The 72,089-nt window shown below is 33.9% G+C and overlaps 5 protein-coding genes and 1 long non-coding RNA gene across 16 annotated transcripts; 1 reads left to right on the forward strand and 5 right to left on the reverse strand.

Annotated features, from left to right (window-relative positions):
• Positions 1-2,441: 2,441 nt before the first annotated feature.
• On the reverse strand, positions 2,442-7,384 carry LOC114166244 (protein MAINTENANCE OF MERISTEMS-like). 3 transcript variants are annotated; one of them, XR_003599882.1, is made up of 7 exons: positions 7,077-7,384; positions 6,388-7,002; positions 5,349-5,498; positions 4,798-4,926; positions 3,766-4,281; positions 3,249-3,656; positions 2,442-3,102 (listed from the first exon to the last, which is right to left on the reverse strand). XR_003599882.1 is itself a non-coding variant. In XM_028050952.1 (6 exons), exons 1-6 carry the CDS (start codon positions 7,128-7,130, stop codon positions 3,390-3,392), a joined length of 1,731 nt encoding a protein of 576 aa, XP_027906753.1. In that variant the 5' UTR covers positions 7,131-7,384; the 3' UTR covers positions 3,034-3,389. The 3 variants fall into 3 exon arrangements, 2 of the variants coding, with proteins under 2 accessions (XP_027906753.1, XP_027906754.1); XM_028050952.1 differs by having other exon boundaries at positions 3,034-3,656; XM_028050953.1 differs by having other exon boundaries at positions 3,034-3,653; positions 7,077-7,383.
• Positions 7,385-21,354: 13,970 nt separating this feature from the next.
• LOC114165494 lies at positions 21,355-22,284 on the reverse strand. Its single transcript, XM_028050104.1, has one exon. It carries the CDS (start codon positions 22,282-22,284, stop codon positions 21,355-21,357), a length of 930 nt encoding a protein of 309 aa, XP_027905905.1.
• Positions 22,285-27,653: 5,369 nt separating this feature from the next.
• Positions 27,654-31,209, reverse strand: LOC114165094 (pentatricopeptide repeat-containing protein At3g42630). Of its 3 annotated transcripts, none has more exons than XR_003599687.1 (3): positions 30,896-31,209; positions 28,906-30,391; positions 27,654-27,894 (listed from the first exon to the last, which is right to left on the reverse strand). XR_003599687.1 is itself a non-coding variant. In XM_028049750.1 (2 exons), exons 1-2 carry the CDS (start codon positions 30,983-30,985, stop codon positions 29,231-29,233), a joined length of 1,251 nt encoding a protein of 416 aa, XP_027905551.1. In that variant the 5' UTR covers positions 30,986-31,209; the 3' UTR covers positions 28,363-29,230. The 3 variants fall into 3 exon arrangements, 1 of the variants encoding a protein (XP_027905551.1); XR_003599688.1 differs by lacking the exon at positions 27,654-27,894 and having other exon boundaries at positions 28,363-29,078; positions 29,162-30,391; XM_028049750.1 differs by lacking the exon at positions 27,654-27,894 and having other exon boundaries at positions 28,363-30,391.
• A 2,543-nt stretch (positions 31,210-33,752) lies between these two features.
• On the reverse strand, positions 33,753-36,318 carry LOC114165095. Its single transcript, XR_003599689.1, has 2 exons — positions 35,990-36,318; positions 33,753-33,975 (listed from the first exon to the last, which is right to left on the reverse strand). It is a non-coding gene; the product is annotated as an uncharacterized LOC114165095 (long non-coding RNA).
• A 6,190-nt stretch (positions 36,319-42,508) lies between these two features.
• On the forward strand, positions 42,509-46,689 carry LOC114165876 (serine/threonine-protein kinase PCRK1-like). 3 transcript variants are annotated; one of them, XM_028050492.1, is made up of 5 exons: positions 42,509-42,806; positions 43,606-44,492; positions 44,919-45,176; positions 45,411-45,530; positions 45,867-46,689. In XM_028050492.1, exons 2-5 carry the CDS (start codon positions 43,662-43,664, stop codon positions 46,461-46,463), a joined length of 1,806 nt encoding a protein of 601 aa, XP_027906293.1. In that variant the 5' UTR covers positions 42,509-42,806; positions 43,606-43,661; the 3' UTR covers positions 46,464-46,689. The 3 variants fall into 3 exon arrangements, with proteins under 3 accessions (XP_027906293.1, XP_027906292.1, XP_027906294.1); XM_028050491.1 differs by having other exon boundaries at positions 42,510-42,806; positions 43,622-44,492; XM_028050493.1 differs by lacking the exon at positions 42,509-42,806 and adding an exon at positions 43,027-43,500 and having other exon boundaries at positions 43,622-44,492.
• A 583-nt stretch (positions 46,690-47,272) lies between these two features.
• LOC114166687 (B3 domain-containing transcription repressor VAL2-like) lies at positions 47,273-54,642 on the reverse strand. Of its 5 annotated transcripts, none has more exons than XM_028051451.1 (13): positions 54,346-54,642; positions 54,077-54,212; positions 53,010-53,091; positions 52,772-52,873; positions 51,766-52,403; positions 51,532-51,628; positions 51,236-51,410; positions 50,504-50,580; positions 50,007-50,432; positions 49,114-49,163; positions 48,811-48,954; positions 48,653-48,720; positions 47,273-48,407 (listed from the first exon to the last, which is right to left on the reverse strand). In XM_028051451.1, exons 2-13 carry the CDS (start codon positions 54,187-54,189, stop codon positions 47,629-47,631), a joined length of 2,751 nt encoding a protein of 916 aa, XP_027907252.1. In that variant the 5' UTR covers positions 54,190-54,212; positions 54,346-54,642; the 3' UTR covers positions 47,273-47,628. The 5 variants fall into 5 exon arrangements, with proteins under 5 accessions (XP_027907252.1, XP_027907251.1, XP_027907254.1 ...); XM_028051450.1 differs by having other exon boundaries at positions 54,323-54,642; XM_028051453.1 differs by having other exon boundaries at positions 50,007-50,324; positions 54,323-54,641.
• Between the last annotated feature and the right edge of the window lie 17,447 nt (positions 54,643-72,089).

Genomic DNA, 72,089 nt, shown 5'->3' on the forward strand with positions numbered 1-72,089 from the left:
ATCAAGTTGGGCTGACTCGTCAAACTGAAAAGGGTCAATAATGATAACTCATTCTGTATAGGATAGGCTAACAGGCCGGATTGGGCCGAGCCGTCACTTTTTTTTAAAAAAAAAGTAATTTGTTTTCAAACTTTTTTAATTTTTAATTTTAAAATTTGTTTATTTATACATATAAATTAATATTAAAAGAATATTTAATTGTATAAAGTATTTTTTAAACTTTTAATTAATTACTTAATATTTTTAATTAAATAAATTAAATTAATTATTACATTTACATGTTATATTACTCTATTATAATTAATAATTAAAACTTAATTTGTAAATATTAATGATTTAAATTACAATATTATTATATATTTATACCTTTTTAAAAAATATAATATAAAAATTTATCTTTTTAATAACTTTTTATTTTAATTTTTAATTTTAAAAAAAAAACGAGTCAACGGGTTGGGACAAGCTGGAATGAACTGACGATTGAAATCTTCAACCGGTTTGTCCCTTTTAACACGGACTGACAGACTGACCCATCAGGCTAACCCATCTTATCACCCGTAATATCACATAAACCAAAATAACTATAACGAAAAAGATAAACTCAAGTGATTAACTATGATTTCTCTTCATAATAAAGATGTTGATCACATAATTGTTAAAAAAAATTGAAAAAGGTTTTCAACTCAATTTAAACTCCCTTTAAAAATATAAATTGATTTAAGAGAGAATGGTTTTGACTTTGCATCGTTTGGTTTGAAACCAGAGTGGTGTAGAATCCAATCTTACAGTTCTAATAGATTGAAAGACCTTTAATTTAATTAAATAAAAGAGAATCTTCAAATAAAACTACCAAAACTATTAGTTTTAATAGATTAAAGTTAGATTTTAATCTATTAATTTTACTTAGTAGTAAAATTAATTGAAACATCTTGTTTTAACTTGTTAAAATACATAATTCAATACGAGTGATTTTAATTCATTAAAAGCTCGTTTTAACTTATTACATTAAAATAATTAGATTAGAATGCCTCATAATTTTAAGTCATTCTAATCTATTAAATGTTAGAATTTTTTAGTTATATATATATATATATATATATATATATATATATATATATATATATATATATATTATTTAATATGTTATGACCATTATCTGATTGGTTAAAATACTAAAGTGGTCTATTAATATTAAGTTTATGACTAAGGGCATAATTGTCATGAAAGGTTATTGTGTAAATACTATCAGAAAATTTTTAAATAATGACCAATTTTAATGATTAAAAATATAAGGAATACTACGTTTGCTAAGGGAGACAAATTTGGTTTCAATCGATGCCCAAAAGAAAACTTGAAAATTCAATTAACATGGAAAATTCCTCATGGATTAGTTGTAAGAAGTCTAATGTATGCTAAAAAATTCTTCATGGATTAGTTGTAAAAAGTCTAATGTATGCCGAAATAAAGTGTCTCATATCCCAACACTAATAAAAGTTTGATCAAGTCAAAACATATCAACATCAAGTTTTCAATTGTCAAGGAAAGTGTATAAAGTGGACAAGTTTTCATAAAACATATAGGGATAGAATCCATGATAGCAAATCCTCTTACGAAGGGTTTTTCAACCAATGTCTTTCACGAAAACACTATTTAGTTGGGAATTTTATAGTTTGAGAAATTTTTAGTCAAATGGGAATTAGTCATTTATGTTATTTATGCTCTATGATCGATATTACTCATACATACTCTTATATTTGAATAATTTCTTTTGATAAGATATAAAGTTTGATATTTAATTATTACACTTTGTATAATAATGTTGTTAATTGATCTAATTAAGGTAAAACACATACATATGTGACCAGTGGGAGATTGTTAGAATTTTAAGATCACATCTATATTATTTAAATGTGTTATGATCATTATTTGATTGTTAAAATAATAGAGTGGTAAAAAAATAATAGAGTGATCTATTAATATTAAGTTGATGACTAACTGCATAATTGTCATGAAAATGTTATTAGTAGATACCTAAAGTAATATTTGATTTGATAAGAGAAAAAATTGGAATTATTAAAATATGGAATGTAACTGAAAACAACAGTTATCAGATGGATTATGATGGTGATTATGGTGGTTCCATTTGTAGAGATAACATTACGTATTGTATTGTGTTAGGTTCTTATTTTCTTTTTCCTTTTCATCCCCATACCATAAGGAGAGATAACAAAATCAGTGTCAACCATCTACATTTGAAGATCACATTCCCGCACTTAGTCTCATCATATTTTTTTTATAACATGTGCTATTTATTTTGGATCTCTGTAAGTAAAAGTATATGATTAGGCAAAAGTATTATTTCTTAACAATTTAATTCATTAAAATGATAATATAATCATTTAAACTATTTCTTATAACCAGGCAAAAATATTTTAACGCATTAAAAAAATCTTTGAATAAATTAAAGAACTACAACCTATGACCAGAAAAAGTTATAATACATTCAGATAAGCTTTCTAAATATTGCAATGTAAGATGAACCTAAGAGAAAACTTACAATGGTGTCCTAATCAAATCACATTAACCAAAAACATATCCAAGTCTTCAAGGATTATTGCAAATCTTCAAGGAAAATGATTAGATTCTTCAAATACTTTAATCATAGATCCAACAATGCCATTCAAGTATCACTATTAAAAATTCAGCACACGAACCCTCAATCTCATCAATTCAGCATACTTCATCGCCATAACAAAACTGAATGCGCTGCCCAGTCATGAAAAACATCGGATATATCCACACCAAACACAGACCTATATACTGCAGGCCATTGAATTACATAGTATCAAACAACGACACCTTCAACCGCTGGGTGCCATTGCTGATTTCTTCCTGTTCAAGCCATGCCTAAAGCCTCTGTGAGTAGCAGCAATGTTGCTCTAAGCAACAAGAAAAGGCTAGTAGCAGTAGGAGATGGACTTGCTGATAAAACATAATGAACGTACCAAGCGAAACTTGCAGTGACTCGCCTCATAATGCTCAAAAAAAGCATAATTATACCATCTGAACTCCGACATCTGTTTGGAGTACATGTACAATCAACTATATACAACAAAGAAGAAAAATAAATAGTCCTGTTTACCTGACATAAATGCCATGGCTTAACAATATATATAACGTTTGTTTACCTGACATGAAACCTCCTAACACTGTTCAAACCTAACTTAGAATGGATAGTGTTTGCTTACCTTACAATATGTGTACACACTATAGTTCGAGGAAGAACTAATGTTGCGGCTGCAGCAACGTCTGAAAGTTCAGAGGTTCTTTGGTTGTCACAGCTCTGGCTCTATAAGCAGCTTGTAAAGTTATGAGGTGAAATTCAATGTTCACTCAGTTGCATTAGATTCGAAATCCAAAATATGTCGATCCATTCGGTCCAGAAAACTACTTAGTGACAATCTTAAAATTCTGTTTTCTTCTCTCAATAAGTCCAGCTCTTTCTTTAACTCAGCATTCTGCTCTTCAAATTGAATATTTGATAAAATCTGCGTACGGATAAGTTCATTTTCCTCCATTAATTGGTCTAGTTTCACCTTCAATTCAGTGTTTTCCTCTTGTAATGTAACATTCTTCTGTCTTATAACATCATCCTGCTAATCAAATAAGTTAATGATAAGTGGAAAAGAAAAAACTAAGGATTAATAATTAATAATTAATAATCTATGACAAGACCCAAATGACTAAAGTAGAACGAAATCTCACATCATAAAAGCTCAACTTTGCAGGAGAATCCTCCACAAAGAGTTTCTCACACTTGAATTCTTGATCACCACTGAGTTCGTCAGAAAAACTGCTAGTTGGGGGGGTGTCCTCAACAACCATTTTTAGTTTTTCAAGATTGATTTCTTGCTCTCTACGTACTTTGTCACAAATTGTTAAATCCGGGGGAGTATCCATCACTATGAGTTCTTCACCGTTGAACTCTGTATGTCCGCCTACTTCATCAGGAATACTGATAATTGTGGGGGGATCCTCAACTACCACTAGATTTTCAGGATCCATTTCTTGCTCTCCACGTACTTTGTCGCAGATGATTAAACTTGGGGGAGTGTCCAACACTACCAAGTTCCCGAGATTGATCTGCTTTTTACATTTTTCATGACTAGTGCTCGACCTTGTGGGAGTGTCCTCCACTACCTGATTCTCCATATTATCCTCGTCTTCTCTGCATACCTCACCGTTGATACTATGCCGACACCCTGAATCTACATCAGAAACCTGCCAATGCCCAATTATCAATCAGTAGAGAGTACGAAATATGAACATTGAAATAGAAAATAAAATATAACACCCTAGAAGATAGATTAATATATAAAATTCAATCTAAACATGTGAACGTTTTAATTAATATTTAAAATTCAAACTAAAACCATGTCAATTAAAGTTTGGCTCGAAAGATAAGATTTTCCTACGTCAACCCAAACCCAAACGTGAATGGTCCTGACTCTCAAGCTTGCTGTGGCTGGTGGCTTGCACTAACCTTACAATGGAGCAACTGCTTACCCTAAACTTTTAGGAGCAGGAGGATCACCAGCAGTTCAAACAAAAACTGCAGGCTCCTGCAGTTAAAACAAAATCAAATGGTCCAAAGATGTTGAAGATACATTAATTCATTATTTAATGCAAATAAATAATTTTTTTATGGTGAGCATTTTTGGCATTCGAAAGTTCAATTGCAATAACCCTGAGCCAAACTTACATGTACCAGAAATAAAAATAAATATCATAACTCACGCTAGATGGAGTGCATGTCGAACGGCTTTCTGCACTTCGAAGCTCTTTGTTGTCACCTATCAACTCCAGTGCTTCTTTAATTATCTCTATTTGCAACTCTCCAGCAGTAGGTTGGAGCTTCCAAATCACCTGCACATAAATAGATATAGACAAAAGGAACAATAAGTTAATAACCCGTTTTCTTTCCTTCACTTTTTTAATCGAGGCATCAATGATACAAATAGAACCAACGTCACTGTCATCAATTCAAACACCAAAATCATGCATATTCATACTAAATCATAAATGACAGATGAAGAGAGATGCTCCACTACTTCAACCATTAAGTGTGTTTTTGAATTGTTGTTTCGGAGGATTGAAAACAAAAATGTAGGTTACTTTCAACGGAACTGTAACCCAAACACTCAATAAATAATCAAACAAGGACTTCATATAACACAAAAATGACAGTGCGTCAAGACAGACATAAGTTTTCTCAACCGATATTATATAAGGAGTCGGTAACGATAAACTCAACACTTAGCAAATTTGTAAGCAAGTTTCTAAGTTACCTGATCATCATCCAGCTCTTTAAACCATGAAGTACCCTGTTGTCTTTGGTTAGATTTAATATTATCCCATCGACACATGCGAGGAAAGGTGAAATCATGATCTTGCAGTTGTGGCCTTGCTGCTACGTCAAAATGTTCATAGGACCATGTCTGCTCGCCATAGACCAAAACTATTAAACTTGAATTCCATCAAATAAGCATACATAAATGACATTTTACAAGTACTGATCCGGACATCTTTTCCATCCAAAAATTAATGCATACTCATGGTCTTAAAAGCTAGAAAAAAGATTGCGTCAATGGCCCATGATACATAAATTTTACAATGCATATAGTTTCTATGTACTATCTAAATATGAAAAGAAGAGAAGAAAACACTGAAATATCAAATCAACATCAATTTAGTCTTTGAGACTTTATCTCCATTATACTAACCTTCAACTATAATTCAGTTCATTTTTTGGACTAAATTGATAATAACTAAATACTTGGAGGACTACAATTCCTTCTCTCGAGTGAAATTTTGCAAATATGGACGACCAAAATAACAATTTACTCCATAAATTAAAAAATGAAAATCAGCCACACCTCATAGATATGATCAAAAGAACAACATTTATAAATCATTATTTAAAGCACTTTATTGTTAACAAGATTTTAAATCGTGGTTGTAGTAGCAATTCTTTGTATTGCATAAAACTACATAAAATTGCAAACTCCCAAAAACATTGACTTGCGACTGCAATTACAGTAGCGGACCATTTTATTTTAAAACATGTTTATTACTTGCGTGCTTCGTTTCACATTTCACATGTAATTTTTAATTTTTTTCACGTCTACTAAAATGCTAGTGGTTATAGCTTCTCAAGAAAAATATCTTACTTCTAAACGAATTTTCAAACACGGAGTACTTCAAATCTCGGAACCAATTAGCTTCTCCACAAATATATCACATTTTAATGTCAAGTACCAACACGAACTAAATACCTTGTAGCTAATATTCTTCACATCAAATTATGACATGGTGAAACGAACTTACTTGAAGAAAGATGAGACAACCTCCCACATACTGGACATTCTGCTCCTTTCTCTTATCCAGCCACTGACACAAATCATCAATAACAGCAGCGCCCCAAGCAAACCCTGAAACCTCCCCCACATCCCCGAGAAACCGCAAGTACCGCGAATCTACCTTCCCGTCGTTCGAAGCAAGAAACGTTCCAATCGTGTAGAGCAAAAAGCTCCGCACAAAATCATCACTCACAGCATCCCCAATTGAATCGAGCCTATTCTCGAGAAAACTCATGGCCACCTTCCTCTTCACTTTCGTTGCTCCGTACGACTCTTCCAAATCGGAGAAGGGTTCCTGTTCTGTCAAGTTCACGGGGTTACCGGTCACCGGAAGGCCCAGGATCAGCGCCGCGTCCAGCGGTGTCATTCGGATTTCGCCGCCGGAATGTAGCACGAAGGCGCGGCTCCCGCTGCTCCACGCCTCCATAAGCTCTGTGAGAAACACCTTGTTCAGGCAGTGGTTTGGAACGGATAGAAGGTTCCCGAAGCCGGTTCTCGAAATAGCGGATCTCTGCTCCGGTGTGAGCAGCTGCACGCGCTTCGCGAACGACCTCAGCGAAAATCGAGTGCTGAAAGGCTTCTTCTGAAAGTGCGCGCGAAATTGAACATAAATTCAAATTCAAATTTAAATAGAAAGTGGAATTTGTCCGCTCTTACCGGCTCTGGAGCCTGTACGAGGCCGATGGCGGAGAGTCTAGTGGATTTTCTCATCGGAGAACCAAAATTCCAGCGAGGGCAACGGCGACGGAGATGGCCACAGCGACAGCCACGGAGACGGCGACGGAGATGGCCACAGCGACAGCCACGGAGGCGGCGACGAAAATAACAACAGCGACGGCGACGGAGAAGAGAAGTGCTGAAACGAAATGAATGAAAATGAATGCATAGAGATAAGGGAGGGAGCGAGCAGGCGAATTAACCCAGCACCACTTGGCAGTGACAAAGCTTCCCGAAGAAGCTTCAGAAAAAAGATGAGGCGCCAAAATAAATATGAAAAATATATTAAAATTTCTCTTTCCCCCCTTGCGCCTCCACCAAAATATTACTTTATTTTCATTTATAAAATTATCAATAAAAAAGTTAGCAATGAATAATTTCAAAATTTACTTTAAAAGCTTGATTTTTTTTTCTCTTACTTGTTGTCAAAAGAAAGTGTTAAATGTTGTGCTTTTTTTTTCAAGTTTCTTAATTATTTTATCCTATATTAGTGTATAAGTGTTAATTGTTATGTTTTTTAAGTTTCTTAAAAGATCTTAGTTATTTGGAATTTACTTTTAGCTAAGATGATGATTTAAATGATTTCTAAGAAATTTTGATAGTTGGATTATGTTCTTGCGAGGCCCATGAGATTTAAGCACACTTTCACGCTTTTTATCACAACTTTTCCCACTTCTTCAAGTCTTCTTGGAATCAAACATTTCTTTTGCTTTCAGCCTTCTCAATCAGTGAGATATACATGAGTCTGACGTCTAAGTGAGTTTTCAGTCAACTATAATGTAAGTGATAAATACAAAATTTATGAACCACATACCTCTTACCCAATTACCTATATTTGATAATGGTAGGCCTTGAATTATTTTTGAATCTGGTGCAAGCCCAATCTTTTTTTTTAATCATGTTTGGTTTTGATAATCATTTGATTAGCGTTATAATTGTCATCTTATTGTCAATATTTGGTTTTGTTGGTAGTCTGTCGAGTGCCCCAGCCCAGAGGTCCTTCACCTTGGTTTTGTTCTCTGGTTCGTGCTTTCAACTTTGAGTTTTTGACCTATTGTTCTCAGCCTCGATAGTACACATTATGATAGACTCCTCCTCAAGCTAAATTGGGCCAAAGCTTGAAATGGTGACTACGGTGGATGGTGGATGGTGGAATGTGCAAAAGCTTGGTGTTGAGAAAAAAGGCTCTCAGTTTTGTGGTTTGAAAGGGTGGATGAAGGTTGTTTGTGGTACTCTAAGAAAGGTTAGGCCAACTCTAGAGAAAATGGTGCAAGAGGGACCTCATGGGATACTCTAGCAAGTGACTAAGAGAAAAGATATGGCTTAAAAATGAATTTGGCAACATAACATTAACATTCTTAAAGTGAGAAATGCACAGGGGAGACACCTCTATTTATAGAGTAAGGTATATCCAAAATGGTCCAAAACCCTAGAATGCTAACATACACCAAAACCCTAAAACTGCTAGCTTGGTGAAGGAGAGCTTAACATGTAGCAATCTTCACTCTCACGAAAATGAACCACTCATATGTTGCCATGTGGAAAACTACTTTATGAAAAGTCTCTCCAATAAGAAAATAACACATGGCAACTAACTTTGTAAGAGAACTCTCCATTAAAGGCTTGCCATGTGGTATGTGTGGACGCCCTTCCTAAGCTAGCTAGGTAAAACATAATTAAGCATCAAAGAGTTGCTTAAGTAGGCGCACATGATGCTCCCTACTTAAGCAAGATTGTTTTTAAAAGCTTATACTATTTGGCCCTTAATACAAAGTCTTCAAAAGAAATCCTACACTACCTAGTCCTTAATACAAGGCCTAAATATTCCTAATCTATCAAGAATACTCCATTGTGGTCCAAAAGAATAGAGTTTTGTTTCACCTTGCAAGATGACTTTATCTCTTCATGAAAGTGCTTGGCCATGCTAGGGGTTATGTCATCACATTACGCGCCTCTCGTTCTCAGTCATGATCGTGGTGATGGCTAACAATTGGGTCTTAAGTCTATGGCCTATTGTTCTCAACCCTGATTGCACACATTATGTGCCCCTTATTCTCAATCCTGATTGTGGTGTTGGCTAATGATTTGGATTTTAAAGAAACATCTTCTTTGGTGGCTACATTGTGCCCCTCAGGCCAGAATAAGTATGTATCTATTCGTGCCTGATGAAGGGTCATGTCATTTTAGGGAAGTGTGCACCGGCTCGTGTATCATTGTTTTTAGTGGTGACATGAAGCGTCACTAAGGTTGGACCCTTGGATGCTAGGAGATCTAATGATCTAAGAGACATGATTATTCACGAGTCATTTGTCACTAGCTGCCTATAAATAAACTTTGATTTCAAAGAAGGGCACAAATTCCTATTTTTAATCTTTTTGGTCTTTTTAAATCCTTATTATTTTTCTCCCAAGTTGGTCCGACAAGCGGTATACTGACGATTCGACTATAACGTCATTAGAGTTAAGCTTTTCAAGTAAGAGATCGATTTGGATTATTTCTTCCATCGAGAAAGTGCATGGAAGTGCTTCTCGAAGTATACATGGAGAAGGAAAGGGTGACATCGATGGTGATTTCATCAAGGAAGAGACAATCGTGGTTTATTCGGTCGTTAACCCGATAGATGTTAGAATCGTCGAGCGAAATGTTCGCGTATGGACAAAACCCAATAAGGGGTGTGAATTGGGTTCTTAATAAAAATTGTACTTTTAAACTTTTTTTCTTTGAATATCAAAGTTCAATTAAAATTCTATCTGTTATTTTAATAATCACAACACAACAAAGTAAAGAGAGTAAGAAAGAGAAAATTGCACAAAATATTTTATACTGGTTTGGATCAAAAGATCCTACATCCAATTGTTAATCTCTATCAAGAGGATTAACTCAAACACTAAAGATAAACCACAAATACAATCACAGATAAGAAAGTTTAGGGTTTAGAAAACACCTCTCTTGAAGTCACAAGAGATGAAAGATGCCTCCCTTGAAATTCACAAGGGATGAACACCTTCTTTGAGTCCCACAAATGATGAAAACATCTCTCTTGAATCACACAAGAGATGAAGAAACACCTTCCTTGAATCCATAAGGAATGGACACCTCATTTGAAACACATAAAGGATGAAAAACTTCTCTTAGCAACAACAACAACAACAACACTCAATCACACCAGAATCCACTTGGTGAAAGTTATCGCTCTAACCACACTAGGTTTTTCAAAGCCTTCCCATAGAGAGTTTTCAAGTACTTACACTTCTCTAACTTCTCTATTTTGAATTTAGCCTAAGAATATTAAAAGTCAAGTCACAACTATCATTGATAATTGATTATCACTATGATAATTGATTATCACATAGCCTTTTCTCAAAAATCTTTTTTTACTGAGATAATCGATTATCACCTGAGATAATCGATTATTCTAGTTAGATTTGAAAAAATTAAAACTCTCACTACTCTACTGATTGGGTTCTGGCTTTTGACTCTTGACATACTAATTTAAGTATTTTTAAATAAGATACATAAATTACAAGACTTAAACAACTAAACTACTAAAATTTAAAGTCTTCAATGTATCTCTTGAATCCAAGTATTCTTTAAGTCTTTAACATTTTTCCATAAATCATCATTAATTCTTCCACACTTCTTCATAAGTCATCATCAAAACTCTTTATTAATTCAAGATGTTCATCTTCTTCTTTTGTTAACAACAGAGTCAGTCGTCCAAGACGACGAATTTGTCGGGATGAGCGAAAGATTCGATATCAAGCTAAGTTTTGAGTGTAGTTGGATGAACTCTCATGTTCAGGAATACTTTTCAAAGTCTCAACACAAATATGCATTACAAAGTTTAGCCGATAACCATTATATGCATGATGAGGGCACTAGAGACAACATAGTATATTTTCGTTGCTATAAGATGGTAGCCAATTTTTGCCATGGAAAGGAGGGTTCCGACAATGACTTATTCTACTTGTACTCATGTCTAGTGACAGTTTTCATGTATGACTTCCTTCTGATGACTTTACCATGGAAGTTCTGTTAATCTTGAATGTTTCACCGAGCCAACTTCACCCTAACGCTTGAGTTTGATGTTATATCCAAACGTCTTCCTTCATCATTTCAGTTCTCGACATCCGAAAAAGGCTCGATGGTTATCGTTAATCAGTCAAAGTAAATCAAATTTGTTGGCTCTTTTTTACCTTTTCATATAAGGGTTTTAAAGGAAGTTTTTTTAAGGTAGTCATCGAGGAAGGAGGTTAAAAGTATTATTACAACAAAGGTGTTCCTAAGTTCCCATTTTATTGGACCTGTAAACATAAGTTCTCCTTGTTGGCCATATGTTTGATGTCGAGTGAAGAGTTGTTAGTTTTGGATATACTGAACTAGTTACCCCAAAAGCATCTAACCCGAAGACTTCTTAACCTTTACTTGTCATCCAGCCTTCAGGATGAGTTTATAATATGTTTTTGCTTGCTAAATTTGTTCTTATCTTTCAATTATCATGTGCTCAAGTTGTCCAAGTCCAAAAGGTGTGGCCTATTTAAAAGATTTGTTAAAAAAGCTAGTTGTTAGAGGATCTGGCAATGTTGAGACCTTAGCCCCTCCTATTGAAATAATTGACACCCCCATTTACCAAATCCTTGCTCTTGATGTTACAGTTGTCAGTGATACCGAGAAGAAGTGTTGAAAGGACAAATCCAAGCATCAGGCACCACTGCCAACTTGTTCATCACTAATATCAAGTTAGTCAAGAACAACATAGAGCAAAGAATTTTTGGCTCGTTGACTCAGTAAGATAAATTGTCCACTTTCACTAAGAAGAGTACACAAGCGACATTCCTCGATCTACATTTGATGTTGTTGGGCAAAGGTGAAGATCTAGTCGAGGTGAAAAAGATAAAGCGAAAGCTTATAGATACTTGTCATTCATTGGATGAGGCCCTTCATGTCAATGGGGATTTGGCCTCACAACTCAAAATAGCCCAATATTCCCATGCAGAGAAGAAAAAGCTACAAGACTTCTTAACAATATCAGTCGATAAGGAGAAAAGGCTTCAAAGGGAACTTTGCTAACTCTAATGCAAGTTCGATGATATCATGTTAAGCTACCAAGTCGAGACCACCAAGCAGGCTTCCCTAGAGGAAGATTTATCGATGCACAACACTTTGTGTTGTAGCAATGTGAACTTGGGTTCTCCAAAGCGCGACAACAGTGGCCTTCTTCTAAATCATTACTCTCAACGAGGGGAATTTTGATGTCGACAAGGAATTTTACAATGGAGAACTTATGAATGTTGATTACATTCCCGAGAATTCAATACAAATATTTGGTGTCGTCGACCAAGAAAGAGGTGGAGGCGATGCTTGAGGATTCTGGTCTTGCCCTTTTTTCTGTGGGGAATAGTCTCTCTTGTTTTGGGACATTTTTTGTAACCTCTATGAAGAATACAAAATTTTCTCTTTGTTTATAGATATTGTATACAAAATATCATTACTAATGACAATTTGAGTGGCCTTGTGCCTTTTACTACATATTTTTTGCGTATTAATTCAGATTGACGACTAACTTAACCGATCGTTTTGCAATTTACGTCATTTACTTCTCTCTTGTTGATGTTACAACTTACCTAACACATTATATTGTGTTAGTGCTTTGTTTTATTTGGATTTTATACAGGGAAAATTTGTTATTTTAGCTTTTAACGCATCTTATTGTTAGGTAATTGGGAGGCATTCACCAAAATGAAAACTTCCTTAACCGGTCACTTTAAATTGTATTTGGGAGGGATTCACCTGAATGAAAGCTTCCTAGACCAATAAATCTTGATATAATAAAATATGTTCTCATTAACTCATGTCTCGTTAAAACCTTTCCAGCTAAAATCCTCCTTAGATAAAAATGTCAATAAAGGAAATAGTACATTTAATCGAAATGAATTTTCAAATGGGAAACGTTCCATGTTTTCAAGATCTCTTCCCATATCATTATTTCTAGTAGGTAGGCTTCGTTTTCTAGATTTTTCCGAACCCAAAAAGGCCTTTCCTAGATGGGTGCAAAGTTGTTGTCTTTGGTGTCCTTTTGAGCCTCAACTATACTCCTCCATACCAAATCTCCTTATATGAATTCTCTCAGCTTTATCTTTGTCTTGTATCTTTTGGTAGTCCTCTCCTTATACATGTCTCTTCTCTGATTTTTACTTCATTCTACATCTCTTGATGAGATCTAACTCAATTTTTCAGCACTCTAAATTCAAGGGCAAGTTGTCTATTTGTTGTCGCATGTAACATCCCTAAGGAATATTACTAATATATAATAAATAAATTCTGAAATGAAATAAATTTCACATTTATAAATAAATCATTTCCCAAAAACGCGGGAAATTCAAATCTTTTATACAATGCAATAAATATCGGAGTCCATAATTATAAAACCGTTATAAAATTAAAATGGCTGCCGAAGGTTACATAATTATCTCAAAAGTAAAATAGTAAACATATATACAAATATCTCATGCTATCCCTCACTCCGAATCTAAGCATCTCCTGGCCCACTTGTCAAATCATCTGCTCCCGAATAACAAGTTATCCGATCATCGCCACACACACACAGAAAGGGTGAGCTATGCACAATATATAAACCAATACATGAAATAAATATACCACCCATCCCCAAAATAACATAAATAATATTTCATACTTTTCAAATAACCCAACCATGACCTCATAGTCCTTCATGAGTCATATCCATGAACTAGGTCTTTGGACTTCACTGTGCTCCCACGAAACTAACTCATTCGTGGTCCAACCCTATGAGCCTATCCCGCTCATAGTCCTGCCCTAGAGACACCTCGTCTGTAGTAAAACATCCAAGTCTCATACTTGGACCCTAGCACGCACGCAATCACCATACTATGGACTCCTTGCCCAATACTAGCCAACGGGAACATATCAGTTCCTTGCCCATCGTGCGCCCGACACATGTAATCACCATACTAAGAACTCCTCGCCCAAGCTAGACCCTCAGTCTCGCTTAGGCTAGTCCACCTCGCCTGAGCGAGCTTAAAACAGTGGCATAAACACGTTACCTTGCTTAGGCAAGATCATCTCGCCTGGGCGAGCCATACCATCGCTCAAAATAACCCCCACCTCGCCTAACGAGGATTCAAGCAAGCAAAACTCAATTCTCATCGCGACCTCGCTTAGGCGAGTCGTTCTCGCCTAAGCGAGCATCTTGTCGCTCAGAACCCCAATGCATCTCGCCTGGGCGAGATATCGCGCTCAGGACACTCAGGTCACTTCGCATCCTCGCTTAGGCGATTGTCTCTCGCCCGAGCGAGAGACAAGTCTCTCAACCCTGATACGGGGTCACCTAGGTGAGAAACGCAATACAGAAAGCAAAAACGAGGTTCTGCAACTCTCGTTTAGACGAGATACACTCGCTTGGGCGAGACTTGCAGAGTTCTCCCTCTGTTTACGCATACATACCATCCAAAACCATACCAAACCAATCCACAATTATACTAAAACGTAATACAACAGTACCAAACAATTCATACCCAAAAGTACAACGTATACACATGGTATAAGCACATTTGAATCACCAAAAAATACAGGTTTGGCCACAATCAACCCTTACCGTACCCTAACACCCTCCTTCCCAAAACATACAATGCACAAAGCTTTCTGCATAATATCAATTACACCAATTTTTCAATCCCAATACCTATAATATACAATTCATATCTTATCCAATCAATTTGAGACTAAAACAACACAAAATCATAATCAAAATTTATATGCACATAAAACAGCTCCCCTAACCTGAATGTTTGATTGAGATTGGGAAGAAAAGTGGGATTTCTTGGTTTGCCAATGATTTGCCACAGACTCTCTCTCAATTCAGCCCCTTACACACCCAAAACCTCACCTTGCAGCCTCAATTTCGTGCTCCTCTCTATACTAGTTCACCACACTGCCAAAACCTTTCCCTTTACCTAAATTTTGGCTTTTATAGGTGTCTTTAAAATTGGTTTTAAAGGTTTTCCAACCCTCTTGGTTGCCCCATTCTGCTAGGTTCTATCTACCTTTCCACATTCATTCCAAACTAAGTTTAGTAAAAATAAAAGTTAAGTTCTGTCTACCAAGGTTTGAACTCATGACCCTCCACTCATAATGCCAAAGCACAACCACCATGCCAATACATATTTAGTGATACACTCCAATCAATATAAGTTTACATTGTCAATTCCATACTCATACATATTATTAAAAATAAAAAATAAAACAACAACACATAATTGACATACATAGGACTCGAACCCAAGTCCTCTCACACAATCAAAGTACTCTCAACCACGAGTTAGTACTTTTCCACGTCACACCAAACAATAATTAATGTCATAAAGGCACTTTCTACCCATATTAATTAATTAATTAATTAATTAATTAATTTTCACGGGTCTTACAATTCTCCCACCTTTAAAAGTTTTCGTCCTCGAAAATAGGAATTATCAGAAAAGAGGTGAGGATAAGACTTCCTCATGAGATCCTCCATCTCCCAAGTCATCTCCTGGATTGACTCGTCCCAGAGAACCTTCACAGTCTGAATCTCCTTCCCTCTGAGTTGCTTGACTTGAGAATCTAGAATTCTCATCGGTCCCACTCCCAAAGTCAAATTCTCACGCACCTGGACATCATCCTGCTTCAGCACATGAGTAGGATCCGCCACATACTTCCTCAACTGTGATACGTGGAAGACATTGTGCCAGTTTGCAAAGTGAGGTGGCAATGCAATCTCGTACGCCACTGGTCCAATTGGCCTCATAATCTGATATGGACCGATGAATCAAGGAGTCAACTTTCTCGACTTCAATGCTCTCCCAATACCTGTTGTAAGGGTAACCTTGAGGAACACGTGGTCCCTAGCCTCAAACTCAAGTGGCCTCCTCCTTTTATCTGTGTAGGATTTCTGCCGACTCTGAGTTGCACGCATCCGATCCTGTATTACCCTTACTTTCTCAGTAGTCTGTTGTAAAAATTCTGGGCTAAGAACCACAAACTCTCCATCTTTTTGCCAACACAAAGGTGTCTGACATCTCTAACCATACAAGGCCTCGTAAGGTGTCATCCCAATGCTGGAATGGTAGCTGTTATTATAAGTGAACTCCACCAGCGGTAGCACATCACTCCACGTCCCGAGGTGATCCAAAACACATGTTCTCAATAAGTCCTCCAGAGACTGTATGGTCCTCTCAGACTGGCCATCAGTCTGAGGATAATATGCCGAGCTCATTCTCAACTGAGTGCCCAAAGTGTTCTGCAACGACTGCCAAAACCTCGAGGTGAATCTCGGATCTCTATTTGATATGATACTCGCAGGCACACCATGTAATATGACTATTTCCCTAACATACAGCTCTGCCAGTTTATCTAGAGATATCTTCTAATTAATGGGTAGAAAGTGTGCGCACTTCGTCAATCTATCCACTATTACCCATAGGGAATCATGCCCCCTCACTGACATTGGTAGATGCGTAACAAAGTCCATGGAAATGTTGTCCCATTTCCACTGAGGAATCTCTAGAGGCTCCAATATACCCCCTGGCCTCTGATGCTCGATCTTCGCTTTTTGACACACTAAGCACGATGCTACATAATCTGCCACATCAGTTTTCATGCCAGTCCACCAGAAGGTCGATTTCAAGTCTTTATACATCTTAGTCATACTTGGATATATGCTAAGACGGCTCTTATGCCATTCGTCCAAGAGCATCTTCCTCAATACCCGACTCCTGGGTACGCACACCCTTTCTCTAAAATGCAGGATGTCGTCTTTACCCATCCTGAAATCTTTTCTCTTATCTGTACCCAGCTCACCTATTATCTGTTGCAGCTCTTGATCCTTTCCCTATTCCACCCGAACCTCATCTAAAAACTCATTGGTAATTCTCAACATGTTGCACCATATATGACTTTCCCCCATATCCAGCCCCAGATTCATGTCTCGTAACCTCTCTAACAACTCCAACTCCTTAATCATCATGGTTGACACATGGATCCTCTTCCTACTCAGGGCATCTGCTATGACATTAGCTTTACCAGGATGGTATAACAACTCAAAGTCGTAATCCTTTAAGTACTCTATCCATCGTCTCTGCCTCATATTCAACTTTTTCTGGTCGAATAAGAACTTCAGACTCTTGTGATCGCTGAATACTTGGAACTGTGCTCCATACAAATAATGCCTTCAAGTCTTGAGGGCAAAGACTATTGCTGCTAGTTCCAAATCATGTGTAGGATAGTTCTTCTCATGCACCTTTAATTGACGAGATGCATATGCGACTGGCCGTTTCTCTTGCATTAACACGCAACCCAGCCCCTGATATGAGGCATCACAATAAACCTCAAACATCTTAGTTGGATCTGGAATGACTAACATCGGTGCAGTCGTTAACCTTCTCTTCATGTCCTCAAAACAAGTTTCACATTCATCGGTCCAAGCGAAAGGATGATCCTTTCTAGTGAGCTGAGTTAACGGATTCACCCTCTTGGAGAAACCCTCCACAAATCTCCTATAGTAGCCCGCCAGACCCAAGAAGCTCACACCTCGGTAACGGTCTGTGGTCTCTCCCATTTTACCACCGTTTCAATCTTGGCCAGATCCACTGCTATCCCCTGGGCTAATATTACATGACCCAAGAACTGTACCTCCTCGAGCCAAAATTCACACTTCGATAGTTTCCTATACAGCTGATGCTCTATGAGGATTTCTAGCACCACTCTCAAATGCTTTGCGTGTTCCTCCCGACTCTCAGAATATATGAGTATGTCGTCAATAAACACAATGACAAACTGATCCAAGTACGGCCGAAAAATTCTGTTCATGTAATCCATGAAGATCGCTGGAGCATTCGTCACCCCAAACAGCATCACCACATATTCATAATGCCCGTAGCGTGACCTAAAAGCCGTCTTCTGCACATTCTCTGGCTTGACCAAGATCTGATGATACCCATACCTTAAATCAATCTTTGAAAACACCGCAGCTCCTTTTAGTTGATCCAGTAAGTCATTAATCCTCGGCAATGGATACTTATTCTTTATGGTCAGCTTATTCAATTGTTGATAGTCAACACATAATCTGGAATTGTCGTCCTTTTTCTTCACTAACAATATCGGTGCTCCCCACGGTGACGCACTAGATCTGATGAACTTCTTTTCAAGCAGGTCTTCAATATGCTTCTTCAGTTCAGCTAACTCAGCTGGTGCCATTATGTATGGTGCCATAGAAACTGGTCCCGCTCTAGGGATGAGATCAATAGAGAAATTCACATCCTTACTCGGTGGTAATTCTGGAATCTCGTCTGGGAAGACATCAACATACTCATCCACTACTGGTATGCTTCTAATCTGCTCAACTGTGCTCTTCTTCTCTCCTTGAGCCACTATCATGAAACAAGTAACTTCAGCTTCAACCTCTCTAATCCCCTTTTGAGCTGATATCAACTCTAGCCCCAAAGTCTCAGGAAAAATCACATTGCGTCGTCCGCAATCAATAACAACGCGATTGCCTGACAACCAATCCATTCCCAGAATTACATCCAAGCCCTCCATTGGCAAGCAGATGAGATTCACTTTGAACCTGCGGGCCGCTGTAAGACCCGTGAAATTTATTAATTAAATAATTAATTAATAAATAAATGCGAGTAAAAAGAGCCTTTATGGCATTAATTGTTAGTTGGTGTGACGTGGAAAAGTGCTAGCTCATATGGTTGGGAGTACTTTGATTGTGTGAGAGGACTTGGGTTCAAGTCCTATGTATGCTAATTATGTGTGGTGTTTTATTATTAATTTTTAATAATATGTATGAGTATGGAATTGATGGTGTAAATTGTTTTTGATGGGAGGGTATCACTAAATGTGAATTGGCATAGTGGTTAGGCTTTGGCCTTATGAGTGGAAGGTCACAGGTTCAAACCTTGGAGGGTAAAGAATAAGCTTTATTTTTGCTAACTATTAGTTGTGGTATGAATGTGAAGGGGTAAAGAAAACCTAGCAGAAGGGTAACCATTAGGTGCTGAAAAATCACTCACTAAGGGACTTGAATAGCCATTAAGCCCACACTAAAGTCAATCCCATTTTATTTTTAAAACCCAACTTAAAGGCACCTATGAAAGCCAAAATTTAGGTAAAGGGAAGGGTTTTTGGCATTTGTGGTGAACTGCTATAGTGAGAAGCACGAATTTGAGAGTGTGAGTGGAGTTGTGGGTGTGCAAGGGCTGGACCAAGGGGGAGATTGCGAATCAAGGCTTCTATCTTTTCAAATGTTGATCACTAATTCCAGGTTATGGGAGCTTTTCTTTTGTGCGTGTGAATTACATGATATGTGTATGGTTTTGTGTCATGCTTTCTCGATTGATTTCTGTTTGGCATGAAATTCGTGTATTATGTGCAGTGATTGAGAGTTTGATTGGTTTGAGATGGGGTGTATAACCATGTGATGCATTATATGATTAGGGTGAGGGTTTGGTATGGATTGTGTCATTGTCGATTTTATACTCAAATTTTGGTAGTCCATATGAATAGGAAGCATGATTCTGATGTTGCTTGCCATTACTTTGTATTGGAAGCGCTTGAACGATGTTTGACATTGGTGTTGAGTGAAGTGCATGCGGGAACAAACTCGAAACCCTGCAAGACTCGCCCAAGCGGGTCCATCTCACCTAAGCGAGAGTTGCAGAGTCTCAGATTGAGTTCTGGTTCGTGATTCTCGCCTAGGCGACCAAGGAGTGGTTTGAGCGACATGGTCTCTAGCTCAGGCGAGAGACACTCGCCCAACCGAGGTCGTGAAGTGACTTGGGAATTTTGGGCGCGATATCTCGCCCAGGCGAGAGGTTTTGGGTTTTGAGCGATGGACACTCTCGCCCAGGCGAGAGTGACTCGCCTAAGCGAGTTTTCGAAGTGCAGTGGTGTTGTTTTGTCGAAACTTCATCTAGGCGAGGTCTGTGTGTTGTTTTGGGCAAAGGTGTGACTCGCCCAGGCGAGAGGATCTCGCCTAAGTGAGATAACTTGGTGTTGTTGTTGTTTTAAGCTCGCTCAGGTGAGGTGAGTTAGCCTAAGTGAGGCTGAGGGCTTAGCTTGGGCGAGAAGTCCCTAGCTTAAGCGAGTTAATGCGAATTACTATGTTTCTATGTGTTTGTGAGTGTGTTTTGGTTGTTTATACTAAGGTTAGGTTGTATATGCATGTGGTGTGGTGTTTGGGCTTGGAGGACTAAGTCCAATAAGGGTCTGGGATGTGCTTGGTGGTTGGACACATGATGGACATGGAACTGGTTGAGTTCCCGTCGGCTACTAATGGGTGAGGAGTCCTTAGTATGGTGATTGCATGTGTCGGGCGTACGATGGGCAAGGAACTGTTATGTTCCCGTCGGCTACTATTGGGCGAAGAGTCCATAGTATGGTGATTGCGTGCGTGCCAGGGTCCAAGTATGAGACTTGGATGTTTTACTACAGACGAGGAGTCGGTAGGGCAGGATTATGAGTGGGATAGGCTCATAGGGTTGGACCACGAATGAGTTAGTTTCGTGGAAGCACAAGGAAGTCCCAAGACCTAGTACATGTATATGACTCATGAAGGACTATGAGGTCATGGTTGGGTTATTTGAAAAGTATGAGAATTTTAGTTATGTTATTTTGGGTTGGGGAACATATTTATATTCATGTTTTGTTTATATATATTGTGCATAACTCACCATTTCTGTGTGTGTGTGGCGATGATCGGATATCTTGTTATCCGGGAGCAGATGATGTGATAGGTGGGCCAGGAGATGCTTAGACTCGGAGCGAGGGCTAGCAGAGGATATTTTTGTATATACATATAGTATATGTTTATAATTTTGTTTTGAGAATTTTATGTAAACCTGGCGGGAGCCATTGATTTTGTATTTTAGTTTTATGAATTATGGACTCCTGGTTTTATGGCTTTATATATTGTATTTTGAATTTTATTTATTTAATATCAGTAATATTCCTTAGGGATGTTACACCCACCACTTCCATTAAACAACCTACACAGATCGAACTGGTAGCCACCTAACCCGAAGATGGAGTTGAAACCAACAACTCACAATCCAAGTCACGTTTCTCCAAGCTCAGTTTTGACACACGTGCATTAGAAATAAAGGAATGTGTTGCTCCGGAATCAAACAACACCAATACTACTTTACCAAACAATACCCGACTGTGTAGCCTCGATGGTGGTCAGGGCAAAGACTCTGCCAGCTGCTCTAGCTCGCTCTACTGGCAATGTTGCTGGTTTCTTCGCACTAGGACTCTTCTTTTCTGGGCAATTATTGGCGAAGTGTCCCGGTTTGTCGCATATAAAGCACTTGTGACAGTCGCCTGACCCTCCTACTCCGCCTGCCAGATGTGGACAATTCCTCTTCAGGTGGGGTCTGCCACACTGGTAGCAAGTGGGACCCTGAGAAGTCTGTGGTCGGCTGTACGACTTTTTCATCTGTCTAGCCTCCACGACACTTTTTTGATGTCGGCTCACAATAGGACCAGGGCCCTTCTGCAGGTGTTCAACACTCTTGGCCTGTTCCACCAAGACTGGGAATCTTCTCTCTCTCAAGGGCGTCACCACCTTCTTTAACTCATGTTTGAGTCCTCGCTCAAACTTAAAGCACCTCCATTCCTCAGTAATATTTTGCGAGGAGTATCTCGTCAGATGCTCAAACTTGTTGACATACTCCTGCACTGACATATCCCTTTGCTGCAGTGCAAGGAACTCTGCCTCCATGTCCTGTCTAGCGGTATCTGGAAAATATTTCTCCAGGAAACGAGTCCTGAAGTTGGCCCATGTCACCGGATCCTCCCGAGTCTCCATTTGTTGTTGCATACCTGTCGACCAATATTTTGCATCCTCATTCAGCAGATAGGTAGCAAAGAGAAGTTTCTGCTCATCCTCACAATTCATCACCCTGAAAATCTTCTCACATTTGTGGAGCCATGCATCCGCTTCATCAGGAGAGGCTTTGCCAGTGAACTCTGCTGGCTTGTGGCACAAGAAGTCCTCCACGGTCGGCACCCTGATTGGTGCAATCACCGTTCTAGGCTGCGCTGCTACGGGTGGCTGCATCGCATCCACCATCCGGTGAATAGCCTCAGCGATGTCATCCGCACCACTACTCCTCCTCTTCCTGTTAGCAGCTATAACTTAGATACGCCACATCACAACTGTTATAAATCAATCACTTAGTCAACAAAAACCACACACATCTTTTCAACATTCAACACACAAACATGCAACAAACAACCACATCGATAAACTCACTTCCCACTAGCCCCAAAATATTTTAAAAATATTTTCAAAACTTTTGCTCTGATACCAATTGTAACATTCCTAAGGAATATTACTAATATATAATAAATAAATTCTGAAATGAAATAAATTCCACATTTATAAATAAACCACTTCCCAAAAACGCGGGAAATTCAAATCTTTTATACAATGCAATAAATACCGGAGTCCATAATTATAAAACCGTTATAAAATTAAAATGGCTCCCGAAGGTTACATAATTATCTCAAAACTAAAATAGTAAACATATATACAAAAATCCCATGTTATCCCTCGCTCCGAATCTAAGCATCTCTTGGCCCACCTGTCAAATCATCTGCTCCCGAATAACAAGTTATCCGATCATCGCCACACACACACAGAAAGGGTGAGCTATGCACAATATATAAACCAATACATGAAATAAATATGCCACCCATCCCCAAAATAACATAAATAATATTTCATGCTTTTCAAATAACCCAACCATGACCTCATAGTCCTTCATGAGTCATATCCATGAACTAGGTCTTGGGACTTCACTGTGCTCCCACAAAACTAACTCATTCGTGGTCCAACCCTATAAGCCTATCCCGCTCATAGTCCTGCCCTACAGACTCCTCGTCTGTAGTAAAACATCCAAGTCTCATACTTGAACCTTGGCACACACGCAATCATCATACTATGGACTCCTCGCCCAATAGTAATCGACGGGAACATATCAATTCCTTGCCCATCGTGCGCCCGACACATGTAATCACCATACTAAGGACTTCTCGCCCATTAGTAGCCGACAGGAACTCAACCAGTTCCATGCCCATCATGTGTCCAACCACCAAGCACATCCCAGACCCCTATTGGACTTAGTCATTCAAGCCCAAACACCACACCACATGCATATACATCCTATACTTAGAATAAAGCAGCCAAATCACACACATAAGCACATACAAACATGGAACTTCGCATAAACTCGCTTAAGCTAGGGACTCTCGCCGAAGCTAGACCCTCAGTCTCGCTTAGGCTAGTCCACCTCGCCTGAGCGAGCTTAAAACAGTGGCATAAACACGTTACCTTGCTTAGGCAAGATCATCTCGCCTGGGCGAGCCATACCATCGCTCAAAATAACCCCCACCTCGCCTAACGAGGATTCAAGCAAGCAAAACTCAATTCTCATCGCGACCTCGCTTAGGCGAGTCGTTCTCGCCTAAGCGAGCATCTTGTCGCTCAGAACCCCAATGCATCTCGCCTGGGCGAGATATCGCGCTCAGGACACTCAGGTCACTTCGCATCCTCGCTTAGGCGATTGTCTCTCGCCCGAGCGAGAGACAAGTCTCTCAACCCTGATACGGGGTCACCTAGGTGAGAAACGCAATACAGAAAGCAAAAACGAGGTTCTGCAACTCTCGTTTAGACGAGATACACTCGCTTGGGCGAGACTTGCAGAGTTCTCCCTCTGTTTACGCATACATACCATCCAAAACCATACCAAACCAATCCACAATTATACTAAAACGTAATACAACAGTACCAAACAATTCATACCCAAAAGTACAACGTATACACATGGTATAAGCACATTTGAATCACCAAAAAAATACAGGTTTGGCCACAATCAACCCTTACCGTACCCTAACACCCTCCTTCCCAAAACATACAATGCACAAAGCTTTCTGCATAATATCAATTACACCAATTTTTCAATCCTAGTACCTATAATATACAATTCATATCTTACCCAATCAATTTGAGACTAAAACAACACAGAATCACAATCAGAATTTATATACACATAAAACAGCTCCCCTAACCTGAATGTTTGATTGAGATTGGGAAGAAAAGTGAGATTCATGGGTTTGCCAATGATTTGCCACAAACTCTCTCTCAAGTCAGCCCCTTACACACCCAAAACCTCAATTTCGTGCTCCTCTCTATACCAATTCACCACACTGCCAAAACCCTTCCCTTTACCTGCTAGGTTCTCTCTACCTTTCCACATTCATTCCAAACTAAGTTTAGTAAAAATAAAAGTTAAGTTCTATTTACCAAGGTTTGAACTCATGACCCTCCACTCATAATGCCAAAGCACAACCACCATGCCAATTTATATTTAGTAATACACTCCAATCAATATAAGTTTACATTGCCAATTCTATACTCATACATATTATTAAAAATAAAAAATAAAACAACAACACAATAATTGGCGTACATAGGACTCAAACCCAAGTCCTCTCACACAATCAAAGTACTTTCAACCACATGAGCTAGTACTTTTCCACATCACACCAAACAATAATTAATGTCATAAAGACACTTTCTACCCACATTAATTAATTAATTAATTATTTAATTAATTAATTTTCACGGGTCTTACAAATCAAGGTTGGCTCTCCCACTCCTTGATTTTTGTTTGAGGTGTATATTGGTAATCCCATAATACTTTAGGTAATTCTTTTACCCATCGTCCTTTCACGATTCTGAGATGTTTCTTGAGTTTGGTCAAAATAATTTGAACTAATTATGCCTTTGGTCCCCATTTTTGTACGAAAATCACAAAATGGTTCCCCAATTTTATTTTTCTCAATTAGGTTCTTAATTTGAAAATTTGATAATATTTAGTCCTTTTTGTTAATATATTACTAACAACGTTAAATATGTGTCATGTGTCATTTTGTGGCTTTTTTTTAATTTAATTTAATTTAATTTTTTATTTTATTTATTTTTAGTTTTAAAAAAATCATGTGTCAAGTCAACGTTGCGCCACGTGACAGTGGCAATATGATATAACACTAGGGCAACTTCATGAACCAGCCCAAGGCTGCTCCTTTTAGCAAGGTGGGGAAGACCTTACACTAGATGGTGTAGTCATTAGTGTATAAGCTAACTTGGTTGACGTATATGTCTATGTGCTCGTCAAGGTCCATTGACACATTGTATTTTTTGAATGTCAAGATTTTCTAGTTAGCAAAGAGTTGAGTCTCCATTATTCCCTCTACGAAGGGATGTCATTTTACTGATGCACCGAAGGTGGCATATGAGGTCAGTTTCCTGTTGTGGTGAAATTGTAACTTTGCTTGTTTGTTGGTGTTACCTTGTCCGTCCTATGAGAATTCACTTAACTCGGGTTGCGAATGGGGAGTGGTTTTTCTTGCTCAAGCTTTTGCTTTATACACACATTTTTTGTTTTTAACGCTCTTATTTCTTTAGCACTTTTTCGTTTTAAGGACTCATTTATCTTCCCAACTCAACAAGGATTGCAGCATGATCCTTATGCTTATCTTCAACTTGTTCCTGACTTGTCATTCTCCTTGTAGTGCCCATAAGGTGTGTAAAGATCTTTCGACCCTACAGTAGGCACCAAACTGTTCTTACAAGGAACAAGGGATCTAAGCACACCTTCATGTCTTCAATTAGAAATCTTCCCTCTTCTTTAAGTCTTCTCGACACCAAGCACTTCCTTAGCTTTTAGCCTTCTCGGCTTATCGAATGTACTTAGAGAAGACATTTTGATGCTCAAGTAAGTTTTTGGTCAATTCGGGTGTAAGCAAGAAATACAAAATTTATGAACCACCTACCTTTCACCCGTGTAGTAAAGCATTTTGGCCACGGTTATTTTGGCTCTGTGGCTTCGATTCTACACCCGAAGTATAACAGATAGTTGATACCCGCAAGTCGTGGGTGTTTTAATACCCATTAATGAATGAGTCGAATGCGAATATCATACTATTCGTACCCGTGAGTATTTGTTACTCATAAAAAATTAAAATTTAATTTATTTTTTATTAAGTTAAATTTAATTAAAATTAAAATTTAATTTATATTTTATTGGATTAAATTTAATTTAAATCAAACTTTAATTTATATTTAATTTTATAATTTTTTGTAATTTCATTCTAAAAATTATAAAATATCTATTTTTAAATATTCACAAGTATCCACGGGTACCCACAAGTTTTAAAATATCCGCTGATATTTTTTAAATAGGTACCCGACGAATAAATAGGCGAGTAGCAGATGTATTCTTTCGTTATAGGTCGGATTGTAGATAGACATTATCTGTACCCTACCCGACCCATTACCATCTAAGGAGAAACCAAACGAAGTTCTTATCATTTCATTTAAATTGGATGTTGTGGTTATGTTTAGTTTTCTAATTATAAACTTGTTTTTCATCAAAGAAGGACGTCTTTGAACATCATGTGTGCAACGAGAATCATAATAAGGGTGGGAAAGCCTCGAACTTCTAATCCCATAACTGGATTAACCGTTTTTGACATTTTTTTCTTCGAGAACATAGTAAAGGACAATGTTGTTGGTAGGGATGTCAACAGGGCGAGTAAGGTATGGGTAGTAGCTCCTCCTACCCTACCCGCTGGATAAATATTTGCCCCGTACCCGTATCCATATCTGTCGGGTATCCGTTATGCGGGTACCCACATAACTTTTTAATATCCACAAATATCTACCGGTACCTGCCGGTATTTACAAAAAAAATAAATATAAATATTTAACAACATATTTTAATCATAAATTTAAATAAAATACAATACATAACATTCATAAATTTTAAACAAAGTCCAAATAACTCATTTAAATAGTGTTGAATAACAATTTATAAAGAAATATTTTTTTTAAAACTAATTGATAAAAAAAATAACCCATTCAAAATTAATATGTTAATATTTTAATCATGTTATTTTATTTTTTTAATTTAAATTAGAGTATAGCGGGTACGAGTATCCACAGATATGGATATATGATACACGTACCCATCACGTTGACATGCGGGTATTAAAAATACATGTACCTGTTATCCGCGTGTATTCATTTACAATATTTATTTCCTATCCATTGTAGATTTTATCCGCTAATACCCGCAGGTACGGATTTTTTTGACATCCCTAGTTGTTGGTAATAAAAAATAATATAAGTAGTAATTTAAAAAAGTATAATTTTTCCATGCGTAAAAGATAGATAATAAAACTTATACAAAATTTAAATATTAAAATTATACTTAATTTAAGTGTAATGTTTTTAGCCCAAAATTAATTTCCGTGAGTGCGGTGTAAGCGATACTAAACTTGTTCACGTGTTCTTGGATTTGAAGTTTGTATATGTAAAAATTATACTTTGAAAGTCAAACCTCACTAAAAAGGTGGTCTACAAGGTTTATGTAGCAGATTAATCATCAAAGAAGTCGATGAATGATGTCTTCAAATAGTAAGGTTACTTGAAAAAATAAATAACCTTCTTTTGAATCAAATTACAATAAAAGAAATCTTCTACATAAAAATTGGGAAATTAGTCACATATGTAGTAAATGTTGAATTTGTTACGGTCCTTCTTCTAAAATGCTCTGCTTCTACATCTTATGAAGGACACATATCCAACACAGGCTTCAAAGGCTAAAAACTCCAACTATTGATTAGAAAATAAGATAATGTTAGATATTTTAAAAGAGATACAACACTAATGAGACATAAACCCAACCCTCACATACGGGATTGACACTATCTCTAATCCAAAATTTTAAGACAATGGATTTATAGATCTTCATCTTTATATAGTGTTCAACTTTCTCATTTTTTTTTAATATAGAACTTAGATTCACATTTGGATTCCCAACAAATAAGTTCCCTTCAAAACAAAGGAATACCACAACAAAACACAATATGGCGACATGGATAAACAAGTGCATATAACAAGGGCTTTCCTTATGAGCCAAAAGAGGAAGCGCAACTACATGGTAGATTGGACACTAGAAATGTAACTCGACAAAGATAAGTAAATTGCAAATATCCCAACCCTGCTTCTCTCCACCCTCCATGGTTGATCTTCATGAAAATACATGTAAAACTTACAAAAGCATGATTAAAAATTCAACAGTGTTCTAACTTCAAGTCCATTAAGATAATGTCGTTAGAGTCAATCATCGCATCTGAAGTATTGTCTATTTTGGAACCCAAAACTCCAATCACGATTTTATTCATAAAAGGCGCTTCAAAGAAATATGTGAAACTATTGGATGTATCGGAACAAGTCTCCCAGACGAGGTTTAAGGGGAACTAGGATTTGTCTTTGAAACTATTTTTCCATTCCTTCTAGCTTAGGGCTAAGGAAACGAGTTCGTCTTTGAAATTTCATTTTCATTCCCATGGACAAGACTATTGTACCGATATTAAGTCTATTGAGATAACATTGCTAAGGTTAATTACCATTAAAAAACAGATCGACAAAATCTATATGTTTCCATAACAACTTTACGACACATGGCAATCCCAAAAAACTAACGGATTTCAATTAACAATAAGATTTGAAATAAATAATCTATTAAGAAAGAAAATATGTATGCCGGGATAAGTAATCTTGTATTATAAGAGTTGCTCACATTGAGAATGCACAAATTTGTTAAGCAATGATCATTCTTACCAAGTTTCAGTTCCTCGAAGCTTTCTTCAAAATAGGATGCATCTAATGTTTCATTCAACCTCAAGTATGCATCACAATATGCTTTACAACACACTGTTTCCACCTTGACTCTGAACCCTCAAGTGCATCCACCATATGGAAAAGTTTGTTTCAAATTAACTGCATAGTGAATGCTGTATAGAACCAAGCTCTATATGTAAGACTCAAATTCTATGAAAAAAAAATGCAGAGACAGATAGTTAGTTCTTTGTTTTACCAGAGAACAACTCAGTAAGAGTATCCCAGTTGGCTAGAACTTGAATGGACCTAAACATCCAGCATTTAGTTAGTAGTTCCAAAATATCTGGTCCCTTCTGTAATGTTTCTTGAGATACTTTTGTATCAAAGCACGGTAAGTCCATTTCCTTTGTTGTGTCTTAAACTCCAAAAATGCTTCAGAACTCATTTGAAAGTCCCCTTTACCTAAGGCCTCATACACAAACGGATCTGTCAACAACATTGGAGAATGATCCAAGTTCATTTTGTTCAGAACAAAGTCCAAGTTCCTTCCAAGCCCTCTATCCAAGTATGCATCAACTACACACCCAAAAGTAACTAGATCAGGAATGACCCTCTCATGTTCCATATGTTCAATGCTAAGGTGAAGATCCCAGAACAAAGCCATCCTTGAGAAGGCTAAAGCACGAATATTAAAGGTTGTAATATCAGGACGGAACCCAGATTCCACCATTTGTAGAAATTCTTTCTGCAAGCTTTTCATCTTGAAATTTGCAGCATAAGAAAGTAACAAAAGGTTCCATATCAGATTTCCGACATCTTTCCTACCTAGACCAACATCTCTTAGGAACTCACCCAATTCATAGAATTGTCTGTCCCTTGTATATGCAGAGGCCATGGCCCGAATCACTTCCCTCTCTATCATAAATCTCGATCTCTTTAACCGCCCATAAGCATGCTCCATGTCTTTCAAAGAACCAAAAATGCTATAATACAAAACAAAAGCATTAGCAGTTTTAGAAGAGACATGAACACCTCTTGAAGCCATTTCCTTTGCCATATCTTCCATTAACTCAAGCTGTCCTTCTCTTCCAAAACAAGAGATAGCCAACGAGTAAACATTAGGTAATATACTGAATTTCCTCATATCCACATAGCGTAGGATATTGACCACTTCATCGAATTTTCCATGTTTTGCATAAGCATCAAATAGTCTTGAAATAAATTCAACAGAAGGTACAAAAGAACTATATAGGAGCTGCTCCCATGTAGTCTGTGCTTGAGGAAAGAGACCATTTTCTGTGTAATGTAGCATCAAAACACACAAAGAAGTCTGTTTTGGCATAGAAACATCAACTTTGGTATCATGAAAAACCCCATCAGATTGAGGAAACATTCTTTTCCTACTATTGTTTTGAACCAATGAAGAACTATCTACACTGCTGTGTGTACCATCAAAAGCTCTTTTTTCATTCCTCCTCCAGATTATCTGTTCAACGCACATCCCAAAATATATAAAATACTGGAAAACACTAAAAAGTCTCTCATCCAATTATAGATTTCTACATAACTGACTTTTATAATAATTAATTTAAAATCCATACATAAAGTGATTCTTAATTGGTTGACTTGAGCATATAACAAAAAAAAAACTGAAAAGATTTCATAAATTCAAGAGTAAATAGCTCATATAAAGATTGTTTTTTTAATATCATAAGCAGATATGTACAATACATTTGTTAATTTTCACAGTAATTTCCTAAACAAATACCCATTGCGTTTTCAAGAGTGGGGATTCTTAAAAATTAAACTCAAATTCAAAGAGCAGTTGACACAGATGAATTTGGTCCCTATTGAAACAGCCCGCAGGAAAAATCAAAGATCAAATTCAAGACAAAAAGCATATGGGCTTATACTAAATATGGGCACTCTAAGAGCATGCTTGGATCAAATAAACAAAGAATTCTTAAAGAAGTGATAAAAAGTGGAAAACCTTGTTGTGTTGTTGAGGAGCGCCACTGGGAGAGTCCTTCAGCAGAATGGACATACGAGAAGAGGGGAGTGTTAAAGAATTTATTTCCATTGAAAACGAGGATGTTGCAAGAGTTCAAGGAAGAAGAAATCATGTGAACAGTGAGTGAGTGAATCGAAGATGTTTTTACGCAAAAACCTTGTCTTTGTTTTGTGTGAGGTTGTTAGAGTCCAGGCCAACCAATAACTAGGACCCTTATCTGTTTAATGATGCTTTCAGAAACCCATTTTCGTTATCTATCTTTGATTACAAGTAGAAATTAGAGTCAAATACCCTCTGGGTATAATAATTATGTAAAGAAACAAAAAATACTTGGAAGAAATAATGAAAAAGAAGTTTGTATAAAAACTGAGAGACAAACTAATGATTAACTTTTTTGCATTGGATTTGAATTCAAATTCTGTCAAATAGTTCATGTCATCTTTTATTATTTTATTACCTTCTTACACTCTACTGTATATTTATATTTTCTTATTACTTTTTGGGAGATTTTTTATTAAGTGATTTTCTATACTTTTATGACGCGTTTTTAAAGATATTTTATTCATTACATTTACCATTTTTTTTCAATGTTTGTTTGTAATGAAATTCATTTTTTTTAAAGTATTACTAAACAAAAAATATAAAATAAGTTAAATGTTTTATGACTTTCAATTGATAATCAATTTCTTTAAATAGTATTGTATATAACGTATTTAACATTTATAGAAGTAAAAATTATTAAATATACAATTGTAATTTTTTATTATTTTTATTAAAATAAAAATAATTGTACATAAATTTTAATTTTGCTATTATTTTTCTATAAATATAATTCTGGCTATAATATTTTCCTGAAAGTATACATATTTTTCTAAATAGTTCATTAATGTAAATAAAAAAATAAATTCTTGAATGCATTTTTATTTTTTAATATTTTGAAATAAGTTTTTATATATTATTATTAAAATCTATCTGTTACCAAAAATGAAAAATAAGAAAAAGAATTATAAAAGAGAAAATAGGAAAGTTTAATGTAAAGTCTAGGGTAGAAAATTACATGCAAAAGCAGAAAACTAAACGCAAAAAAAAAGTAATAATATTGAAATAAAACAAATCAACCACAAATTTAAGAACAAAATGAATAGAAAATCTTCAAATTTTTATTTGATTATGCTACTATGAGTTAATTCTCAAATAAGTGGTTTTCCATCATTGGAGAAGACAAAATGTGACAGAGAAGAGAAAAGAGTACAACAAAGGAATATGAAAAGACAAAAACTAAAGTAAGAAAAAAACGAAAGAGAGAAAAGGAAAAACTAATATTCTGGGTAACTTTTCAGATGATTTTTGTTTAGAGTTTATAGCACATTAAATGTTTTATATAGTCTCTAAAGTGTGAAGCTAATTTGGACCTAGTCCTTGAAGGCAATTACAATAGATGAGCCAATACAAGGAAATGTCAAATCCATATATTCTATTTATCATTTTCCAACAAATTTGTTTCAACTTCTAAAATCATTGATGAATCTATAAAGAAAATTATGACTAAAACAATAATTGAAGGTCAGATGATCTAAAAAATGAAAAAAATATTAAAAAAAATACGTCACAAAAACCTAATTTATTACTAAAAATATATAAATGAGCTAAAAACTAAAAATAAAGAATTTGGAAAGTCTGACCAATACACAATAAAGTTTTAAAAGTGTGTACAATGTGTTATCATATATTTCATCATTTTGGCATAAGAAGTTTTATATGGAAAGTTATGATATAATCTTTAAAAGTGTTTTCTTTTTTGCCTTTTTTTCTCATAAGAAAACAAATAAAGCAATACTGTAGATAGGATTACAAACTACAACTTATCTTATCATAATTGTTTGTTTTCATAGTTAAATTGCACACACTTCCTTGATAAAATTATTCAATTCAAATAAAAAAATCAAATAAACTATTGGCGCATCTAAAGATCCTTTAAACGATCTGCGACTTCCTTTTTTTTTCTTTAACTGTACAAGAAACATGTTATTAGAATGTTCAAAGAGTATATATGAATTCAAACATATAAATCACTTGTCATTAAAATTGAACCCACAGATCATACATCAAATTATCTAGTAAAAATTAACATATTAGACGTTCTGATGACACTCGTTTGATTTGACAGTCAGATGAAGGTCAATAAGTTAGATTATCTAGCATTTACCATGTTAAACATTTTGGTCATTAATGTTAGCACAAGTGACCTTAGTGCATGGATTTGATGAAGTTAATGCATGAGATCATGTGTGATTGATGAAGACTTAATAAAGATTTGAAGTGATTTGTTGTTGATCAAGCTTGGGGTGTATTGGATTTGAAATTGACGTGAAGATCACAAAGCTGGAAGATTGGACTCAATCGTACACTGTATGACATAGTGTAGATGTCCTTTGTATTTTGTCTATCTTTTCAATCTGTTAAAATGGATTTTAACAAGTTAAAAAACTTGTTGCATGTAGTTTTTGTATGAATGTATTCAATAAGTTGAATTGCTATGAAATCGGTTAATTTCACTTAAGTTAAGTAAAATTAACAGATTGGTTGTTACTTTGCTTCTAGGTGTTTCCTAGTTTGATTCCAGGCCTACGAGTGAGATCTTATTGTGCTGGGTTTGAGACTCTTGTGAAATTCAAGAATCTTGGTATTTTTGTTTAATTTAGAAGTGTAATCTTTGTGAGATTGTGTAATTCTTTTGATATAGTGCATTATTAATAAACTATATGTAACTCATATTTGAGTGAATCTGTAACATCCCTAAGAAATATTAATAATTTATATAAATAAATAAAGAAAATAAAATAAAACGTCACAATATTATTTTTCCAAAAAAGCGGGAAAATTTAAAATATTTAAACATCGCGCCACAGTTATTAAAAATCGTAGTATTTAAAACTTTACAATTTCCAAAAAAATCCAAAAACATAAATGATAACTTAAATAAAATCCTAGCTTAATCCCAACTAGCCCTCACTCCGTCGCCTGAGCGTCCCCAGCATCACCTGTATCAACATCTGCTCCTGTGTAACGAATCACACGATCATCGCCATACACAAACAGAAATGGTGAGTTGAGAAAATAAAAAATAACATATATATAATATGCAAGATAAGTCATACACCCATCTTATTCAATCTACTTAGTTCTTGGCTAAGACCTTAACCCCAAGGCTTTATAGCCTTCAAATCACACAAATGGTTAGCCTTGGACTCGGGAATATGATGCTCACACGAACCTGCTCGCTCGTGGTCCTGTCTCTACGAACCTCCCCACTCGTACTCCTGCTCTACGGACCTGTCGGCCTGTACTCCTGCTCTACGGACATGCCCGCCCGTAGTCCAACACATGTGATCCACTAGTCTCGTACCTCCTCGCACGTGGCATCTCTCAAGTGTGAGCACGGAACATACGAACCTACCTCGCTCGTATTCCCACGCGAGAGTAACTGGATATGAACCTCTCCGCTCATATCATCACATGTTATCCACCATCCATGAACCTACCCGCTCATGGCACAACATCTCCCGATCCAAGTATAGTATCATTGCTTAAACGCAACACAACACAAGTCAACGTTTGCAGGATTTCCGCCCGACGCAGCACCAAGCGCTGCTAGGTGAAACAGGTCCAAATCGCCTGGTGGAATGTCCTCACCGCCAGGCGCCAGACGCCTCCTAGACTCATTGTTTTACAGACTCCGTCTGACGGAACACACCTTGCCGCCAGGCGCTACTCAGTACTGGACCTCTCATGCTGTCGCTATCGCCTCGCGGTTAAAAGCAGCCCGCCAGGCGCCATACCAGAGACATTTGCTGCTGGTTTTTGGCACTCAAATTTAGTGGTTCTACCATTCAGATTGCTTACAATCAATATTGCACGTTCTCGGGTCAATATCTACGTCTACTTACCATTCGCCCTTACCTAATTCGATTCTTTATAACTCTTGCATACCATTCAACCCTTTTCAAACTATATGATTCCTCCACCCCTTTCTATTTACATTCTGATTTGGTCCCTTGTCACAGAACACAACTCTTTCTCAACTTTAATACTCAATTCCACACTTTTTCAATCATCACCACACCCCTTTTTCGACACTCAGATGTGATGCCCAATTTCACCTACTTCCCCACGCCATATCCCGTATGTCTCATTCCAATGTTCTTCCCCTTTTTTACTTTAGTCACTTTTGGCAAACATAATCCCTGTGTCAGATTATTAGTCCCCATGATTGATCATTACCTATTACTATCAAACCTTTTGAGTGCATACTCTAATTCCATCCCTTATCTATAATCATAACAACCTTCCCTTTTCTCTTTACTTCCTCCAACCATGATCACTTTTCCACCAGTTCGTTATACCTATTATCCCTCTCTCGTCCACTGTACCAAATTCCTCGTAACAGTGGTGACCATCGGCTACCGCCTGGCGGCCAATACGATGCCGCCCGAAGTCACGACAATTCCTGCGAACCCAACATGTAATCCCTTTTAACTTCAGTCAGCTCTTACCCGTTCCTAGGTCAGAATCAATACAATTTCCCACTACTAATCCATTCCAGAACCTCAATACAAATTAACTAAGGCAACCTTACATCAAATTCTCTTGGGAACTTAGAACCCACCACACATGTAAAGGAACGTTAAAATCTCATAATCACCCCAAATCCTAAACACGCAAGATGACAATATACATGTATAATTCATCATTCAATTAGGCAAAAATACCCTAATGGAACATCAACACATGATAAGATTCAAGAAAACAGGCAAAACAGTGATGGACGCAATGCAACGCTTGGCACAATTTGCCCCACCGCTAAGCAGCTCAAGCCAGAACCCAGAACCCAGAAACTGGGTCGAACTGATGTGCCGCCTAGCGGCACTTGCATGCCCGCCAGGCGGTTTTTGGGCAAAGAGCCCAAAATTTTGCGAAAGCAGCACAATTCAACATGTAGGTTCATGCAATCCGATTCATACCAATACAGTACATTAAGCACGAATCAAAAGAATAAAAAATATCTCCCCTTACCTGGAATTCGCTTCAAATTCGAATTTGTGTGTGTGTCTCTAATCCAAAAGCTTTCTTGCCTTTGCTCCCTCTCCAACGATGGTTTTCCCTTTTCACTCCCTCTCTGTAATCAGCCCCAACTCACCAGAATTCTTCTGCCCAAGGGTTTACACGCAATGCAACACCTCTCCCTTCACTAATTCTCTCTCTCTAACTTATTACCACTCTAATTACTCTTTACTCCACCCAAAATGAAAATTACCATAAAAGATGCTTAATGGTTATTCAGTGAGTAGTAATCTAGGTTTTTCCCAGCCCATTAGGCAACTAGGTTACGCTGCCCTTTCAAATTCTATGCAAAAATAAAATTAGGCCAAAGGGAGAGTTTAATTTTGGTTCTTAGCAAGGTTTAAACCCACAACCCATCAATTAGCAACTCAAGCGCACAACCAATTCAACCAATTCATAATTTTGATAATTCCTATAATTTTAGGATTTCATTATCACATCTCACATTCAAATATCTCAATAAAATAATGCACATATTAGAATAACACACAATTGACATACATAGGACTCAAACTCAAATCCTCTCACGCAATCAAAGTATTCTCAACCACTTAAACTAGTACTTTTCCACGTCATAGCTCCCTGCATTAAATGCCTTAAAGGCTTCTATTACCCGCATTTATTAAATAATTATTTAATTAACTATTTAATTTTCTCAGGTCTTACAAAACCAGTATAAAAACCATTGTGTGATTCTCTCTCCCTTACTTTGTTCTTCATTTTATCTTAAAGAAATCTTATTTAATTAATGTTTGCAAGGTTTTCGTGTGTTTTAATGTAATCTGGTTGTGTAACTAAATTTAATATATCAATTGAAATAAATCTTATATGATAATGCATGCTCTTTAAGTGAGTTTGATGATTTGCATTTTTCTGCAGAATATCAGTATGTTGATTTCATATTTAATATGTTGAATAATACTTTATGAACAAATTAATCTATTGTTTTTGTTTTTCAATCAATTCAAATGTGTGGTCATGCAGCAATAAATATCTGATTTGTTGGTTAATTGAATTCAAACAGAAAGGTTTTAATAAGTTTTAATTGAGCATATTTTTAAGTACTCAACCAATTCAACCCCTTCTTAGCTAAGAAAGTCATTTTAAACCTACAATTAAACTATGAGCCATGTGAGTTGTACTACATGTTATATATTTATCATATATAGATTATTTCATTTAACTTATGATTTATTATGATAGTTACATAGACAAATTGAGTTTGGAGCAAGGAAAATCCGAAATCTATGGATTAAAATCCTTGCAGAAAATTGGAATTACCAAGGTCCAAATCCAATAATGTTTGCAAACATGGATGAGTGACTCCCAAATAAATATTTACTTGGCTCTATACATTAAATGGCTATTTTTAATGATTTTGTATTTTTAAAATTATGGTAATTATTTAACTAATTGTTTGTCATCGTAGGTCTCATTCATTGTAATTATATATAAGGATTATACTATAGTATGATTTTGTTAGTTTCACATAAAACCCAACCAGAAAATGAAAAACTTACTAAAAGGATAAATTTTACATTTTTTATTAGATTTATGACTAACATGTGTCTTCACTTTAGTTAGAGTTGTAACTGAAATGTTTCAAGTAGAGGCATAACAATGTCACTATAATTCATATACCCTAAGGTTATACATTTTTTAATACATTGAATAATTATTTTATGTCCAAGTTACATCAAATTAATTTGCTTCACTTCTTTAATGTTCTAGTGTAATAAATAAGTTGATTTTTTCGAATATGGCTATTACATAATTTATTAGATGATAATCATCATTTATAAGTATTATTGATGCCTAGGTAGAGATAACACATTTTAACATTGACTAACTGTATTTTAATTTTATGATTATTGCATACTAATGTAAGTTAAATGTTAAAGGTCTTCAATGATCAATTTTCATTGTCGCAATAGAACATCATTCAAATAAGAGAATAATGAACAACCTTCCTCCTGTATCATATGTAGAATAATTGAGATTTATGTTTAACTTATTTATAGGTTATATCAGACAATTTTTATTAAAATAGTTTAAAGTTATATTGTGTTGAGATTTTTCTTTATTTTAAGTTTTGATTTGAAACCCAAAGCAAATGTTTTCTTTTTCTTTTAATAATGTTCACAATTTATGTTGGATATGCACCGACTGATGTAAATTTACACTAGATTTGGTCAGTTTCAACATAAAGTTACATCAGATAAAACATGTTTTGATATAAATTTTGGACATTTCTTCATTTATTTTTATCTACTTTTTACGTTAGTGTGTCTAGATTCAACAAAAAAAAAAATTAAGTTTTTACGTGAAAGTTTTTATTCAATCAAAATTTACATCATTTACATGTGTTGGAGTATTACCTCGTAAAAAACCAAAAGTATGCCACGTAAAAAACATTATATAATCTTCAAATCCAAAATTTTAGAAACTTTAAACCATTTTGGAAGTACTTAATTTCAAACAAATTCCATGAACTCCTAACTTATAAAAGATGAAAAGGTGAACCCATGTACTTATGAAAGATGATAAAGGTGAGTCAAATGATTCAATTCGTTAATACACTTGATTCCATCTTCATCTCGTTAGATTAGACGAATTAATATAAAATAATAAAATAATAAGAGATTAAAGTATATTTTACCTCAACAACTAATAATTAAAGATGACAAAAATAGGTCAATCTATCATAACTTTACTTGTTTATTGGTCATGTTTCGCTTTAGACACTTCGATGACGAATTAATCATGCTTTAAAAAAAAAATGAAATGTGCTAAACAAAACAATTGACTAGTTAGTTTATGAAGTTGATGATTTTTAACACAAATTGCATAAAAATGAAAAAATATGAAGCAAATTGGTTGATGGCTTATATGGCAAACACAATCATAGGTACACTGAATCAATCCAATTAGTCTGACCTTTCAGATTGAAAAATAATGTTGACTTTGATTTAGAACTTCATCAGATTAAATTTATATAAACTAATTATATTATATAATGATTTTGTAACTTTCCTCAATCTGTTTATGTAAAAATATTCAATAAAACGCTCAATATAAAAGTAACACTTAAATTTTAGTAAATATATTTTATTAAATAATTAGAATTTTTTATTAAGTTTCAATACTCCATCGTTTAATAGTTGAGGTTAAAAATAATCTAATTATATCTTTCATTTTTAATCTTCAGAGATAATTTTTAAAGATAAAATCTTAAAAAAAAAAATTTGAATTCCAAAATATTTTTCTCCAAATAAATAATACTGTAGATTTGACGATTGATCTATTCATTCTAAAGATGAACAAATAATTTCTCTTTGAATAATTTGAGGTTAAAATGGCATTAAAACTTATTCCAAACTCAGTTTTTTTCTTTGTTAAATTATAATTTTAGTCCTCTTAAATTATTGATCCACTATATATCTCTTTCATTTTTTTATGATTTTTGTGTCTGCATTTTTTTTATAAAATAACATTTTAATTCAATTCTAATTTCATCTACATTTATTTATTTTTGTTTACTAGGTCTTGGATCTAACATATTCATTTAAAAAACAAAAAACAAATACTTCAATTAATTAAAACATAAAATTTAGAAATACACACTTGCAAAATTTAAATTTAAACAAAAATCATAAGATTTTCCAAAATATGGGATTAAAATAATAGAAGAAGGGCCAAAATTAAGAACAAAATCTAGAAGAGACAAAAGTTATAATTAATATTTTCTTATTCAACAATTGGAATTCACAATTTCCTCTACCAAAAAAATGGAATAAAAGTTCACAACTGTCACGTGGTTTGAGTCAAAGATCAAGCTTCCTTCACGGGTCTAGTTGGAATCATGTTTTATTATTTTCATTTAATTAATTAATTAATTAAATCAAATAAAATCAAATTTCAAAGTTTGACTATGCTGGTGCACGCACTTCGTTGGAAATGCCGCATTGTGTAAATAACGAAACAGTTTATTTATTTATTTTATACAAAAAATACTTTTTCACATTTTACCCTTTTTATAAGTAAAATTTCTTTTTGCCATAAAGTTCTTTCCGTTAAAAAAAAAACTCTAAAATAATATAAATCAATTATCTTAAAATATGGGTCGAGTTTGAATTATGTATTTATATTTTATATAGAAACAATAATTAATTATTTCTTATGGAGATTAATTTTAAATGAAATTGACAATATTTTTTCTATTGATAACACATTTAAAAAGATAAAAGATAAAACTAGTTACTCATTCCATCACCCAAATCTTTAATATTATTATTTGTTTTAGTTTTTTTAGGGTTTAGGGAATATAATTGAAAGAAAATAGGTATGCCTAAAAATTAGTTACAATGGCATGGTCCAAGTTAGAGTATCAATGTTAGATCACAGTATAGAGATGCTAGAAGGAGAATTAAAATTTTAAATCTATTTCATTATGTGTAATTTTAATTTCAAAATTATTAGTTTACTACTTAACCCCAACTTTGATAAGATGTAGTTTGAATTTATTAAAAAATTTTGAGATTATAAATGTGTGAAGAAAATATAAGATAAATTGAATTAGTTTGAACTCATTCTTCACGTTCAAATGAAAGAAAAGAATTAGTCAAAATTAAAAGCAAGGTCGATCTGTGGAATGTTAAAAACGGCTTTGACGAACGGTCACGTCCATTCAAACACATTTCCAATGCATGGAACCAAATTTGGCAGCTACAGTTTTTTATTATATATATATATATATATATATATATATATATATATATATAATATTAAATTTAAATATAGAACGCCAACAAACAGAAAAATTAAAAAAAATTGAGTAAATAATATATTTACTCACGGTATAAGGAAGTTTTTACAGTATTATTATATTACATGTTTAAAAAAGTTATGTAAAGTCGAATATTTTCAAACGAGTCTTTATTAAATGTTTTTATTTTATTAAATAATTAAAACATATTTTTTATTTTTATTTAAGCATTTTGTTGTTTGATTTTTATCTAACGTGATATGATAATTATAATTATTTTTTCTTTAATTAATTAGAAGTAGGAGATGTGTTGACGATAAAGTTAAACTATAAGGTATTTAGGTGAAGGTGAAAATATGTTTGTTCATGAGGAGTTGGTGGTGAATTTTATCAATCTCTCTTCTAAAAACAATTATTAGATGAACACCTAAAAGAATTATTTGATGAACACCTTCTAATATAATATACTTAAAATCAGTTGAATCAAATTAAAAAAAAAAAAAGCAATTTAAATGGAAATAAAATAATTAAAAAATATATTTAATTTATACACACTTTAGGTATAATTTATATCAAATGAACACTTGTAATATAAAGTATACATTTGGTAAAGGCCGATTCAATGGATCTATATTCGTAGTATCTAAAACGGGTTGAATCAAATTGAAAAAAAGAAAAGTGGCAATTTAAATTGAAATAAACTAATTTAAATTTGTAACTTAAAATGAATTTAGATTAGGTAAAGTTATGCATTTATCCATTTTTAAATATAATAACTACAATTAAATAATGAAGTGATATTTATTTATCAATATATATATATATATATATATATATATATATATATAAGAATTTATATATCAAATAACTACGTATAAAAATTGAAATTAAATTCATTTACGCTATTTAACATTTAAGAAATATGTATTATTTAAAAGTTTTTAAAATTTTGTTTTTTTTTTATTTTCTCTTAAATTGGGATAAAATATCTTTTGATCTAATATAGGGTCCAGTAAGACCACTTTCTTGTCCATTTGCGTTATTATATATATATATATATATATATATATATATATATATATATATATATATATATATATATATATATGTTCCAACATAAATAGTTGTAGTTCTTTTAATGAGATTCTTTTGAAAAATCCAAATCTTGAATAGATATATGATAAAAAAGAATCTATTTGACGGGTTTAACATCTTCAATTAAAAAAAAAAGGTTTTATGGACAAAATACAGTTTTACTAGAGTAAAAAACATAAATTTACTAATAGAATTAAAAAAAATCTTCAATAAGATTTATTTAAAATATAGTTAAATCAAAATAAAAATACAATGTTTTTTATATTTCTGAAAATGTTTACAGAAAAGTTAAAGAAAAATATACCTCATATGCTTTTACAAAGAAATGAAAAAAATTATTAGGTTATAGGATGTATAATATGGTAAAAAGAAGAAGATTAAAAAAAGTATTTAATAAATGTATATATAAGAATCATTAGCCTTAGCTAAAACTATTGAAATAAAAAATAGTGATCATTAGAGAAATCCGTTAAGATTGTAAATTTCAATACACAGTAAAAAAATGTGTTAAGAAGAGATTAGAAAGTGTGATGTGATTGTTGTGAAGATTTGTCTTGAATTAATTCCATAAAAAAAGGGTCATAGAATTGAATCACTTTCATTTTGACCACTCATTGATTTCCCCACCAGTATGAGACCAATTCTCTGTTTTTTACCATTCCAAATTTCCACAGACATACTCTTCATTTTCAAAGAAACATCACTTCCCACCACTCAGCTTTTTCATTCTGCTCACATTCTTTGACTTCATAAGGCCTTCTTCGTGGTCCAAGCACAACCACATGCTGTACCCATTTTTAGTTTCACTCTAAGTTGCATGAGCTTCTATCTCATATCTCTCTAAAGTTCCCTCCTTTTGATTCACTATATTCTCATGATTTGAACCCTCTTGTGTTTCAAAGTTTGTTGGTAGGTCACTTTTTTATTCCCTTTTAATCTTAAAAGCATTGCCTTGATTGTGTTTTGATTTGATTCATTAGCAGTTTTACTTAGTTTTTTAATTGAATCATGGAATCATTGCCTATTCTTTGTTTTTTTCTAGGGTGGGGTGGGGTTTGTTTTTGGCTGTTTCTAGTGGGATTGAAATCTCAGGGCCTGGAAAATTGTTTTCAAATCTGTGAAAATGAATTTACCAGGTTTTTGTGAGATTTGTTTCATGTTATGGATCTGGATTGATTTTCGTGTAGTAGAATGAGCGAGCATTTATATGTATCTTGCTATTTTCTGAGAATAATGGGGTGCATGGAGTTTATAACTCCATGGAACAGAGTAGTTTGGTTTATTAGCAACAAAGCGTTTGTGATATTTACTGTGAAGATTGAGCAATGACATAGGATAAAAGTGATTAATTGCTCTGTTGTTGGGGGACCAGTTGATCCAATCTCATGATGTCTGCTGTTGTACTTTTACATTTTATTTGCAGTCTTTGACCAGTAATAATGGTAACTCAGAGCAGGGAATGAGAGTGATGAGAATTGAGATGAGTGTAAAAGAGACATGGAAATGAAAATGAGGGGAAATGGGAGATTGCTATCTGTATTCATTTCATTGTTTCAAGTTGTGATCACTAGAGAATCTAAATAGAAAGAAAAACAAAATCTGGGTTAGGGAAATTTTTTCCGTACACATTTGTTCTTGAATCTACTTAGAAATTAAGGTAAAAGTAGAAATTCCATGATGCCATTGATGTCCGACTAACTTTGTTTAGGCCTTTTCTTTTGCAGCAAAAGCAATTTTATTCAGCAACTGAATTCTGTACAGAAGATGGGGTGTTTCACTGTGCTGAAACACAAGAAGGAAAAGATCAATAAAATCAGATACACAAAATGTGTGAGCCATATTGAGCATGTTCCTACAGTACTCCCTGAACCTCAAACTCATACTCGTACCCTGCAATCTGCACCTTCTAGTTTCCGGAATAGAGTGAAATCCACTCACCCCATTAACAAAATCACCAATCACAGAACACGAACATTATCTGCTCCATCAGCTCTTGATGTGGCCAGACAAGATACTCTTACCACAGTCGAGTTCGAGGATCAAGAGGAATCAAGATACAATGTGGGATCACTGAAGGGGCAGCATTCATCTAATCCACTACCTTTACCACTTCCATCACACCAGGGTGGTGGTGAATTGAAAGCTACTGGAAGCTTTAAATCAGGAATAGTTGCTGGTTCTGTGTATGCTCCTGATGCTGCAGAACATGATGCTTTGGCCACAGTTGAGTATGAGGAACAAGAAGAGTCAAAAAACCGAGTTGGGTTGGTTAAGGATCATTGTTCAACTAATTCACAACCTTTGCCTCTTCCATCTCGTCAAGGTGGTGGTGCTGCATTGAAGGCTAATGTCAGCTTTAAGATGGGAATGGCTACACCTCTTGTGTATGCTTGCGGACCTTTGCCTCTTCCCCCTACCGGGTTGCTTAGAAACTTACTGTTTGAGGAGATTGCTGCTGCGTGTCACAACTTCTCTTCTGATCGATGCATGTCTGAATGTCTTTCTTCTACCATATACAGCGCTTCATTTGGTGATGATGCTTCAAGTGCAAAGAAGTTTGAAGCCACTGTCACTCGCCTTCATTCTTCAACTCAGGTACTTTTCTGCATTTTGCATTATTAGTTTCATCTTTTGGTATCCTCATGGCTAGTAGAATGATGTTTGGTCATCCTTATATATGATGCTTCTGTTGCCAAATGCAAAGAAGTAATGAGATCTTGTTATGCCTTTTGAAAACCATTTTAAGAGGGGCATCAAAGAGTTTAGGTTTGTCAACTGCTATCATCTGATGTACAATTTAGCATCAGCTTCTAAACCTTGTTCTGCTTGCTGTCCTCCTTCCTCTGTTACTTCACACAGCACATTTGAATGTTTTCAAACCATTTTGAAATCAAATGAGGAAAGTTGTCAAAAGTTTTACTCTTACTGTTTCAAAATTTATGATCTTTGGCCCAAGACAAAAGTTTAAAAGCAGCCGAGAACTTTCTGACATGGTCTATGTGTGTGTAATGTATCTTTCAGGGATTGAAGGAATTCATAAATGATGTGAATACCCTTGCATCTTTGCAACATCCGAACCTCTGTAAATTGCTAGGATTTCATGCCCGTGATGGTTCTGAACCAAGGATGTTGGTTTATGAGAGGCTATACCATGGAAGCTTGGACCAGCAGTTGTTTGGGAGATCTGATGGCCATTCAATTGATTGGAACTCACGAATGAAAGTTGCCATATGTGCTGCACAAGGTCTTACTTTCTTGCATGAAGAAGGGCCTTTCCAGGTACTAATTTTCTGTTTTAGTTCAATTTGGTGTAAAGTGTATATCTTATATTCAAAAATCTGAAGCAGCCTTCCGTGCTCATGTTTGCACTATTTTTCTCCCTTCTTTACTTGTAGCTTTTAGACCACATTAAATGCTGTTGGACTAGTAAACAATTATATCACGAGAAAATACTTTTCTATGTTCCTTGTACAATTATATCTTTGCTGACGGACCTCTATGAATTAATTGTAGGCGATGTATAATGAATTTTCAGCAGCCAACATACAGATTGACAAAGATTTCAGTGCAAAGCTTTCTGGGTATGGTTGTGTGGGACGAATTCCCGAGGAAGAGATTTCTAGCAGTACATGTGTAAGTTCATTTACTCTCTAAAATGCTGTATGTGTATTTTTATGAACCATGAACTATTCATATGATATTTTTGAATTTGGATCCTCTACTGTATTTTTCTGTGCTGCTGCTGTGCCTTCAAAATACATTAATAAACACTAACTTTGGTGTTTTGAAATACATTAAAAAGATTTTTAAACTATCAAAATCACTGTATTTTGAATGCGCGTCACCAAAAAACTCAATAAAAAATTTGAACTCGATATTTTCTAGCTTTGAATCTTCTTATTTGAGATGTAAAAGTATTCCATAAGTTTTGATCTCATTCATTTGGTTCTTGAATTTATTATTGCACAGGCTGTTGGAAACCTGTCTGTGGAGACACTGGAAAGGGGAATTCTTACTCCAAAGAGCTATGTATGGGGTTTTGGAATTATTCTTTTGGAGCTACTTACTGGCAGAAAGAATGTGGATAGTCACCACCCCAAGGAAGAGAGGAACTTGGTGAAGTGGAGCCGGCCTTTCCTGGCCGATGATTTTCGACTGTCGCTGATTATGGATCCTCATCTTAAAGGTCGATATCCTCCCAAGGCAGCAAGAGCAGTAGCTGACATTGCACAAAGATGCCTCCAAAAGGAGCCATCAGAAAGACCCCCCATGAGAACCATTGTTGAGCATCTCAAAGTGGTTCAAGATATGAAGTACTCATGTTGGTTTCCTCTGCAAGAGCCAGCAAAACAAATGTCAAGATCACCGAGTCTTAATGGTGTCAAATGTCTCACTCCTACATTGAGTTTCTCTCCCTCAACAGCACCGGTGGCTAGACCATCTGTTTCATCTCCAAGATGGTGTGCTGTGCCCACATTGCATCTTCCTCTTGGCGCTTGTTCCTCCACTTTCAACATGGATGACCATGTTAGGCCGGAAAGCCGGAAGTCCATCCTCAATGTGTAGGAGAGGTAGTGTTGAAGGATATTTGACTGTCTATAATGTTCATTTTTATTTTATTTTGTTTGTTGCTTTGGTCATTTTTTGGGTATTCAACACAATTGTATAGGAGATTAAGGTATGGTTCTTCCATATTTCTATTTATTTCCATGAGAAGATGTTCTTTTTGTAGATAGTGCAAAGGTTGGTTATACTGGGGATATTGATATGAAATTTGCATTGTCTCTGTTCCTTTCTCCTCTCTACACTTATTTTTTTCCCCTCAAATATCATTTCTTCGCTCAACACTAAACATGGCAAAAAAAAAGAGAAGAAAATCTAAAATATATTCTGACAAGAAAATTGACCTGATTGGGTTTCAGGGTGATAACTAATTTATTTATTTTTCACGAAATAAACCAGATTTTTCTAAAAGTCCTTTTGTTTTTTATTATTCTATTTTCTGTAATTATTGTACATTTAATTTAACAATAATTAAACTTTTCTGTAAACAAATCTAAACGTACATCCTTTTAACGAATAGGAGAAACGACATTTAACTCCTAATTGACTTACAACTTATAATGCATTAACAATAATTTTTTCTCATCTAATTGATTCATGGTTAATAATATAAGAATTTAAATTAGAGTAAGTATTTATTTAAAATAATATGAAAAAAGAGACATCAAAGAAAGCTACTTCAGAAAATGATAGCTATGTAAAGTAAAATTGGAGTAGTTTTTACGGAAATCACGTCACTATTAAATACGTGAAAGAGACATTAGTTGTGCTGCATGGGTGAAATGCAAATGGGTATTCAAACAAAACACCCGTACTACAAAAATAAATAGGCGTCCTCCCCCTTCCTCATTATAACAGAAAAGAAAGCAAGCAATGCTTATTCAGAGTTATCACACAGACAAAAAATACAAAAAACAAGGTGTTGGAACAGCACGGAGGTACTAACCACCTTCTACTCCTTGCCTCACTAGTTTACAACCCTTAAACACAAACTTTTGCGTGTATATATAGGTTATTGAGTTTGGGGGATATTTCTCAAGACACAAACAATAACAAAAATATAGACATACAAAAGAACCTCCTATAATTTTATACCTAATGCCAGAACGATTCTTGTAAAATAATTTCGGAGTAAAAAGAAGGAAAAAAAAAATGTAAGTGTAAGATTTCATGAGAGTGAATTGTTTTGGTCTTTATCTTGCCCACTGTTCTCTTCATGACTGCTATCCTGTTCATGAATAACTGAAGCCGTACCGCTATCCTCGTTTTGTCTTCCCTCATTATCGTTGGTTGTCTGTGCCTGCACATTTGAAGCTGAATTTGTTTGCTGTTCTGATATCAAACTAGTAAGGCCATTTTGCTTCAGGTAGGTCTCCAGCGGGAGATTTGCTTCTTCAAGAAGACTTGTCATGCTCACATTATTTGGCCCGGTTTGCGCTTCTTCTCGATCAGGTTGGCAATTCAAATCTAATTGTCCCTTGGCAGCTTCAGCAACTTGGTCTTGAGTCCTTGGCTCCAACTCACTTGGCGCCCTTACTTCATTCTCCAAACCATCAACTGGAGTTAAATGTCGTGAGGTGCTGTCAACTTCTGATTCCTCCTTGGTCCGCCATGCTAACTGATTTCTCTGAGCAATCTCAGCTTCACGTTCCGATTGACGCTTCTTCTTTCTCATCATCAGGGTTTTAAACCGACGTTTAACTGTCATGCACACATTGCAGGTGCAAGTAGGTTTGTGTTTGCCTTTTCCACTTGGTGGCTGGATACAGACAATGCAAGAACACCCAGGTCTATGCCGGGGATGTTTTGTGGTGGTGACGACTGGTGTCCTGCCAGAGTCACTTGCATCATCTCCAAGTATTGCTGCATTTGCCAAAGCATCCAGTCCTGAAGATTCATGGTCCAGGGCTGGTCTCTGGCTTGCTGCCAATCTTTGTTTCTTGAATTCTGTTCCAGAATAAATAATTTTAAGTATATTTGATATCATCAAGAATTTGTTGACAGGAAAAAGATGCTAGCATGTATTCATAATAGTCACAGAATTACTATCTGAGTTCGTGCAGCACAATTTGGGATTACAAATTTTCCGGTTTCTAGGACGAAGATAATTTTATCTAAAAAACCATTTCTAGTAGTATGTATTGGTCCGCAGTAACTAGGAAGCATAGAAAACACAACAAATGGATAAATACCTTTATTCAACCTCAGAAGATTATCCAGTTCCCTTGGGTTCAATTCATTGGGAGCAGCACACGAACACCTGTTGACAGCAATGCAGAAGCATCGTCTTGACTAATAAGTATTGGTATTAATATCATAGCAGTATTGTACTATAAGGTCTTCTGCTCACCTGCTCTGATCCCATAAATTCTCCACACATGTCCATTTAGGGGGAATTAGTACATCAACTGGTAACTTCCGCCATTTTGAGCAACTATCACACTGCGTCCACTGCTCATTCACCCTAAGTTCAATCACACTCCGAATTGAAATACTTGATAAAAAAAATACAAGTTTATGAATTGGCATTTGTAAAAGAAATCATAAAGTTCCATAGAAAAAAAGAAAAGAAAATAGGAGGGACTGTAGGAGAGGAAAAACCTGACACATACAAATAAAATAGAAAAAAACTCTATGCACATATTCATCTTACCCAGCTGATCGAACTACGAATATACTCCTCTTTCCAAAGACAGGAGGTTCCTGCATGAATTGAAAAGCAAAATCTTAAACAGGTTCTATGATAAAATTTATTGTTATTTAATAAGTATACTAATTAAGATATTAGTGAAGCTGAGACGCTAGCCCTAATAATTGGTTAGTAGTATCATGATAATTAATACAAGAAAAGTCAATTTTCTTAAAAGGAGAGTATTAAAGAGTGACCTAAGGAAACGAAAATAAAAAACACATTCAATGAAAAGAAAATACTTATTATGATAAAGATAGAAAAAAAATTACATTTACTATTTTAAGTAATTGAAAGCATTTAATAAAGTATATTAAAGCTTCTTAACTAGCGTCTTTAAGACACTTGTCAGCAAATTAAAAACTATTAATTATATCGCTGACCCAATCTGAAGTTTGACAAACTCATGCCTTCGTCCCTCTTGTTGCCCATCCCCTACCCATTTACTAGAATTATTCCTATGCATATACATTCCCTGAAAGCAAAGGCTTTATATAACCTGAAACTATAGAGGCACTTTAACAAGTACAAACTAGCCTGCCATATTAACAAATTCCATAAATTGCAAATATCAGTAGAGGTCAACTACTGACGTATGCTAAACTACCCATATTTGAGAAGTTCTGACCGTTTAGAAAACATATTTTCTTCTTTAGATTTAGACTCAACTGGAGAGAAGAGTTTAGGATAAGATGAATGCATTAAGAAACTCATTAATGAAAGGCTCATCCACTTTTATTTGGGTTAAAATTGGTGCTGAGTTAACATAGCAGACACAATAAGTTAACCTCTCACGCACACTAATAGAATGGGTGAAATTCATAAAAATGAAAGCTTCTTCTAAATTGTTTACTTACTTCATACTCTTCAAAAACCTGATCCTCAATCATGACAATGCTTGGCTTAACCGCAGGAGGTGGTCGGAGCAAATCCTGAGCCTCTTCCCAAGTAAGTTTCAGCTCCAGTGCATCCTGGCTATCAATAAGCAACCTCTTACTTTTTGACCCAATATTCCGAGTTCTTTTCTTCTCAGGAACCAGCACAGGAGGCAAAGGCAATCCCTCTCTTTTCCTGCTTTCGGGAATGTCAATGTTATGCCAGTTCATGTCACCACCAGCCGAGTTCCATTTTTTAGACAGCACATTTAGGTGGGTTTCTGAACATCCCTTTTGTGACTGAAGAAGGCCAGAGTAACCACTTAATATAGGTAGATTCTCATAAACACCAGAATAGGAAGTTTCACTTGAATGAGACCCATTGGGCATATTAGATGGTAGTGTTTCCTGCTTAATAGGTGATTAAATGCCAATTCAAAAAGTTTGAGTTTGGTATATGAACTAAAAGTAACTGTTACCTGTACTGCTGTAGAATTTGTTGCCTTTCTAAACCCCATTATAAGTTTCCCCTCAGGGTCCATACGGCTAAATGTTACTGCAGAAATTTTATTAAAAATGTTTAAAATTTTTTGCAACAAAATATCAAGATGAAACTAAAATAAAAATAGAAGCAACCACAGGTTGACATTGAAACTTAGTAATTGTACTGAAATCAGTTTTTTTTTGCACTGAAGAGAACCAATCAAATAAATCCCCAAAAACATGAGCAACATTTTGTTACGTGGTGATGGTACTTTGTCCAAGGAAAACAAATCACTGGAAGTTAATTACAAGTACTTTATCAGAACATAAAGAAGAAACACAGTAATGGTACAGAAATCAGTTGTTTTACAAAGAAGAAAGCCGATGAGATAAATCCCCAAAAACATGAGCAACATTTCATTAAGTGGTGCTGGTACTTCATACTAAGAAAAAAAAAATCAGGGGAAATTACGAAAAAACAAAAATACACCAGGAAAGCCATTGTGGTTAGTATCTTAAAGCAGAATGTCTGTTAGGTATGGCTATTGACTAGTTCACAGAGTGAGTGAAAAATTAGCAAAGATTCTTAGAAAATGATATTGATTAGTCGCACCTTTTTTTAGAAGACATGTAGTGAGTATAATCTTAGAAAATGAAAGTTTCGATGTGGTTCATCTATTCTAAGAATGGATAATTTAACAAATTAAGGGATTCTAAGTAAAATATACCAGTATCTCCAGCTTGCAATTGCATAGACTGAATGCAGGGGGTTACACCTTCTAAAACATACATCCTGCTGTTATTATTTGGCCAAAATCTAAATTGAAACATCCATTCTTTTCCTTTCACATCTTGGATTCGTAAAGGAAGGCCCTCTGGTTGAGAAATTTGAGGGAAATATGCCTGCACAATCATTAGCTCCAATAAATTATGAGACTCGTCAAGAAAAATAACTTTTAGTGGATTATTTATTAATATAAAATGACAACTTAGGCAGTTCAACAAATAGGCTAGGATAAATTACTTCAGCACATGCTTTTGGTAAAACCAGGCGACCAATTCGTCCAGCATCACTTGCACTCAGCATCTTTTCGAAGAGTGGCACGATAGTGGAATTTGAACTTGAATATATCATGAATCATGGTTAAGGAAATGCTAATGTAAAGAGTAACTATCAAAACAATAATAATTTAATCAACCTGCATAATTTTCTTGCCGGTGATTAATAATTTATCAAACTAATTACAATGTTGGATACTCTCCTGATATTTGTTGCAACTCTTGATCAGTAATTCTGGGCCAATAACGCGGAAGCAACTGATTCCTTCCCCGACCTTCAGCGGGTGGCCTTGCCACACGAATCTGGGATACCATACCAGCATTTACTTCTAGGCCTGTGCCACTGGTTGACCTAGGGGGCTTAGGTAAAAGATGGCGTGACCTTGATCCCAATAAAAGTGAAGATGTTTTACTTTGTTCCCTTTCATCAACAACAGAACTATGAAAGGGGTTTGAATTTCCTAAGGGAGTAGCAAGGGTCATACTTAAATTAGTTTGTGCCAAAGATTCATATATATCTCGTATTTCTGTGTCTGCCTTACAATTCTCTGCTTTGGAAGCCTTGGATGATCCATTAGACTCAAAATGAAATTGTGATATCAAAGTGCTTCCAAGTTCTCCAACAGAAGGCAAAATTTCTGGTTTCATTTCTGTAGAAGGCCCATCTGTTTCAACTTTATGAGGCTTGAACCAGCATCGGAGACCACCATTCTCTGCATAATGCCCTCCTTGCATACCCCTCAAGTTTAATTGGTTAGCCAGAGAAGTGCACTGCTGCGCACTGACATCTATTACCTTTGAAGTCCCGGAACCATTAGGCTTTTCATTGATTGCAATCTGTCAAAAATTGTCAATTTTGAGAACATACAGTTAGACTTAAAAATTATCAACATAAAAATATACATCTAAGATGCCAAACCTATTTATGGAAGCACAGATTTGAATTGCAGAGCTTGCATAACAAAGTTTTTATTTGTTCTCTAGATCGTAGACCACTCAATTTACCTCCAAAGGCTAATCAATAAATAATTTATCAACCTCATGATGATACAAGTTTCAGTCAAAATTAAGGTCTTCTATCCAACATTATATACATTGATACATTTAAGGGAGTTGTGAAAATCAATAAAGGAACAATATTTTCATGTGTTTGCATAGTGGCGAACATAAATGGTAATTTAAATAAAATGGTGAAGTTGTTTTACAGGTTGAAGTCCTGAATTCCTTGCACAGCTTATACAGCTTACACCACCAGTATCTAATAATTCAAGCTGAGACATAGAAGCAATGCATCCACAATGGAGACGCTGCAGGTAAAAGAACATATACGATCATTAAGCTTAACACAGCACCTGGAAGTACCAGAATTAGGAAGCAAAAATTATCCCAGTCTTATATACACTGTGACTATGCACCAAAAATACAAATACTTAAGCACTCTACCTTGTCACATGAGGTGCATTCTCTCCAACCAGAATCGTTTGAATGGAAAGTATCACAATATGTTGATTGCTCATAAGCAGTACTACATCAGAGAAAAAAAAATCAGTAGTAAGAATTTGTCTCCCAGTGAAGGCCAATTCCAATAAATTAAAGGAAGGTTTGCAGACTTATTGATGCAAGCCAATACTTAATCTAAAGGATACACGCTGTCAATATGATACTGTTTACACCTTAGAGTTCAAATTTGAAAATGAAAATCGTAAGAGCAATTCTTGTATGAAAAGTTGGTGAAATAAATTGGTGGAAGCATATGCATTAATTTCAATAAATTATTATAAAACTATCATATGATGTGATCTAATATGAGGCAACGTTCAAATTCAAGATGGTTTTTTGCAATAAATATTCAGCTAGATGAAATCCCAGTTCCACAGCATCTCACACAAGCTTTATATTCTGACATTCCATACTTATACAACTACCTGTTTTTCTTTACTTTTAATTTTTTTATCCCATTTTTGGGGAAACTTATGCTACCTCGCATTTATTAAAAGAAAAAAAAAACTTTGGTCATTTAATAAAAAAAGTAAGGAAATTTAACACGGTAAATCATAAACATATCCCATAAAGAACGTCATAACTTGTAGTCCCTGGTCAGCAACAACAACTAAGATTCGGAGACCCAATTTTACCTACGACAACTTCATCCACTCATCACACAATTTAAGTAAAATAAAAAATAAAAACATAAAACCGTGTAAACGCCACTACACTAACTTTAGAAAATCGGGAGGCCCAAGAAGAAAAAAGGTAGCCACAAGTCAAAACTTTAGATTATGAAAAAATTAAATTAGCAACTTCAAACTAAACTTAAAAGAAAAAAAATAAAAATAAAAATAGAAAAAAAAACAAAATAAAGCAACCAATTAAAACCAACAAAGCCACAAATCACAGATTACTCCAAAGTTCAAATCCATTATTGTGTTCCGTACAACAACCCCATAACAACTCAAGCGTTAATTTCAACACACGCGAACCGATCGATTCGATATCTAGAGTATCATTACCCGCACTTATCACAGAGATCGGCGAATTCGCCGGATCGCAGGGCCCAGCCTTTGCGCCACCGAATCGTCGTCAAGGTGGCGCACGCCACGTTCATGCAGCTCCTTGACTCCATTTTCAACTCCAATTCCACGCCCTCTGCAGCACACAACAAAAACCCGAAAAATCAAAACGAAAAACCCTAACTATCACCTCACCAAGTCGCTCGACGTCGGACGCAAAATCCGTCAGCGGAGACCACACCGTACCGAAATTAAGCCTGAGAGCGAACCTCGAGTGGCCGCTCCGAGTCGCCGGAAGTACGTAACTAGAAGTTCCGGTCGCCGGAAGTCTTCACGAAGTGCGGGCGCCGCGAGTGATGAGGTTTAGGATTCGCATTCGCGTGGAAGAGTGGTGGCGAGTGTGATCACACCGTTGTTGGAATCTGAACAGAGGAGAGGAACCGGAGAGAGATTTGAATGGACGGTAACCGGAGAGAGAATATGAGAGAATAAGAGAGGGTGAAACAGAGAGAGAGAAAGGAGGCGTGTGCATGCAGAATAAGAAAGAAGAAAGAAAGAGGCACCAAAATGCATGCACGATGATTATACTTCAAGACTCGGCCAACTCCCCACTTGCTTCCTTTTTTTTAATTTTTAATTTATCATCATTATTAGAATTATTATTCTTTTTGTAATTTTTATTATTATCGATATCATTGTGGTTGGTTAGTTACTGTTATTCTTTATTTTCCTGTATCTTTCTTTTGTCAGATAATATTCAGTATATTAACCGAAGATTCCTGGGTGTAAAAATATTTTTTTAATTTTTTATCAGCGTTAACATTTCTCTACTATCAATAAGAATTTTTCTTTTTTACTTTTTAAATGAGAATAACTTCTTCCTTGACAAAAAAATAAAAGTTATTAATTTTCTTGTTGTAAGTAATTGCTTTTAAGAAATTTAAGCAGTAAATACTGTATTTTATAGTTATTTAAATATTATTTCTGAAATTAAGATTTAAAGAAAATAGTTTAATAAAAAAATCCTCTATTTCATAAACAACCTAGATTGTTGAGTATTTTTTATTTTTCTAAAAATTAAAAAAAGAAATGGTTGTTTTTTTTTATTTTTAAATTAGTAATTATTAAAGCAATTTTTTTTTATTTCTCACTCTTATTTTCATTGATTCTTTCTTTTTAAATATGAATTTAAATGCAAGAACTGTCAATAAATAGAAAACCTCTTAAAATGAAAATTTAAATGTATTCTTTAGTGTGTAATTTTCTTATTCTTAAAGTATATCAAGGTGTTAAAAAAAAAAAAAAAGTCTCTTACCACGATAAAATTGATTTTGTTACATGACACTTTTATATGGTTCTTTTATTTTGAATTATATTAAACAAATGATTTATAAATTAAAACTCTCGTCATCTTTCATACTATTATCTTTTACAGCAAGTTATATTTTATAATGTTTTCATCTTTTTAAAATATTAATTAAATATGAAAAATCCTATCAATTATACGAGTTAAGATATTATAATAGGTTGAATATTTTGACTATATTTTGATTTGTGGCATCATATATATATATATATATATATATATATATATATATATATATAAAAGTTCAATGAAAAATTTACACTACTAATTACTAATATGTACATTCAGGAGTTCCCAAAATCCACGATGTTAATTATAGTATTTCATTCTATAAATAATCTGCATCAATTTAACATTCACTCTACAAAAGTAACTCGGAACACACAAGAAAATAATCAGAATCATTGGAATTTGCATAACAATGTATACGCTTTAACTTATGGATAAAATGAAGTTTCGTTTTTTTTTTTTATTTTATTTTTCGATAGAAGAGACAAAGGGCATATGAAGCTTCGTTTGTCTCATTGAGAGGACTTCTCCTATAGGAGTCAGAATCAGTAGAAAAATATGTTTTTTTTTTTATAATACTTAAACTATTTCATACTAATTACACTAATACTCCGTTATACTCATGATTATTTAATCAATATTTAATTTAATTTTCTCATTTTCTCAATATGTATTTCTTTTGAATTATTTTTTATATTTGTTGTACGTTAACCCAAACTAAAATATGAAAAGTAACAGATAAACGCGCAGAAATATAGCGTATAATAGGGGAAATGCGACCGTGAGCACCTCAAAATGCGCCACTCAGATACAGTTGCGTGTGCGTAATTACTATAGTATCCTCTGCCAGTTACAACATAGGACTCGTGTTCATTGGTCAACGAAGTTTGTCCTTTTTCGTCCATTCCTCTAATTTCCATTTCAATGTGGACCCGGTCTACATTGATTAACATTCCGACATGACGGTATAAATAAACAATTTTATTATTTTTATCTATATCAGTACTATATCATCTTTACATCACATAATAAAATCATATGATATGATATGGAATCTTGATATAAATGTTTTAATTTAATCATTTAATTAAATGATAGTTGTTTGAAAATGTAATAATTTTGTAAATGGCGTTGTGTTGAAGTGAAAGTGAATGTGCAGTGTGATGCAGAGGAAGGAGCAGAGGGTGACGCAAAGGGGAATGAGGGCAGAGAGTGGACAGGTAAAGGACAATGACAGAGCTATCTCCATCCATCTGGCACGCGTGTTATCTGCTGTGCTCACTCTCTGTGGCTGCGCACACCTTCTTCCTTTCACTTTGCTTCACTCCTCCAATATAAACAAATTTGTTATGTCGTAATTTCAATCTTAATTTTCTCATCCAAGATTCCTCTCTAGAGTATATTTTCTACATGATATTTTGATTATTTATTTTATTTATTTTTAATTTATTATTTCAATTATTTTTAAATCATTATATTACACCTTTAAAAAAATTAAGATAAACAATTGAAATAATGAATTAAAAGTGAATTAGAATATTATTACTTTTTCTCTATATAATTTTCTTTTTATTTTTTTATGTAGTAACATTATTTTATAATTTTTAAGATATTTAAAAATATTACAATTAATTTTATTTTAAATATTTGATTTGGACACGATAATTTACATTTAATAAATTTCATTCTTTTAAATAAAATATTTCATTATCATTAAATTTTAAACAAAAAATTATTTATATATCTTAATAATTGTTAAAGATTAAAAAATATATATCAATATTGATAATCTTTTGTAGTCATCTTGATTGATTCTTTGTAGAATACACACTTTTCAAGGATCTTTGTGTCTTCTCCTACTTCTAAATTCAAACTCTCTCAAGCCAATAATTTCTCAAATGATGTTGTTTTCCATCCAAGACGGGGTTGTGCTTGTAGAAAATACTTTGACCCTCAAATTAGAAAAATGATAATAAATGTTTGATTAATTTACCTCGAGTATTGTTCTATTTATAATATGATTATGGATCCTTACTTGGATGACCCTTGGTCCATATGATTAATGACCTTAATCAACTATGAGTAGTTTGTCAATGATGCTTTAGATATGTTCTTTAATTAATTACCTTTGACTCCTATTAATGATCTAATCACCTAGATGTTGTCTTTGTTGATATGGTATCGTCCAAGTCCGCAGAATGTAAGCCGAGTACATCTTGGTCCAGATGGTCAAGATGTAGTCAATCACATGTAGTACATTAGCCACATAGGCTTTACATGTTATATGTTAAAATCTTTATATTGTCGTTATTATGTTGGTTCCAACATGATCGATATGTGCAAACAAAATTGTATTTCTTTGATCATTATCATCCTATAGGTGTAAATACTATTTTTTTTTTTTGTAAAAAAGTTTCAAGATTTTTTCATTTGTAATTTTTTTCTTAATTTATACTAAATGAGAATATTTTCCCAATTATGAAATAATAGATCGAGTCATATCTAACTAAGATAACATCATGTCAATCTTGTGTAAGGCTTGATTGAGTTAGTCTGGTTAAAGTCAAGTCAACTTAGCTTAGGTTGAGTCGATTTGGGACCAATTTAAGCCAAGTAGGCTCAAGACCTAATCAAGTCGATTTGACACAAACACAAATCGAGTCGACTTAGAACAAGCTCACATATAGTTAAGTCGAGGCAGGTCCATATCCATTTGAGTCAGGATTGACTTATGCTCAATTGGTTTGGCTAGGCCTAAGTAGGCCCTAGACTGATGAAAACTAGGTTAGTCCTACCTTGATCAAGACCAAGTCAAGTCGAGTTAGTTTCGAACCAAGTTAAGTTGAGTAAGCCTTGACCCAGGTCGAGATAACACCTAGGCTCAGTCGAGCTGAGTTAACTAGAGCCCAAGATGAGCTAAATCGACCTAGTTCCAAGTCAAGCCGAGTTGGACCAAAATCACATTCACATGAGTTGGGTTCGGCCCTTATCAAGTCAAATTTGGTTAGGTCAAACTTGAACTGGGTACAAATTAGGTTAGGCATAGTTGGGACTAAGACAAATCAAGTAAGGTTTGCTCAAATCGAGTTGAGTTTGCGTTGGACCAAGACATTGAGTTGGGGCTATATCAAACCAAGATGGATTAATCAACGTCAAATCCATATGAGTCTACTTAGGTCCAGGTCAAGCTGAATCAACCCAAACACAAATCGATCCAAACAATGAAGATCGAAATATAATGTGAGAATATGAAATTTTTTTAATTCTTACTCTTTTAAGTAAAATTTGAAATTCTTTAATTTTTTTAAATAATCCACTACTTTATTGAAGTTTTAAAAATTTAATTTCTTTCGAATTTTATTTTCCACATAATATATTTTATCATAATTTTTTTAAATCATATTCTTAAAATACCTTATCTAAACACATTATAAAAGTTTGGTAATTTTCATTTTTAATATAATAACAAAAATTTCTCCTTATATCGAAAGATTTTAGTTTAGGTAAATGAAAACAGGATAAAACAACTTAGATCGACAAACAATAATGAATTTCAATGAAACCACTAGATTGTGTAATAAAAATTTTCCATTAGATTATGTAATAAAAAATTGTTCTTAACTTTTTTTTTAATTTAAAAGTATGTAACTATTTAGTTATTTAGTGTTAATTTTTTTTTAATCCACTGGATCTAGTTTTGTTTTTATCTTATTTTACCAACATTACCTTGTACTCTAAAAAAAATATTAACCTTATGTTTGGTAAAAACATTTTCAGAGGATAATTCAATTTTTTTAAGAATTTAAAATGTTTTATTTGTTGTTTGGTCAAGGAATTTGGAAAGAAATTAAAATTTCATATTTTTTTAGTGTAAATAGATTACTTAAAATTAAAGAGTTTCAAATTTCACCTAAAGAGTGAGAATTTGAAATTTTTTTATTCTTAAATTCATATTTTGATATCGGTAGTTTGGGTCAACCTAAGTTTGGATCGATTCGACTTAATTTAACTCAGTTTGACATCATGACCTTGATCCAATATCTCGACACAACTTGACTTGGCCAAATTTATCGTGATTTCTCTAGGTCCCACTTAGGCCCGACCTGACCTGAACCCAGACCAAGCTAGGCCTGGTTGAACTTGACTAGACATAGGCTTAACGTAATTTAGTTGAATGATCCTACCCTTGACTTGGCTTGACTTGGACTCAGGTCAACTCAATTCAAACTTGGGTTTGGGTTAACTTGGCTTAACATGGGTCTAGATCGACTCGGATCAATCGACGTAAGCAGATTTTGCTCGACCAAGCTCAAGCCAGCTTGATTCAACCTAGACCTAGGTCGACTCGACTCAACTTGAGTAGGGGCATGCTTAATTAGACCTAGGTCATTGACTCAACTTAACCTATAATGAATTGAGTTAGGCCCAACCTAGTTTTGATTGGACTAGGAGCCATTTAAACCTAGTCCAACTCGTCTCAAGTCAAATAAATGTTAACATGTTCCAACTTTGTTCGACTTGGGCCCCAACCAACTCAAATCGAATTAGACCCAAGCCAATTGGCTTAACTAAGCTAACTCTGGCCAACTTGATTGGGCCTGGGTAAACATGACTCGATCAAGTCTGAGTCAACTCAACTCAACTCAATTGAGTCAGGAGTGACTTGACTAAATCAAGTCCACGTCAACTCGATTTAATCAAACCCACACTAACTCAACTTAATCGAGCTTGAGCCAACTCGATTTGACTGTGTTTTGGGCCTACTTAGCTTAACTTAGACCTAGATCAAGTTAACTCAACCTAGCTCGGTTAACTTAGCTTGACTCTAACCGAGAAATAGTTGAGTCAACCTTGGATGAGCTCTATCCAATATTATTTTACTTGGGTTTGATTCGATCTACCATTTCATAACTTGAAAATAATCTTGTTTAATGAAAGTTGAAAAATGTTTTACAAATACAAAATAATGTTTTTAAAACTTTAACAAAAAATAATACCAATCAAGATTTACTATAAAATATTATCAATATTAAAAAAATTTAAATTTTTAATAATTATTTGATATTTAAATAATAATTTTAAATTTGATAGTAATTAAAATACTTTATCAAAATTAAAAATTAAAATTTTCCAAATTTAAATTTATTTATTCAAATAATTAATTTTAAAAATAAAATAAATTTAAATTCGATATATTTAAGTGTCTTGATTATATCCTATGCTCAATCATAAGGTAATTTAGAATTTTGTTAATTAAAAGTACAAAATAAAGATGGAATACACTGCACTTTTTGCGCATGACCTAACATTACGTATGCCTCATGTAATGTGCAACCAAAATATCCGGTAGATTTTATCAGTCAATATTCGATATTGGTGTTCAATTTGCGTGGAGACATGCACTGATATCTTCAACATCCTTATGATAATAAAAAAGCATCCATTTACAAAGTTGCCACTTAATTCTTATTGCTCTTAGATTTTTCTTTTTCTTCCGAAAAGAATGTACCTCTTAATTTCAACACTCAATCAAATTTTGAGTAAGACTTTTTTTTTTTCTAGAAGATATATATGAACATAAAAATTCCTGATTATGATTGTTCCTTTACTGAAGAAAATTGTGTAAATGAAACTTTATAGTCATAATAAAATAGTGATTAGAATACCTAGAGTGAAAAATTTGAAAAAAAATTCAACTTGTTATAATCATAACAAATTATAAATAATGATTAAGACATTTTGGAATAAAATTTATACTTCTTCTTTTTGTTAGGTTTTGTATATTTTGTAAGATATTTTCTATTTAAACCCTCATATTCTCATTTTCCTATCTATTTTCTTTTATATTTTGGGTGGGTAGGAATATGAAATAGATTTAAAAATTTAGAGATTAATAAAAATAATAAACCAATTAAACTTTAAATAAATAAATAAATAAATTTAATTAACTCATGGCAGACCAACATTATTACGTCTAACACAAGCTAGAATGACTTATAGTCTAATTAAACTGATTTTATTTTAATTAAGAAATAACATTTATATCAATCTAATTTTCTTTTAGAAGATAAATATTATTAGTTTAGGTTTTGGTGCTTAAAGTTTTTAAATCTACTGTTGAGATTCATAATTGTAAAGTGTTAATTCACAAATTAATTTTTAATGGTCAGAGGTTGCTGCATTACAGTAGTAGAAACATATATTTTTATTTTGACTAATGAACTCGTTAATGAGTTGGATAATCGTTATTTTTATTATGTTATTAATAGAAACGTTGTTTCATTTGTTTCGACCCACTTTTTTTTCCTTCATAATAAAGAACAAAACATGTTCTATTTATTTGAATCATGTTCTTCCTTAAATGATTAATGATTTTTTTTTCTTGATTTAGATAAAAGTGTGTTGAACTCAAATACCAATAAGTACACGAGTTCAATTATAATAAATAAGTGTTATATTACATAGAATTGTTTTATCAATAACGGTTAATCTACTTAGATTTGGAACAAAACAATACGTACTGTGATTGTAATGTTGATCCCAAAATTGCAATATATATTGGATGAAATTAGAATAAGTGTGTTGGGATTGAACTTCACTATTCTGTTTTTACTGCACTATTACTATCTTACATGTTATCAAAGAATCATTCGGTGTTCGTGAAAGTATTCTAAGGCAATTCTTAACTCATTTTTGCAGTCTAGAATCTAAAGAGTTCAAACTCACTATGATATATCCAATCCTAATTAAATAAATCTTTGTATTAAGAACATGATTCTATAACCCGCTAAAGAATATAAATTTATTCCTAGCATCTAACAACAATAGATGATCTAATTGGATCTTTAATTTAAACTAGTTTTCACTAAATTCAAGTTAATAAGATAAGATGAGTTATATGGAGGTTTCATCCATGGTCTAGCTTCCAATTATGGTGCTCAGGGTTTCTTTGTTGTGAAATTTTCTTTGTGTGGCTTAAACACCAATATCGCTGCTTAGGTGTTTAGGCCAAATTTAATTCTAATCTAACCATTTTTCAATGTTTGACTACAATTCTGAAGCTCAATCTACCATTCTTCAATTCTTCCACAAAGTGTTGCAATTCACATGAAAAACATTAGATTTTTACATATTTAATTCTTTACACCTCATTCTGTAATTTTTAAGTAAAAAAAAGCTTGATTCAGTAAAGATTAAGTTATCTCATCCAATTCAAGTATCAAAATCATGAGTAAGATCAAGTAAAATAGATATTTTTTAGGGTGTTTAAAATAATACCTATTAAAAAACTAAAAAATTGACCTAAAAAGACTGAAATAGGATTTGAGGATCTAGAAAAGCGTAAAGAGTAGTAGATATAGTTTTCAAAAGATGATGCTCAATTGTTTTATTATTAAAATTTTGAATTACAAATAGTTTTTTAATAATTGAGTTTCATTTTATAAAAACACTACATCTCTCTAAAATTTCCTTAGAATCTCCTTTACATTCTCTCTAGGTTTCTGACCCAACCATTCATATATGCTCAATCATAATTGAAAACATGGTAAGTTCACGTTTGCTCTATTTTTATAGACATTTTAGCGTTTTGAGTTATAATTGATTGTGATGACCATCCATGTGCCTCAAATATGCTCAATGTGAATCTTTGTTCAATTGCAATCTTAGTGATATGCTTAGTTCTTTGATTTAATGTTTTTGTTGGTAGTAAAGTATCTAGTATGATTTAGAGCTCCAGGAGCATCTATAGAGAAAGGGATTTTTTGCAATAGGTAAGGGAAGCTAGTCTTAGATTTAATTCTTATTGATGATTGATGAACTATGAATTTTATGATGATGATGAGTGATGAATTCATTAGATGAATCTATATTAGAATGTTAATTTACCCATTTGAAGTGATTGGTTGAATTGATGTTTGCTTTGCAATTTTTAGATGTTTGCACTAATGCTATTTGTGAATTGAATTGTGTGGTTTGATTGAACTTGTCTCAAGGTTGTTTGATAAATGAAATGATGCATGTGTTTCAATTAAAAACGAGTGAAAATCTTAGAAAAGTTTGTTAAATGTACACTGTTAGCAAAACTAGTCTACATAATTATGCAGACTCACTGGGTGAGCATATGACTCCATACCGAGACTGCATAAATTGCAAGTTAGAGAGCTTCAACGTTTTGATTCACTAGGTGAGTTATTCTTAGCTGGGCGAGCTTATTAAAAGCAGTCCCAACAGGTATACTCAATGACCTAGTTAAAGCTTGGTTGGGCAAGTTTGAGAATGGTGAAAACTCGAGAGCAAGTTGCATACTTACCTCGCTTAATCTTATACTCTCTCACTAAGCTAGCTTGTATGTCGCTAAGTGAGAAGGTTTTGTGTAAAGTCAAAGAGAATCAGAGTAGTGTTCTCACTAAGCGAGTACTGTGGTCGTTGGGCGAGTCTCCTCCCTAGGATGCTCGTTAAGTGAGACATGACTTCATTGAGCGAGAATTTATTGATCTGTTATGGTATAATTAGTTTAAATAGAGTAGATTTTGTTATGATTGATATAAAATGTATGGAATGAGGAAATAATGATTCTTAGGTTGGGAATACTACCATGGTTGCATTGTGTGTAGTGTATTGATGATAAAGATTGAAATATGATCATTCTGACTCTACTAGTAATGAGATTTATATAGATTAAAATAATTAGTTATGAGAGTCGAGGGAGGTTCATATCCAAAGTGAGTCGATAAAAGTCGAGCTTGTGAGATATAGAATTTACCTTATCATGCTCTGTTGATGAGTAAACAAGGGAAACCGTTCTAGTATTCAGTTTGGGGAAGGATAATGTGTTATAAATAATTATAAACCAGAAACAATATAGAAATATGGATAAAAGAGATGATCAAGTCAAATTGTTCTTATAACAAACAATAACAATATAAAGATAATGTAAATATGTAAATGAGATAAGGATAGAGTAAGCCTGGGTTGAGGCACGTTGAGCGTTATCCTTAGAGAGAAAACGCCCCCACTGCACAGGGGAATACTCAATATTATGCGCTCCTCCCCCAAGATACAACAACCAGTCAGATCGATCGTGTGCAGCGAAGGATCTCTGAACCTTATGAACACCACTATTTTAAGAGATAATATAGAGAAGGAAAAGAAGAACACTTTTGAAAGGAAGAACTCTAGTGTTTGTTGTGTGTCTATTCCTTATGAAACTAGGTGGTATTTATAGGTGAGAAAAGGAAACATAAGAATAAATGGCCATCAAACTGATTTAAACCAAAATTAATTTCAAATCAATGAAAATAATAAAAACTGTTTATACATAAATAGAATTTAACTCTAGAATTAATATTGTATTAAAACCCCAGTAACAACAATATTTTATTTTAATTTTTTTAAAATTATATTAATATTTCTAACAATCCCCCACATAATTTAAAAAAATATATTATTTTTTAAAACAAAATATTGTATTTCAGTATAAGAAACCTTCCGGGTTTGAGCCTTACACCTAGTGCTTATAAACTTCCACCTGAGAAAATGCAGAGACTTGATTATCTTGAACTACATCCCCTGTAACCGGGTTTTAGTAAATAACACATACAATATTGGTGTTCATTATAGGTTCTAATCAGTGGTTGCACGTTACGGCCTTGTGCATGTATCTTGTGTCATGAGTGTCATTTAGAGACTTTGCCCATGTCTCACAATGGCGGCCCCACCATCACAGTCACTAGGTAAACCTTCAAAGGGTGGTTTGTGACTCACACCCCTACAAAATTGTCATTGGGTTTATTAAGAGGTATTTAAAAAAAAACATAATAATACATATACCTCAACCTTATTATTGTCACAATTTATAGTACACCTCGCCATAGGAATGAGACATAACATTTAATCAAATCAATTGGTGTACTTTAGTCAACAAACAACTTCGTTATTACCCATTGAACTCCATTCCATGGGATGGCCATTCATGTAGAGATGGGTGTCCATTGTTGCAACTAATTTATGGGCTTTAGTCCCATTCCCCTCGACGACTCAAGTACTTGTTGACGCGTCAACCCTTTGGTAAGCGGATCTGCAATATTTCTTTCTGACATGACAAAGTCAAGAGAAATAATACCATTAGTAATTAAGTTTCTAATAGATTTTTGTCTCACTTTGAGATGCCTTCTTTTTTCATTAAAGTTTTTGCTAGAAATTTTAGATATGGCAGCTTGACTATCACAATGCATTGAAATAGGAGGTATGGGTTTATTTAACAATGGTAAATCATATAGAAAATTTTTAATAAACTCTGCCTCAACAGTAGCAGTATCTAAAGCAATAATCTCTGCATCCATGGTAGATCGTGAAATAATAGATTGTTTAGCAGATTTCCATGATACTGCACCTCCACCCAAAGTAAAAACATAACCAGTGGTTGACTTTGTTTCATCAGAATCGGAAATCCAATTTGCATCACTATATCCTTCAATAACTGCAGGAAATTTTGTATAATGAATTCCATAATTAATGATTCCCTTCAAATATTTAAACACTCGTTCTAACGCAGTCCAATGAGAATGATCAGGATTATGTGTATATTTCCCTAATCTACCAACTACATATGCAATATCAGGTCTAGAGAAATTTGTCAAATGTAATAAGGAACCAATAATTTGAGAATATTTATGAGAAGAAATGTCTTCACCTAAATTTTTCTTTAGTTTAATAGATGGGTCAAAAGGCGTTAAAACAGGTTTCACATCAGAATAATTAAATTTCTTCAATAATTTCTCAACATAATGAGACTGTGTTAACATAATATCACCATCTTTTTGTAAAATCTTAATACCCAAAATAACATCTACAGGACCAAGGTCTTTCCTATCAAAATTATTGGACAACATATGTTTCACATCATTTATAACATCTATGTTGCTACCAAATATTAATATGTCATCTACATACAAGCATAAAATAGCATAAACACCATCATCATATTGTTTTACATACACACATTTATCACTATTATTAATATGAAAACCATATGAAATAATAACTTCATCAAATTTTTCATGCCATTGCTTTGGTGCTTGTTTTAAACCATATAAAGACTTAACAAGTTTACACACTTTATTTTCTTTCCCTGACTCAATAAAGCCCTCGGGTTGTTTCATATATATTTCCTCTTCCAAATCACCATTTAAAAATGCAATTTTAACATCCATTTGATGAATTTGTAAATTAAAAATGCAAGCAAGAAGAATCAAAACTCTAATGGTAGTGATTTTTGAAACAGGTGAATATGTATCAAAGAAATCTACACCTTCTACTTGTTGGCAACCAATAACAACAAGTCTTGCCTTAAATTTATCTATAGACCCATCAATCCTTAATTTTTTCCTAAAAATCCATTTACATCCAATACTTCTACAACCAGGAGGAAGATCAGTTAAAAACCAAGTTTTATTTTCTTTAAGTGAATTCATTTCATTATTAATAGCTTCTTTCCAAAAAGGAGCATCAATAGATCTCATTGCTTCACCAAAAGTTTTAGGATCATCTTCAAGCATAAAAGAATAAAAGTCAGGTCCAAAATCTCTAGTTTTTCTTTTACTCTTTCTTGGCTCATTTTGAATACTTTTATTAGCATTTTCACTTGAAGGAAAAACAGAACTAGAACTATCACAAATAACATTACCACCAGAAGGCAAACCAAAAGTAGAAGTATCATAAATAGTTTTAGTCATTTTATTTTTTAAAGGAAAAACATTTTCAAAGAAAACTGCATCTCTAGATTCCATAATAGTATTGTTAGAGATTTCATTCACTTCAGAATTAATAACCAAAAATCTATAAGTGGTGCTATGCAGAGAGTAACCAATAAAAACACAATCAATTGTTTTAATTCCTCTAATTTTCTTTTCTTATTAGGTGGTATATTAACCTTTGCAAGACACCCTCACACTTTAAAATATTTTAGTAAAGGTTCTCTTTGCTTCCATAACTCATAAGGAGTTTTATCACAATCTTTATAAGGAATTCTATTGAGAATATAACAAGCTGAATATAAAGCTTCACCCCACATATTTTTTGGCAAACTAGAACTTGTAAGCATAACATTCACCATATCAAGCAAAGTTCTATTTTTTCTTTCAGCTACACCATTAGATTGAGGACTATAGAGAGGTGTTGTTTCATGAATAATACTACGAGTTTCACAAAAAACATTCATTTCTAAAGATGTATATTCACCCCCTTTATCAGAACGAAGGATTTTAATTGTTCTTTCTAATTGATTTTCTACCTCAGATTTATATATTTTGAATTTTTTAAAATATTCATGTTTGGGGTTTATTAAATACACATAACAATACTTGGAGAAATCATCAATAAAAGTAATAAAATATCTTTTACCACCATGTGTTAAAACATCATTACTATCACATACATCACTATGTATCAATTCAAGTAGATTAGTTTTCTTGTTTATGCATGTATGGAAACCTTTTCTTGGTTGCTTTGATTGAACACATATTTCACATTTTTTTCTTCAAATCAATAGAATATTTAGGAATAAGATTAAGAGACATCATTCTTCTAATAGAATTTAAATTTATATGGCCTAGTCTAGCATGCCACATATCATAACTTTCAACATTTGTAATAGTCAATGAAGAACTATCATATATTTTATTAGAAGAAAAAGGAATAAGACTTAATTTAAACAAACCATCACAAATATATCCTTTACCAATAAAAACACCATGTTTAGTAATAACAACTCTATTGGACTCAAAAACAACTTTGTAACCTTGTTGTACTAACAAAGAAGTACTTATGAGATTTTTTCTAATTTTAGAAACATGAAAGACTCCATTTAAAATAAGATAATTTCTAGAAGAAAACTCTAATTTCACTTGACCCTCTCCTAGAACATGTGCGATGCTCCCATTTCCCATACTCACGGTATGTGTGCTTGTTTCCTGATATAGAGAAAATAATTTTTTATCAGCACACACATGAACATTAGCCCTAGAGTCTATAAACCAATCGTTTGACATGGTACCTTTTAGATGGAAAATCAGAGGCAACACCCATAGTAATAGTATTAGCTTCAGGTTTGGAATTAGACACAGGTTGGCGACGACGCTGAAAGCAATTTTTGGCTAGATGATTAGTTCGCCCACAAACAAAACAAAACATCTCATTCCCCATATTTTTATCTTTATTTTTATTGTTGTTATAAGAAAAGTTGTTCTTTGGTTTAGAGAAAGAAGGTTTTTTCGTAAACTTATTTTTATTAAAACCATGTCTTTTGAATTGTTTAGGATTAGGCTTGTAAGAGTTCTCATATTTATTAGAGTTCTCAACAAAAAAGGCTTTAGACTGAGAATTTTGAACAAAATTTTGAGAAAAACGATGTTTTTCCTCAATACGAAGACACACAAGCAAATCATCAAAAGAGAAATTTTCGGGCTTATGTTTTAAACTTCGAGCACAATCAGACCAAGAAGGAGGCAACTTAGAGATCAAAAGAGCCACAAGCATAATGTCTGGTAAAATAATATTTTTTAATTTCATGTCATAGACAATATTTTCAAACTCATGAATTTGATCAGAAATGAGTTTATTATCAACCATTTGAAATTCAATAACTTTTTCACAAGAATATCTAGATAAACCTTTTCTGCAGATCCATATTTAAGTTCAAGTGCTTCCCATAACTCAGTAGCAGTTTTGGTGTGGCAAAATATTTTATAAATATTATCAGACAAAGCACTTAAAATATGTCCATGACATAAAATATCTTTATCAGAAGTATCAGAAGAAGAAGAAAAAGAATCACTTAATATGATAGAAGAATCAGTAGCTTTAGAAATCACAGAAAATAATCCTATTTCAGTGAGTCAAAACCTCATCTGTTGTTGCCAACAGAAAAAATTTTCACCTGTAAACTTTTCAGGCTTACTTGAGAGTGACTTAATCATATCCATGGCAAACATAATAAGAAAAAAATTATATATATATATATATATATATATATATATATATATATATATATATATATATATATATATATATTTATAATTAAGATTTTTCTCTCTAAGAATGTTATAAATAATTATAAACCAGAAACAATATAGAAATATGGATATAAGAGATGACCAAGTCAAATTGTTCTTATAACAAACAATAACAATATAAAGATAATGTAAATATGTAAATGAGATAAAGATAGAGTAAGCCTGAGTTAAGGCACGCTGAGCGCTATCCTTAGAGAGAAAACGTCCTCACTGCACAGGGCAATACTCAATATTATGCGCTCCTCCCCCAAGATACAACAACCCGATACTCAATATTATGCGCTCCTCCCCCAAGATACAACAACCCGTCAGATCTATCGTGTGCAGCGAAGGATCTTTGAACCTTATGAACACCACTATTTTAAGAGATAATATAGAGAAGGAAAAGAAGGACACTTTTGAGAGGAAGAACTCTAGTGTTTGTTGTGTGTCTATTCCTTATGAAACTAGGTGGTATTTATAGGTGAGAAAAGGAGACACAAGAGTAAATGGCCATCAAACTGATTTAAACCAAAATTAATTTCAAATAAATGAAAAGAATAAAAATTGTTTATACATAAATAGAATTTAACTCTGGAATTAATATTGTATTAAAACCCCAGTAACAACAATATATTTTTTTATTTTTTTTAAAATTATATTAATATTTCTAACATAATGATGTCACACTCAAGAAAGAAAAGAAGGTGAAGTCATAAGGATGATTGACGCAAGTTACCTTGATAAGATCAAAATTGAGGTTCTTATTACTTAGAATTCCGCAAAACTCTCAAAAGAGAAAACTCAAGTTCTATTATATTCATATATCTCAATATATTACAAAGTACATCCTTTTATAGGATGAATTAGACAAGACCTTGGGAATTCCACATTGATTTTCAATTAGTACTTTTAATATCCACTAATATTGCATTTAATTCCTATTGCACAAATTACAATGAAAAATAAAAAAGACCCCTCAATATCATATCATTACTCACTCATTATGAAGATCCGAAGCTCTAATACCAACTAATGAGAAACCAAGGGGAGTGTTCTGATATTTAGTTTGGGGAAAAATATTGACGTCACACTCAAGAAAGATGAAAATGTGGGTGATAAGCCATGAGGTTAATCGCAACAAGTTACTTGAATAAGATCAAAACTAGGGTTCTTATAATGCAAAACCCCACAAAACCCTCTATTTTCTATCAAAATCATGTTGTATTTTATATAATTTTATTGTATAAAATTATTATTCTCTATTTTTTTATTATTGTTGATTAATATTAATCAATAAATTATATTATTTGTAAAGTATTAATTATATTGCACAATTGTTATTAATTTATGGATAATACATATTGGGTTTTTTTATGAACGGTCCGTGATTGATTAGATTGTTCAATGAACGGTCTGTGATGAACTTGACGGTTTAGTAACCTGTCGAGAGGTTCTGGTATTTGGTAAAGATATAAAATTGATATCCCATTAATCAGTTTTTGATATAGAGAAATAAGACATTAGATACATGCTTTTGAGCATTCAATCTTTTAGGCATATCTTACTAGGAAGAGAGCAATATCATCTCAAACATAAACAATTTTAATCTTTCATTCTATTTGGAAAATTAGGTACCACTTTTCTAGCTATATTGTTTCTAATTACTGATCAGGTATGCTTCCGTATTCTAGTATTATTATTAGGAACTACTCTTAATATTTGAGGATAATTTATTGTATGGATGATTTGATGCTTCTTATAATATGTTTATAATTCATAACCTAACAATTCATATATATATATATATATATATATATATATATATATATATATATATATATATTATATATCATTATAGTACAAATTGCATCCCTTTATAGGATGAATTAAACAAGTATTTTCTTAGTACCCACTAATACTGTATTTAATTCTTATTATATGAATCATTATTTCTTATATTTAATTAAAAAATAATAATTACAAAGAAAATTCAATAGACTCATGTAGATAATATCGTTCCCTCCTTTTTTTTAAGTACATATGTCCTCAAATATCAAGAGTAACCGAAAGAAAAATAACACTAGCATCAAAGATCATCACTTTATGATTCATGCACGAACTGTTAATTGATTGAGACCAAATAATAGGTTGTTGCAATGTCACACTAAAAGCTCTTCGTCAAATTGTTGTATGGATAAAATAATAATATTTGCTTAAAAAAATACTATCTTCATCAATAGATTTTTCATCCTTTTTGTTCGGTACTAAATTTTTTTATTTCTCTTTTGTTCTATATTTTTTTGTTAAATTTCTTTTTCTCTCTATTCTCTTTCTTTAATTTCTTTTTTCTCAACACATTCCATCTCTTTTTCTTTCAACTTCTTCTTCCAATTCCTTTTCCTGTCAACACGTTTTTACTTTCTTTCTCTCTCAAATACTTCTCTTTAATTTGTTTCTCTTCCGCACTTTTCTCTTCTATGTTTTTCTTTTTCTTCATCTCTCTTTCATCATAATTTGAGCATATATTTTTTAATATTCATTAAACATTTTTTCTCTATCTCTATACATTGGTTCTTTCTTTTCT

The sequence above is a fragment of the Vigna unguiculata genome, chromosome 10 (genome assembly GCF_004118075.2).
Source record: "Vigna unguiculata cultivar IT97K-499-35 chromosome 10, ASM411807v1, whole genome shotgun sequence".
NCBI classification, from domain to species: Eukaryota; Viridiplantae; Streptophyta; class Magnoliopsida; order Fabales; family Fabaceae; genus Vigna; species Vigna unguiculata.

Coding starts and splice junctions, on each gene's coding strand:
- LOC114166244 (XM_028050952.1), bottom strand. CDS start 7,130: ATGAGAAAATCCACTAGACTCTCCGCCATCGGCCTCGTACAGGCTCCA. Junction 7,003..7,076: donor TCGTACAGGCTCCAGAGCCG/GTAAGAGCGGAC, acceptor GCGCACTTTCAG/AAGAAGCCTTTCAGCACTCG. Junction 3,657..3,765: donor CAAAGTTGAGCTTTTATGAT/GTGAGATTTCGT, acceptor TTATTTGATTAG/CAGGATGATGTTATAAGACA.
- LOC114165494 (XM_028050104.1), bottom strand. CDS start 22,284: ATGGTGGATGCGATGCAGCCACCCGTAGCAGCGCAGCCTAGAACGGTG.
- LOC114165094 (XM_028049750.1), bottom strand. CDS start 30,985: ATGGAAATAAATTCTTTAACACTCCCCTCTTCTCGTATGTCCATTCTG. Junction 30,392..30,895: donor CTCCTCAACAACACAACAAG/GTTTTCCACTTT, acceptor TGCGTTGAACAG/ATAATCTGGAGGAGGAATGA.
- LOC114165876 (XM_028050492.1), top strand. CDS start 43,662: ATGGGGTGTTTCACTGTGCTGAAACACAAGAAGGAAAAGATCAATAAA. Junction 44,493..44,918: donor GCCTTCATTCTTCAACTCAG/GTACTTTTCTGC, acceptor TGTATCTTTCAG/GGATTGAAGGAATTCATAAA. Junction 45,177..45,410: donor ATGAAGAAGGGCCTTTCCAG/GTACTAATTTTC, acceptor AATTAATTGTAG/GCGATGTATAATGAATTTTC.
- LOC114166687 (XM_028051451.1), bottom strand. CDS start 54,189: ATGGAGTCAAGGAGCTGCATGAACGTGGCGTGCGCCACCTTGACGACG. Junction 51,411..51,531: donor TACCAAAAGCATGTGCTGAA/GTAATTTATCCT, acceptor ATGATTGTGCAG/GCATATTTCCCTCAAATTTC. Junction 49,164..50,006: donor AGGTTTTTGAAGAGTATGAA/GTAAGTAAACAA, acceptor CAATTCATGCAG/GAACCTCCTGTCTTTGGAAA.